The following is a 72,089-nucleotide window of genomic DNA, read 5'->3' as shown; positions in this document are numbered from 1 at the left end:
ATCTAATGATCAAGAGCAAGACTTTGATGCACTCTGTTTGTTTGATTTCAGGTAAGAAGAAGCATAGAAGAGCCACGTTAGTGCCACTAACATGGCGATTAACGTGGGGAAGGGAAGGCTTGCAATGTTAGTGGTGAAGTTAGCACCACTAATGTCTTCGAAGGTCATTTAAGCCCACGTTAGTGTCCCCATTAGTGCCACTAACGTGGGCACTATCGTGGAAGAAAGGTGAAGCCCCAACTTTAGTAGTGAATTAACACCACTAACATTAGGAATGGCATCACAAGCCCACGTTAGTGCCACTAACATGGGCACTAACGTGGAAGGAAGGGGACTTTGCAACGTTAGTGGTGTTAACTTCACCACTAACGTTGGGAATGGCCAAGAAGCCCACGTTAGTGGCCACGTTATTGCCACTAATGTGGGCACTAATGTAGAAGAAGAGGAAGTTTGCAACGTTAGTAGTGAAGTTAACACCACTAACGTCTTCGAGCCAAGGCATGTGATGAATGGATAATTGATGGTAAAGAATTTCACTAATGAATTCTCGTTGCAAGTATAGTTTCTAAACCAACAATAATCCTTTCACACAAAAATTTGGTTGTCACAAGTAACAAACCCCTATAAAAATATCCGAAGTATTCAAACCTCGGGTCGTTCTCCCTAGGAATTGCAATAAAGTGTTCTTGTTATTGGCTATGAGGTATGTTTGGGATTTTTGAGGTAATAGAAAAGAAATGTAAATGGCAAAGGAAATAAACTAACAACTAACAAAGTTCTTAGCAAGGTATGAGAACTAGAAGTCCTATCCTCATTATCCTCCTCAATTGTGACAACAATTATCCATTGCTCCTACTTAGTTAACCTCTAACCTTTTAGTGGCATCCAAGTTAATTAGCAACTTCTAATTATCAATCAACAAAGGAGTTTGATAACTCAAGAGTCACCAATTACTCTACCTAGGCCAAGAGGAACAAAAACCTACTCTATAATCCAACCAAGCATTTTGTCAAACACTTGGGATGCATAAAAAGAAAGTAAAATCAAATTGCAAGAATTATAAATCTACAACTACTATTTGCAAGGAATTAAACAACAACAAAGCAATTCAACAATAAAGGAACATGAATCATAAATTGCATTAAAAGAGAAATAAGAGGAACAAGAGTGTATCAACATAAAAGTAGAGAATTACAAGAATTAAATGCTAAACTAGAGAGAGGAGAGGTAGAGGAACAAGAATTGATAAAGGAAAAGTAAATCAAAGCATCAAATTAACCTAGATCTAAGAAATCCTAATCTACCTCTAACCTAATTCTAGAGAGAAGAGATAGCTTCTCTCTCTAGAAACTAACTTTCCCTCCAAAACTAAACTAAAACTAACTAAGACTAATTGGTAACTAGATGGTTGATCCCCCTTCAATCCTTGGGTTAAATAGCATCAGAAGTAAGTTGGATTTGGGCCTGAAAAGTCCAGAAATCGCCCCCAGCGGATTGCCTTTAAGTGAGTCACGTACGAGCACCGACGCGTACGCATGGGTCACGCGTACGCGTCGCTTGAAAAATTGCTATCCACGCGTACGCGTCATGTACGCGTACGCGTCGCCATGCGACCTCACAATCCACGCGTGCGTGTATGTTGCACGTGCGTGTCGATCTCAGCATCCCAAATCCTTGTTTCTTCATGAGTTCTCCACTTGCATGCTTTTCCTCTTCACCACTTTGATCCATTCCTAGACTTTCCATCCTGAATTCAGTAACAAACACATCAAGGCATCTAGTGGAATCAAAGGTGAATCAAAATTAGCAATTAAGGGCCTAAAAAACATGTTTTCACACATAAGCACAAATTAGGAGACAATCATGAAACCATGCTATTTCATTGAATAAATATGGGTAGAAGGTCATAAAATCTCCTAAATTAAGCACAAGATAAACCCTAAAAATGGGGTTTATCAGTATGCCCACGTTAATGGCCACGTTAACACCACTAACATTGGCCATTAACGTGGAAGAAGAGATGAATTTAACGTTAATGGTGTAGTTAACACCATTAACGTGATCATGGTTAGGAAAGGCTACGTTAGTGGCCACATTAGTGCCACTAACAGTGGGGTTAACGTGACTTCAAAGAGTCTGAGGACGTTAGTGACTAAGTTAGTGTCACTAACGTCTTCGAACCAGGATTTTACACTTGACGTTAACCACACTAACGGCCTGACTAACGTCATAGTTACCTGACTAAAACTCTTCCAGCAAGCTGAGCTAAGCCCACTGAGATTTTAACTACTTCAACTATGCTTAAAGGCCCACATTCAGAGACTTGCAGAGGGAACTGAAGATCAGAGAAGTAGTATATATAGGCGTAGTTTTGAACTAGAAAGGGGAGATTGGCACCTGAGGATCCAGGATTGTAAACACACTGTATTTTTACTTTCTCTGTAATTCTGTTTACTTTTGAAATGCACTTTTCATTTTCAATTTCCGTTCCCAGAGCTACAAACAACTAAACCCCTCTTCATTGGGTTAGGGAGCTCTGTTGTAATTCAATGGATCAATTGTAGTTTTTATTCTTCTTCTTCTTTCCATTCTCTTGATTTGCTTGAAAGCTTTCGATTTCCATTCAATTGAACAATTGTCTCGAAAGAAAAATTGCTCATACTTGGATTTTCTTTGAACCTTGGAAGAGGAATGAGGAAATCATGCTAGAAATGCTTTCTCACGTTGGACTGGGTTGGGGGCTGGATGGATATGGTGACATATAATCCTACTAATACTTTGATATAAAAAAAACATGTGGTATAATCAGTTATCGTACTTCATCTCTTTCCATGAGCAATTAGATCAAAGAATTGGGCAATTGTTCAAGCTTAGAGAGATTGAATTGCCAAGGAATTGGGATTCAATCACCTAAGATTGCCAAGAGATCAATGAATGCGTGGATTGAGGAAGAGATGAGAATGCAACACCTACTAAGTCCAATGAACTCCCCCACTTCTGATCTTTCCCATTATCTTTACATTCTGCTCTTTAAAATTTATGCAAATCACCCCCATTCCCATTTAAGTTTCTGCAATTTACCTTCTGCACTTTATATTCTGCAATTTACTTTCTGTTATTTACATTTCTTATTATTTATGTTTCTCGCTATTTTATTCTCAAACTAATTTTTCTTAGTTCAACTAGAATACTCCTCTAATTAAAGTTGTTCAACCAATCAATCCCTGTGGGATTTGACCTCACTCTACTGTGAGTTTTTACTTGATGACAATTCGGTATACTTGCCAAAGGGAATTTGTTGAAAGATAGATTTCTCCGTATCAAGTTTATGGTGCTGTTGCCGGGGATTAATTGTGATTAACAAACTACCGGTTGGTCGATTACGTAGTTTAGACATTTTTTATTTTGTTTCTATTACTTTCATCTTTTATTTTCTCTTGCTCCTTAATTGTTTGTGTTAATGCCTCACCAAGAAGCCCCTGTTCGTGACATCTCTTGCTCTTGGTGATTGTGTTATTAATACAAAATAGTTTGTTTTACTTAGTTTTCCTTCAAATAAATTGAGATGAGATTGCATAAGATAAGTTTGGTGTTGCCCTGCAACAATTTGTTTCCAATCTTTCTGGGTACTTGCATCAATTTCAATTGAAAGTGTCACACTAAGTTTGGTGTGCCACTCATTTTCGATGCAATGTATCTTGCACACCCTCTTATTTTTGCAATCACAATGTCTCTATTCTTGTGCCTTTATTGTGATTCTTAATTTTGCTCACCAAAACACATGTACTACTAACACTCCACTGTTTAAGACATTCATGACCCATCATGAACCCCATCACCACTGTTTTATTTGTTGCTTGAAGACAAGAAATCATCCTAAATTGGTGTGGGAAGGGGAAGAATAGGAGAAAGGTGACAACAACAATGAAGATGAACTACAACGTGGTAAAGTTCCTTTTCCTCTTATTTATTTCCAGTATTTTCAATTGCATGATTGTCTCTTATTCCTTTGTATACATGTGTGCTGTGAATAAGCATAGCTTCATTGCTGAATTGTAACATGTTGCTATGATATCATGATTATCATCTTGAATTTTGTGAGTCAAAGAAATTAAGAATCATGATCTTAAACAAACAAGGTAATTAAAGAAGAAGTTAGCATGAGCTTATAATTATTGGGAAGCTAGCATGACTATTATTGCTCAATTGCCTTTGAATTTGTTTAATTGAAATTTTCATCTAGGACATTTTATGAAATTCATGAAATCATAAAAACTTTGAAGAAGTAAATGCAATTAAGGCAAGAAAAGGAAAGGGAAAAGAATGAGAAAGTTGAAGGCTCTGAGTACCAATGACAATTCATTTGTTAAGTACTTGTGGTGTTTATGTATCAAGCAAAAAGCTTGAAAACAAAACACTTAGAGTCAAGGTTAGGCTCAAGTGCAAAAGAACTCCCTCAAAGCTCAAGGCTCTGAGCATCAGTGATTAGAGAGTCAAGAAGACAAGAAACAAAATAAGCTGAAAGAGTCCTCTAATTTAATGCTTGTGGTGCTTATGTATAAAGTGGTAATACTTGAAAACAAAGCATTTATAGTCGTAGCTTTGCTTTTAACTCATGGTGCAAAGCACCCAAAAAGCTAAGCCAAGAAAGAAATGAAAAGCTTGTTTCAAGGAAGAAATAGAAAGAAAAGACTTCATAAAGTGAGCTAGATAGAAGCATCAATCATTTGAATTTCTTTTGTGATTGTTCCATGCATAGAAAACTAGCTAACCATGAACATTACATTGCTATTCTTCTTACCTTGGATTGTCAAACCATATTGCATGATTCTTTTCTTGCTTGAGCAAGATTTAAGTTTGGTGTTGTGATGCCAGGGCATCATGGCTTGTTTTTCTATGCTTTTTCACCTTTAATTTTCACTAATCATGCTTAATTATTGAGTATTTTTGTGCTTAAATCATAGATTACTTTCATCTCTTTGAGTCAACCTATTTTACAGAAATTGGTAGAAAAAGGAAGTAAAAAACCACAAGACAAGCATGAAAGAAGAAAGGAGCTTAAAAGGTGAAGCAGAGAAAAGAAGAAGCAGAGGGAAGACCCACGTTAGTGCCACTAACGTGGACAAAAGGAGAATGAGCCAAGTTAGTGGCAAAGTTAATGGCACTAACGTGAAGAATGGAGAGCATATGACGTTAATGGTGAAGTTAGCTCCATTAACTTGAGCGAAGACAAAGAAAGCCACGTTAGTGCCACTAACGTGGGCACTAATGTGAGCCCCTGGTATCCTGACCATGTCTTCTTCAAACAAGAATAACTTGAGGCACAAAGCTCTAAATGAGGTCATTCCAGTGGCATTGGAAAGTAGGAAGCCATAGATTTTCAAGCATATATGGCACTACATGATGGACACTAAATTTGAGGGAGAAAACCTACCCCGAAAGTGCAAAGAGGAGCATGGTATCAACCTTTAGTAAGGCCAGCTGACCTCTTCACCTTCCAAGAAATGTAACTCGAGCTATAGAGCTCTAAATGATGCGCTTCCAAGAACATTGGAAGCTAGACATTCAGGGCCTTCCAACAATATATAATAGTATGGGGTGGACATTAAGTTTGACCTTCATAACCTAGCATTATTAACTCCCTTAACGCTAACGTTAGTGGCCACGTTAGTGCCACTAACGCTAGCGACAATGCCAGTGACCTTGTCCCCTTCAAAGGAGCATAACTTTATTTAGAGACGTCCAATTGAGATGTTTTTAGTTGCGTTAGAAAGCTGACATTCAGAGCTTTCCAATGATGTATAATAGTCTATAGTGGGCATGAAATTGGAGCACAAACAGTAGGCATTTTTAAGACCCAAAAACACCAACTTGGAGCAAGTCATGACGTTAGGGGAACTAATGTCAGCACTAACTCCACACTTGTAGCGTTAGTGTGGCTAACGTTAGCACCAACACCAAGTCACCCTGGACCTCAATTTCATTCACTTATCTCTCAAGTCCACTTCAAAGTTCAAGCAAGCAAGCCCATAATTCTCAAATAATGAAGGCCACAAGAAGAATCTAGAATAGGAATTTTCATTTAGTTGTAATTTGCTTTTAATTTCATTTCATTTTGTAATTTAGGAGAGCCTATATTAAGGCCTTAGTTTCTACATTGAAATCATTATGGATTGAAGGAGGAGTCCAGAATCACGCACATACACATCCCCTGGCACACACCACTGGGAGTGGGTCTTCGGACCCCTCCCTTCCACACCTTTCCTATCTTCCATTTCTTCCATTACCTTGTAAATATTTTAGTTACCAACTCTTTCCATTTGGAGAAAGAGCTCTATTGCAATTCAATAGGTTGATTGTTTTCATTCTTCTTCTTCTCTCCATTCTCTTGATTTGCTTGAAAGCTTTCGATCTTCATCCAATTGAGCAATTGTCTCGGAAGAGAAATTGCTCATACTTGGATTTCCTCTGAACCTTGAAAGAGGAATGAGGAAATTATGTTAGAAATGCTTTCTCATGTTGGACTAGGTTGGGGGTTGGATGGATATGGTGACATATAATCCTACCAATGTTTTGATCTAGAAAAACATGTGGTATAATCAGTGATCGTACTTCATCTCTTCCCATGAGTAATTAGATCAAGGAATTGGGCAATTGTTCAAGCTTAAAGAGATTGAGGACAAGCGATAATTCAAGTTAGGTGTTGTGATGCGTGAGCATCTTTTCTATATTTTTCTTAGTATTTTAGACATTGATTTATTAAATTTTATTAAGATTTTACTATTTAAACCCTATTTGGATGCTACTTTGATGCGCACTGTGGTAGTTTTATTGATTTCAGAAAAAATCCGAGTAAGTTTGATGGAGTTCGCGCAGAAGAAAAAGCAGAAATATTAACTCTGTTGAGCTGGCACAAAATGCCGCTACTTGGCGTTTAGCACCAGGCACCTTATGCTGCGTACAAGCCTTCTGTTGAGTTGGTGTTAAACACCATGACCCGACGTTTACTGCCAGGTGCTTCGTAAAATGTGCTAGAACCACATGCTAGTGGCGCTAAACACAGAGCCTGGCATTTAACGCCAGGAAGACAGCAATGCCATAAATATTTTTTGCCTTAGTAGCGCTAAATGCCGAGCTTGGCGTTTAACGCCCGTAGCGCAAATCTGAATTTGGAGAAAGGGCTTCGTTGGAGGCATTTTCTTAGCATCTCTTTGTATCTCTCCCAGGCATCATAAAGAGATTCATTATCTCCTTGTTTAAAGCCTTGGGTGTTCAGCCTTAGCTGTGTCATCCGTTTTGGAGGGAAATATTGATTCATGAATTTTTATTACAGCTGTAGACATCTTGATCTACTTTCTTATCATGTACTGTGCTAGTAATTTGTAAAAACTGTACCAAAAACTCTGTAGGTTCTTCCTGTGGAAGACCGGAATACTGGCAACTTTGCTGCACCATGATAATGAGCTGAAGATTCAACTCAAAACTACTGACTCCGATGGAGGGTATACAGATACTACTCCCATATGAAGCAGTAGTGGGGTTAGCATATGACCCCAGAGTCCTTCTAGACTGTTCATTTCCACTTAGGTCCATGATGGAGAAAGGGAGATATTGTGAATTGCAAATAAAATATTTTTTTTGAAAACCGAAATTAAAATAAAATAAAATAAAATAAATGAAAAATTGACTATAATTTCGAAAATTAGAAGAAAAAGAAATAAAAGAAAATTGAAAACTAAATTAATTAATTAAAAAGATTTGAAAAACAATGTGGGTGAGGATTTTTGAAAAATTGAAGAGAGAGAAATTGGTTAGGAAGTTTTGAAAAAGATATGTCTTAAAATTAAAGATACTTGTAAGAAAATAAAATAAAATAAATAATAAAAAAGAAAAGAAAAGATATGAAAAAGATTTGATTTTAAGATTTGAGATTAGAAAAGATAAGATAAGCTAGGTAAGAGAAGATAAGGAATTTAAATTTTGAATTAAGATAAGATAAGATTTTGAAAAAGATATGATTTTTTTTGAAAGAGATTTGAATTTGAAATTTTAAAACTAAGATAAGATAAAATAAAAATTTTAAAATAAAATCTGAATTTTTAAAAGGAAAATTCGAAAAATCAATTAAAATAAAAGAAAAAGATATTTTTGAATTCAATGAGGAAAGAGAAAAACAATAAAAAGACACAAAACTTTAAATTTTTAGATCTAATGCTCCTTATTTTCGAAAATTTGGAGGAAAAACACCAAGGAACACCAAACATAAAAATTTTAAGATCAAAACGCAAGAAAGACTCAAGAACACCTTGAAGATTCACAAAAACACGAAGAACAAAAATCAAAGACTCAAAGGACTCAAGAAGATAAAAAGAAGAACACCAAACTTAAAATTTTTAGAAAAACAAAAATAAATTTTCGAAAATTAAATAAAAACTAACAAGAAAATACCAAACTTAAAGCTTGACATAAGATTTAATCAAAGAAAGATTATTTTCGAAAAGATTTTAGAAAGAAAGACTCAAAGGAGCAACTATTTACAAGAACATAGACACATTCAAGAAATGCAAGGATTAAACAGAGAAAAACTATTATTATTATTTTTTTTTTGAATGCTAATAATTCAAAAATGCACAAGAAAAACAAGAAAAATCACAAAACAAGAAAAACTAAAGATCAAACAAGGAAAATAAACAAGAACAACTTGAAGATTAAGAAAGAACAATGAACACAAATTCGAAAATTTAAAAAAAAAATAAAAACATGTAATTGACACCAAACTTAAAATATGAAACTAAACTCAAACAAAAAAACTCAATCATTAGTTTATAAAATTTTCGAAAAATTTAAAAAGAGAAAATAAGGATTTTAAAAAAATTTCAACCAAAAACAATAATAGAAGACTCTAAACCAAAAAGAAAAATTTTTCCTAATCTAAGCAACAAAATAAACCGTCAGTTGTCCAAACTCGAACAATCCCCGGCAACGGCACCAAAAACTTGGTGCACGAATTGTAAATCACACTTTTCACAACTCGTACCACTAACCAGCAAGTGCACTGGGTCATCCAAGTAATACCTTACGTGACTAAGGTCGATCCCACAGAGATTGTTGGCTTGAAGCAAGCTATGGTTATTTTATAACTCTTAGTCAGGATATCAATTATAATTATCAGTTGACTTGCAAATGAACAAGAGAGCATGGATTAAATAATACTTATTATGCAGTAATGGAGAATATGTTGGAGTTTTGGAGATGCTTTGTCTTCTGAATCTCTGCTTTCCCTCTGTCTTCTTCTTCACGCATGCAAGGTTCCTCCTATGGCAAGCTTTGTGTTGGTGGATCACCGTTGTCAATGGCTACCATCCGTCCTCTCAGTGAAAATGGTCCAGGTGCGCTGTCACCACACGGCTAATCATCTGTCGGTTCTGACTCATGCTGGAATAGGATCCATTGATCCTTTTGCGTCTGTCACTACGCCCAACCCTTGTGAGTTTGAAGCTTGTCACAGTCATTAAATCCCTGAATCCTACTCGGAATATCACAGACAAGGTTTAGACCTTGCAGATTCTCAAGAATGCTGCCAATGGATTCTAGCTTATACCACGAAGATTCTGATTAAGGAATCCAAGAGATACTCATTCAATCGAAGGTAGAACGGAGGTGGTTGTCAGTCACGCGTTCATAGGTTGAGAATGGTGATGAATGTCACGGATCATCACATCCATCATATTGAAGTGCGAATGAACATCTTAGATAGAAACAAGCATGTTTGAATAAAAAACAGAAATAATTGCATTAATTCATCGAGACACAGCAGAGCTCCTTACCCCCAATAATGGAGTTTAGAGACTCATGCCATCAAAGAGTACAAAGTTCAGATCTAAAAATGTCATGAGATACCAAAATAAATCTCTAAAAGTTGTTTAAATACTAAACTAGTAACCTAGGTTTACAGAAAATAAGTAACTATGATAGATAGTGCAGAAATCTACTTCTTGGGCCCACTTGGTGTGTGATGGGGCTGAGACTTGAGCTTTACACGTGTCTATGCTGTTTCTAGAGTTAAACGCCAGGTTGTAACCTATTTCTGGTGTTTAACTCCAACTTGTAACCTGTTTCTGGCGTTTAACGCCAGAATGCAACATGGAACTGGTGTTGAACGCCAGTTTACATCATCTATCCTTGAGCAAAGTATGGACTATTATATATTTATGGAAAGCCCTGGATGTCTAATTTCCAACGCAATTGCGAGCGCGCCAATTGGACTCCTGTAGCTCCAAAAAATTCATTCTGAGTATAGGGAGGTCAGAATCCAACAGCATCAGCAATCCTTTTTCAGCCTGAATCAGATTTTTGCTCAGCTCCCTCAATTTCAGCCAGAAAATACCTGAAATTACAGAAAAACCCACAAACTCATAGTAAAGTCCAGAAATATGAATTTTGCCTAGAAACTAATAAAAATATACTAAAAACTAACTAAAACATACTAAAAACTACATGAAATTGACCCCAAAAAGCGTATAAAATATCCGCTCATCACATCACAACACCAAACTTAAACCTTGCTTATCCCCAAGTAAGAAAAGAATTTTGCACAAAGGTTCTTTCAATTGGAATGGATTGAATAATAACTTGTAATGTCCTGTGAATGAAGTGATTAAGTGACAGTGGGGTGAACTCTAAATTGTATGCTCATGCAAGGGCTTCAGTGCTTACTAGTCCCCACATCTTGGAAGTCTTAGAACTTAGGACTTTCATCCAAATGATATCCTGGAGATCTCTCCATAGGTAATCACCTTAAAGCAGCTTATGGTTTCTGTGTTTTGGCATTAACTCTAAGTGTCATGTCTCAAAGCAGCTCTTTAAATAAGCTTTCAATCAATACTCCTAAACCAGTTGGTTTTAAGGTATTAGGTGTTGAAGCACCCCTTAGGATTTACTTGCTCAAGCCTCTCTCTTTGACACAATTCTACCACAAGCATTTAACTAGGATGGTAGCTCTTTGAGTTCTTATTTCTTTCTTTTTTTTTCTTAGTAATTGATGCTCAGAGCCTTTTGCCATGTTCTTTTGTTTTTTTCTATTTCTTTTGTTTTCTTTTATTTGGATCAATAAATGTTTGAGAATCTCCACACTACTTCTTTGAATTCTATGTCCTGCCTATGAGCTCCCATGCAAGTTTTCATAAACATGCAACCTCAATACACAATCATACAACTAGAACCATCACTTCTCTTAATCTTTTGCTTGCCTCAAAAATTTTTAATTCCTCAATCCTTCTTTTCAAAGAACTGTCCTTTGATGCCTTTTTGGAATATTGAGTGCAAGCAAGTTTTCAAGAGTATAGTGTTGTGAATTATCAAGCATCTCAGTTATTGAATTACAGAAAAGCTATACTAGGCAGACAGACAGGGGTACAATATCATTTCTAATAATAAAACAATACAACCTTTTGGAGTTTACTTGCTTTACTCCTTATCATCATCATTGCTGGTCTTCACATTCCTCTTTATCTCTTTGGTTGATGATAGTTAATCCTTCCAAAAACTTGGATGATCTTCTGCAATGATATTGGAAGTTTCTTATTCCCCAAGCACTTGAAAAATGGTTAGCATGCATGTATGTTTTTTAGACTTCTGAACTTAGATTGGTGTGTGAACACCAAACTTAGTTCCTTGCCTTATGCAGCAGTTTGTACATATGCAGAAAGCCACAAGTGCTCTTAATAAGAAAACATACTATAAACTAGAAAAGCAAGCTATGAACTAGAAAACAGACTATGAACTAAAAACTAAACAATTGTTAAATAGTTTCTCTAATTGTTTGGAGTTGATAACTAGTCATGCTGAGGGTGCAATGTATTCTAAAATCTTTGGTGGAACACCATATTTAGCATCCAACAATCACCCTTGAATTACTTTGGTGTGTAACACCAAATTTAGCTCCTTGCAATACAGATAAATCTACTTAACTTTCTTATTGAATCAGTGAACGAAGAGAGAGTTACCTCCGGTTGGGTTGCCTCCCAACAAGCGCTCTTTTATCGTCACTAGCTTGACGGTTCTCCCTCATTAGGAAGGGTGATGAACATAATGCCTCAACCCTTCCCCTCTCATTGTAAGCTTTCCTCCAGTATCATTCTTGATAATTTTCACATGTTCAAGTGAGAGGATCTTATTAACTGTGTAGTATCCAAAGAAATGTGTGGATGTTTCCATTGGTTGGTAAGCTAGCATCACTTTATCCCCTGGTGTGAAGCCTTTAGTGGGAATTTTCTTATTTCTCCACCCCTTTGGCATTTTCTTCTTAGAATTCTTTTCTTTTCCAAGAGGTGGTTCATGTTTTGGAGTCTCAATTTTTGGAAGGTTCTTACTAAGGATCTCATATGGAGGTTTTGGTTATGGTTCCTTCTCAACTCCTTGAGCTTGCTGCAGCACTTCTACCTCTTCCTTTTCTTTCCAACATGAGCTTGAGTGCATTGAGAGTGACTCATCAGGTGCCTCTTCCAAGATTGGATCTCTCATATCAATCTTCTTACACTCTTTTTCTTGATTGGGGTCTTGCAAACTCTTGAAGACATGAAAAACTATATGCTCTTCGTGCACTCTCAGCATTAATTTTCCCTTCTCAACATCTATTAATGCTCTGTTTGTAGCTAGGAAAGGTCTCCCTAGAATGATGGAGGTGTTATGATCTTCCTCTATGTCTAGAATGACAAAGTCAAATGGGAGGAAAAATTTTCCCACCTTTACCAATACATTCTCCAAAACTCCAAGTGATTGCTTAATGGATTTGTCTGCCATTTGGAGAGCTATTTGTGTGGGTTTCAATTCATGAATCTGAAGCTTCTTCATTAAGGATAGAGGCATCAGGTTGATGCTTGCACCAAGATCACAAAATGCTCTATCAATTATCATGTTGCCTATGGTGCAGGGGATATAAAAGCTCCCTGGGTCCTTCCTCCTCCTTGGCAATTCTCTTTGGATGATGGCACTACACTCCCTGGTCATCACAACCATTTGTCCTTCTTTCAAGGATCTTTTCTTTGTCAATAATTCCTTCATGAACTTAGCATATAGTGGCATCTGTTCAAGTGCTTCTATGAAAGGGATGTTGATGTGTAGTGTCTTGAATATCTCCAAGAATTTAGAGTATTGCTTCTCTTTATTTTCTCCCTTGAACCTGTGAGGATATGGTAATATTGGTTGGTATGCTTTCACTGCCTCCTTCTTGGTTGACTTATCATTCTGTGTGGGAGTTTCTTGCTCCTGCTTTTGCTCTTTCACTTCTTTATTTAAGCCTTCTTTGTTGTGCTCTTCTTGAGTAATGGCTTCTTTCTCCACCTTTTTTCCACTTCTCAAAGTGATTACTTTGCACTCTTCCCATTTGATGGCTTTTCCTGTGTCTCTTGGGTTGTTTTCAGTGGTACTAGGGAATGCATTTGCTCGCTTTTCACCTATCTTTGTAATTTATTTAGGCATTTATCCCATCTGTCTCTCAAGACTTCTCATTGGGGTCTCTTGGTTTTTGAGAGTCAGGGCTTGATCTTGTCTTGCCATTTCTTGAGTTTTGATGAGTTTCTCCATCAACATTTCTAAGCTAGAGATCCTCTGAGAGTCTGGATGTGGTTGCATGAGATGTGATGGCTGTTGGTGAAAGTTGTTTGGGGTATTGAGATGGGTGTTTTGTGAGTTGTTGTGGGGTGGATGATATGTATTTTGTGGGTTTTTGTATTGGTTGGAGTTGTTGGATGAATAATTGTGGTTGTTTGTGTTGCAGGAGTTGTTTTGGTTAGAGTTCCTTTGCCAAGGTTGTTGGTTTTGGTTCTCTCCCCATTTCAGATTGGGGTGGTTTCTCCAAGATGAGTTGTAGGTGTCTCCATGGAAGTCGTTTGGTCCAGAACCTTGATTGTGCATGTACTGCACTTGTTCAGGCTGCTGCTCTTCATAGCTTTCCTCCTGCTGTCCCCACACCACTGATGGTTGGTTAGTTGTGCTCACTGCTGCAAGTTGTGATCCGTCCATCCTCTTTGTCATCATGTCAATTTGCTGTTGAAGTTGCTGGTGCATGAGTTTGTTCTGAGCTAATATTGTATCAACTCCTTCAAGCTCAAATACACCTTTCCTTGGAATTGGTTGTTTTTCAGAAGTACTCATTGTTGGCCACCATGTCTTTGAGATCATGTGCCTCTTGAGCAGTTTTTATCATTTGCAAAGATCCTCCCGAAGAATAATCCAAAGCTTTCCTTGAAGGTAAGGACAAGCCTTCATAGAAATTTTGCAACTCCACCCATTCACTGAACATTCCTTCTAGACACCTTCTGATCAAAGCTTTATACCTCTCACAGGCTTCATACAATGATTCTCCTTCTAGCTGCCTAAAGGTTTGTACATCAGTTTTTAGCTTAATGACTCTTTGAGGTGGGTAGAATTTGGCTAGAAATTTACTCACTAGATCATCCCAGTTGGTGATGCTTTCTTTAGGGAAGGTTTCTAACCAATGTGTGGCTTTGTCTCTCAGTGAAAATGGAAATAACCAAAGCTTATAGATGTCAGGGTGGACTCCATTGGTTTGGACAGTGTCACAAATTCTTAAGAACACAGAGAGGTATTGGTTTGGATCTTCAGCAGCACTTCCTCCATACTGACAATTGTTCTGGACCAGGAAAATTAATTGAGGCTTGAGTTCGAAGTTGTTAGCCTAGACATTGGGTGTTAGGATACTGCTCCCACAATTCCATGGGTTGGGGATAGTGTAAGAGGCTAAAACTCATCTCTGAGGCTGGCCATTGTTGTTGGCCACATCCTCAGGTGGATTTGGGATGTTACCCTCCATCTCTTGATCCTCTTCTTTTGATTCTTCTTCTCCAATATCTCCCTTCCCTCTTGCTTCTCTTCTTCTTCTCAAGAGTGTTCTCTCTAGCTCAGAATCAAAAGAGGTGGGTGTACCTCTTCTTCCTCCTGGCATACAACAGAAACAAAACCAGAAAACTAAAATAAAATACTCTACTACTAGAGTGTGGTTAAGGTTAGTTGAAATAAAATCTCAAAGAGTTAAAATTCTTAACAAGAACAAAGAGAAAAAAATGATTAATCTAGATTATCACCTACTTAATCATTGTCAATCTAAATCAATCCCCAGCAACGGCGCCAAAAACTTGATGAGGGAAAAACGATTCTGCACAAACTCACCGGCAAGTGTACCGGGTCGCATCAAGTAGTAATAACTCACATGAGTGAGGTCGATCCCACAGGGATTGATGGATTGAGCAACTTTAGTATGGTGATGAATTTAGAAAGTGAATATTCGATGATTTGAGTGAATTTTTGATTAACAGAAAGTAAATTACAGAAAGCTAAAGTGCAGAAAGTAAATTGGCATAAAAGTAAGTGCAGAAGAGGTAAGTTGCAGAAACTTAAAGTGCAAGAAATTAAAAGAGCTGAAACTTAAATTGTAAGAAAAGTAAATAACTGAAACTTAAAGTGCAAGAAATTTAAATTGCAGAATCTAAATTGCTAGGAAACTTAAATTACATGAAGATTAAAGGGATTTGGGTATTGGGAATTAAAACAGAATTGGAAAAGGTAAATTGCAGTGAATTAAAGAAGAAAATGTAAAATATGAGAACCAGAATTGAAACTCAGATTTGATTTAAAATTGTGAAACAGAAAAGGAAAATTGCAAAAGAAAAATAAACAGAAAGGAAGGCTTAGATCAAGTTCTCAATTCTTGAGCCAGAAAGTAAAATTTGAGGAAGAATAAAAGAACAAAGAGAATAATTACAGAGCAAGAAAAACAGAAACGAAAACTCAGATCCGATCTACAATCCTCCAATTCTCAGAATAAGAAACAAAATTTAAAAGGAGATCCAGTACCCAAAACAGAAAAGTAATTGCCGTAGATCAATCGCTGAAGGAAAATAGAAAGTAAACTAAAACTTAGATCTCAATTCTACCCATTTCCTCTAAGTGAAGCTTAAAAAAAATAAAAACTAAAAGGAAAAGAAAAATGATCCAGCCTGCTTATGAAATCAAATTTTATCCTATTTATACACTTTCCAATTTAGTCTTCAAGTAATTGGAGTGGGCTTTGTGGCCTTTTATGAAGTGGATCAAAATGGCATTTGGTTGCTGCTTCCAGGGGAACGTTGTGTTCTCAAAGTGAGCGCAGTGTTCATTCATCCATGCGAGAGCACTTCCACACAAAGTGATGTTGTTGATGATTTTGTTGAAGTTGTTGAACTTTCTTCCATTGAACTTGAAAATGATGTTGAGGAGGGTAATGCGCAACCTCGTAAGTATATAATGAATGATGAAGAATTGGAAGAAGGTGAGCAAATAACAAATCTTCCTCTTGGAGATGAGCCCACACCAACATATGATCCTTTGGTATTTGAGGAATCTTCTCCTATTGACATTGAGGTAAATATTGAGATAAGTTCCACATTACCTCCATGTTGTGACATGAAGAGTGGGGAAGAGCTAGAAGAAGTTGGTGAAGAGGTGGTTGAATGTGAAGAACTTTGTCAAGAGGAGGAGGTTGAAGTTGAAGAAGCTTGCCAAGAGGAGGAGTTTGTCAAGAAAGAGCACAAGGGAGTAGACCTCGCATTGTCTAAGTGTGGGGAGGTTTCCCTTCCTAAGTCACCATCATCCAACACAACATTCAAGTGGGTAAAATTCCTATCCCTAAGCTTTACTTTCTCACTTGAATATGGTTTGATTGAAAATGATGGTCAACTTAGAACTCTTTGTGAAGTTAAGAGTGGGAGAGAGTTGTGTAGTGGTTGGGAACATCACTCTAAGTTCATGATGGTTGCATGCTCAAAGTTGAATAGCAATGGATGGTGTAGAACTAAATTGCATTGGTCTAGGATAATGTTTGGATGCTCAATTGAGAATTCACAAGTCTTGTCACCCGGATTTAACTATGGTAGTCAACAAGAAGATGAATGCAAGAATAAGGTTTGGGACCCTGGAATTCATTTCAAAAATCAACACTCTTGGGGCCTTGTCATTCACTTAAGCTTACTTGAAGGCTTTATGCACCTAATTTGGAATCCCGGTGGAAATTGGAGATGCAAACATTGGTGGGGATTCAAGGATGAATTCAAGCATAAGCCACCAGAGCAAGGACCCCATCAATGGTCTATCTTAAGGACTTAAACTAAAAGTGCTAAGTAGGAGACACCACACCATGGTAAACTTTTTTCATTTTTCTCTCTTTTGTACATATTAATAGAATTAGTTTAATTCCATGTTTTGTTTTGATTGTTGAGTTTAATTGGTAGTTGGTAGATTTTATTGATTCTTACAATTTATGATGTTTACTTTTATTGCACTCTAGGTGTTTGATAAAATGTTTACACTAGTTTTTGAGTAGTTTTCCTTACTCTTGGCCTAGGCTAAGGGAATTGGGTGACCTTGAGTCATTGGGTCTCAATGATTTGGTGATTTGAGAACCCTTGGTGATCAATTTGATATCCATTGACACTAACCCACTACTAATCTAATTAGTAGATAGGTTGGGACTTATGGGTTAATGTGATCAAACCTATTTGACTTACTTCAAGCTTAGGAGTAGATATTACGTACTTAAAGCTTTTGGAAGTAGACCTAATAGGTTGGCCTCTCATAATTGTCAATGTATGGTTTGTTGGCAAAGATGGTGATCTCAATTTACCTATGTCTAGCCAAGAGTTCTTTCCTTCATTTTATTAGCTCTTGTTATTTTACCTTCTTGTCATTTAATTTGTGCTTTTATATTTTCTTTCAAATCACAAAAAAACCAAACCCCCTTGATCTTCATAGCCAATAATTGAGCACTTCACTGTAATTCCTTGTGAGATGACCTGGAGTTTAAATACTTCGGTTAATTATCATTTGGGGTTTGTACTTGTGAAAAAACCATATTTTAATTTGATGTGAGAGTTGTTTGTTGGCTTGGAGCTATGCTTACAACAAAGTAATTCCTTTCTTTAGGAAGAAAATCTAGACTGACAATAATTCTCGCTATCAGAGCTCTGTTGTACTTGATGGATTAATGATAGTTAATTTCTTCTTCTCTTCATCTTCTCTTTGATTTTCTAGAAGGAATTTCATTTTAATGATAGTGTTCAATTATCTTGGAAAAGAGATTGAATGCAAAATAGGTTTCATGGGAACCTTGGAAAAGAAAACATGAAACCAGGCTAGAAATCCCTTCTCACACTTGAGTAGGATATGGGTTTTGGTGTTTGGATATGGTGACATATAATCCTCCCTCTACTTGGAACTATGATGATGTGTGGTATAATCAGGGACCAAGCATATCTCTCTTCATGAGCAATTAGACCAAAGAATTGACTATTGATCAAGATCTAAGAGATTGAATCACCAAGGGATTGGGGTTCAATCAATCATGATTGCCAAGAGGTCAATGAGTTGCATGATTGAAGATGATATGAACTGGATTTAATCCAAAGAGAACAACATCTCCTTATCTCAATGAATTCCCCCTATTCTTATCTTCCACTTTCTTTATAGCTTTCTTTACATTTTGTCAAATCCCCATTCCTATTTACAATTAAGTCATTTATATTTATGCACTTTACATTATTGCCATTTCCTTTTCTGCACTTTACTGCTTCTCTTTACTTTTGAGTTATTTATGTTTCTGCCCATTTACAATTCTACAATCAAAATCTATTTTGCTTAGCTTAAATAATTCACTAATTGATTAAAATTGCTCAAATCTACCAATCTCTGTGGATACGATCCCACTCCACTGTGGGTTATTACTTGACGATAATTTTGGTGCGCTTGCCAAAAGAACGGATTCATCATTTTTATATGGGGTGTGAATTCCGGCCATCAAGTTTTATGGCGCCGTTTCGAGAATTGGTTTGAATTTGACAATGATTAAATTAATTGGAGAGCTATATTAAGCATATTAATTACCTTGTTATTTCTCTCCCAGTTCTTTAATTTTCCTTCTGTTCTATTTTGTTTTGTTTTTATTTTTTTGACCATTTTAGTTATTCGTTGTTTATATTTTCATTCTTCTAACTGTTTGATTAATTGCATCAACCAAGCTAACCACTAATCTTAACAAGAGTGATTCTTTCACTTGCCCTCTGCTTGCTGTTTGTTGAATGTATGACAGGTAGAAGGGGAGAAACTTCATCCTCCTTCGATAGTAAACCTGAGAGGACCTTCCTTAGATTAAAGAGAGAAGCAAGAGGCAAAGGCACAGTGGGAGAGGAAGTAGTGGAGGAAGATCTGGAAGTTACTATGGAAGAAGAAGTGCAAAAACATGTTGGAGTGGATGCTGGAAATCATATTGGGCAAGAAAGGACAGTCTTAGGCTCCTACATCAACCCAAATCCAGCAAACTGTGGCAGCAGCATTCTGAAGCCAACAATCCATGCTAACAACTTTGAGTTGAAACCTTAACTCATCACAATTGTCCAGAATAATTGTTCATATGGAGAGGAAGCCCAAGAGGACCCAAACCAACATCTCACTACATTCTTGAGGATTTGTGACACTGTAAAGTCCAATGGTGTACACCTTGACACCTACAAGCTACTTTTGTTCCCTTTCTCACTCAGAGATAAGGCAGTAAAGTGGTTGGAAACATTTCCCAAGGAGAGCTTAACAACTTTTGATGAAGTTGTAAATAAGTTTCTAGCAAGATTCTACCCTCCATAGAGAGTCAATAGACTGAGAGTTGAGGTGCAGACCTTTAGGCAGCAAGATGGTGAAACACTTTATGAGGCCTGGGAGAGGTTCAAAGACTTGACAAGGAAGTGCCCTCTAGATATGTTCAACAAATGGGTTCAACTTCGCATCTTCTATGAAGGGCTATCATATGATGTAAAGAAAGTTGTGGATCATTCTTTAGGGGGTTCACTCAACAAGAAGAAAACCATTGAAGAGGCCATAGATGTTATAGAGACTGTAGCTGAAAACGAGTACTTCTATGCTTCAGAAAGGACTCAAAAGAGAGGAGTGCTGGAGCTAAATTCTATGGATGCCTTGTTAGCACAAAATAAGATGATTGCAACATAACTAGCAGGCCTAACAAAGAGGATGGAGACTGGCCAAGTCTCAGCTGTCCAAGCTCAAGCACCACCATAGGAAGAAGATGCCCCAGAAGTTAAAAATGAATGGGAGCAGGAAAATTATGTGAACAATTCTTCTAGACTACCATATGACCCAAACTCCAAGACATATAACTCAGGTTGGAAGAACCACCCAAACTTTGGGTGGGGAAACCAACAAAGCCACAACCAAGACCACAACAAACCATACCAATCCATCCAATACAATAACCATAACCCCAACCATCAATCAGGAAACAACAGACCCTACCATAATTTATAAAATACATTGTATCACTCTACCCAAACACACAACAACCACCACCAAGACATATCAATCTCAACCATGCAACCATGTGAAATCAAGAGCAATTTTGAAAGAGTGGAGGCTGCAATAGCACAGATGTCATCATAGCTGACAGGAGCTATTTCCAATGTTTTGGAAAGACAGATACAGGCTAAAAGGAAGATGGATGCCAACCAAGAAGTGTGCAGATCAAATATAAGGAATTAGGGCACAACAATTTCGAAGTTGGGAGCACAATTAGCAAGCTTATCTAAGAAAATTCTAATACCCACATATACATTTCCCAGTGATACCATGGCCAACCCAAGTGGGGAATGTAAAGCCATCACACTTAGAAATGAAAAAGTTGTAGAAGAAGCATCCCCACATCAGAGCAATCAAGAAAAAGAAGTTGCAAAGGAACCTGAAAACAAGAAAGAAGAAGAGACCCCTACACCATCCTCATCAAAGCCATTCCTAAAGCCTTATGTGCCACAAGCACCCTATCCACAAAGGCTAAGGAAAGATGGAAAAGACAACCAATTCTCTAGGTTCCTAGAAATCTTCAAGAAGCTCCAAATCAACATACCCTTTGCTGAGACATTAGAGCAAATGCCCCTCTATGCCAAATTTTTAAAGGAGCTCATGACAAGAAAGAGGAACTGTGGGGAGAAAGAAACCATAATACTAACTGACGAGTGCAGTGCTATCATACAAAAGAAGCTTCCTCAAAAGATGAAAGACCCTGGGAGTTTCCAAATTCCATGCATCATAGGTGATATCACCATTGAAAAAATATTGTGTGACCTGGGGGCTAGCATCAATCTCATGTCCTTGGCCATTATGAGAAGGATGAAGATTGAGGAAGCCAAACCAATAAGGATGACACTCTAATTGGCTGACAGAACATTAAAATTCCTTCATGGGGTAGTGGAGGATTTGTTGGTGAAAGTGGGAGAGTTTATTTTCCCAGATGACTTTGTTGTGTTGGATATAGAAGAAGAAGCCAACACATCAATCATCCTAGGAAGGCCATTCCTAGCTACTGCTGGAGCCATTATTGACGTTCAAAAAGGGAAACTAGTCTTGAGGTTACATGAAGAGAAGATGGTCTTCAATGTCTTCAAAGCAATGAGTTACCCCAAGGAATCCATAGGAGAGTGCATGATGGTAGATACCATAGAAAAGATAGTTCAAGTGGTTTTGGAAGAAGAACAATGTGAAGAGATTATGGAACTGGAGCAACAAGCATCAGGGGAAGAAATACCACAGGAAGCCATGGAGAAGTCAACCATGCTTAACCACACAAACAACAAGGAAGTAGAGGCACCAAAAATAGAGCTGAAGACCCTACCTTCAAGCTTGAAGTATGTATACTTGGGTGACAACAACACTTACCCAGTGATCATTAATGCAAGCTTGAGTGAGGAGCAAGAAGAGGAGCTTATCTAAGTGCTGAAGCAACATAAGGATGCTATAGGATGGACACTTGCAGACTTTAAGGGAAATAGCCCTTCAATGTGCATGCATAAAATCCTACTTGAGGAAGGTGCCAAGCCCTCAAGACAGCAACAGAGAAGACTGAACCCAACCATCAATGAAGTAGTCCAAAAAGAGGTGTTGAAATTGTAGCAAGCTGGGGTGATTTACCCTATCTCAGACAGCCCTTGGGTAAGCCTAGTGCAAGTAGTCCTAAAGAAAGGAGGGATCACTGTTGTACCAAATGAGAAGAATGAGCTGATACCTACAAGAACAGTGACCGGCTGGCGCATGTGCATTAATTATAGGAAGCTTAATGAAGCCACCAGGAAGGATCACTTCCCCTACCTTTCATGGATCAGATGCTGGAAAGACTTGCGGGACACGAATATTATTACTTTTTGGACCATTACTCTGGTTACAACCAAATAGTTGTAGACCCCAAGGACCAAGAAAAGACCTTGTTGAGTTAAGAAATTAACTAAATTAATTAGTGATGATAAACATTATTTTTAGGCAAAATAAATAATTAGTGTTGATTAATTATATTTACTTATTACTAATTGTTTATTGTTGCAGGCCAAAATTCCATAGCCCAAATGGAATGAAAAGCAATCAGCAAGGTTGGTGGGCTGAAAGCAAAAATCAGAAGCCCAAAAGAAACAAAGCCAAAGAAATCAAAACGGGTTGCTTAATGGAAATCCAATCCAAGCCCGTATCCATCCCACAAAGCTTCTCTTGTAAGATTGAAGTCTTCACTTTTTCAATGTGCAACGTTCCTCTCCTCTCTGATCAAGTCAAATCAAAGCTTCAGAAAAGTAAGAAAGAGAAAGAGAGAAAAAGCTTCTTCCCTAAGCTAGTAACCAAAGAAGAAAGAGAGAGAAAAGTTTAAGCTTGAAGCACAGAAGCCAAAATAGAAAATCCAAACCAAATCAAGCTTAAGTTAAAGGTAATCCATCTCATCTTGCATGTATCAGATCTTCTTCTCTTTTTTCCAACTCTCTGCTCTATCCGAAATGGGATACAAGGGAAAGAGGATTTCTGTTCTTCTCTGCTGTGTATCTACGGTCTTAAACAAGACTTGGGGACCAAGTTAGTTTTCAAGGGCTCAGATCAAGTTGACCATTGAAAGATTTCTATGGTTACTGCTTCATGGCTTTCGGTCAAGATGAGGAAGTCAGAAGGAAAGTTTCTACTCTAAGGTTTAATGTGAAAAAGTGAATCTGTGGGTTGGTGAAGCTCAAGGCTCAAGATGTTGACCTTGGAAGAAGAACCTGATGGGAAAACTTTGGAAAACGAATTCCAAAACCCAAACTAACCGGCAAGTGTACCGGGTCGCATCAAGTAGTAAAACTCACTTAGAGTGAGGTCGATCCCACAGGGATTGATGGATCAAGCAACTTTAGTGGGTGATTAGTTTAGTCAAGCTAACAGTGAGTGAATTATGTGAAATGTAGCCAACAGAAAGTAAATAGCAAGTAAAATTAAAGTGCAGAAAGTAAAGTGACTAAAACTTAAAGAGCAAGAAATGTAAATTGCAGAAACTTAAATGACAAGAAATGTAAATTGCATCAAATGTAAAGGGGGTTGGGTGTAGGAAAATCAAAGAAAGAAATAGCTCAAGCAATTGAAAAAGAACAAGCAACTGAAAATTTAAATTGCAGGAAGAATAAAGGAAGTTGGGTGCTGGGAATTACAGAAATCAAACAAGAAAGTGTAAATAGCAATCAAACAGAGAAGTAAAAGATGCAATAACATGCAACAGATCTAAATAGAAAAGGGAAATTGCTTGAAAAATTCAAAACAGAAAGATATCTCAACTTAATTGCAAATTCCAAAAAGACAAGTGAAGATCTCAGGGGATCAATGAGACTAGAAAACAAATCTAGATCTCAACCCCTTCCTTGATCCAACAGAAAATAAGATGCAGGAAATTAAAGATTAAAGCAATGAAGAGAACTTTGATTCAAATCACAATTCACTTGAAAGTTGCAGAAGAAGAACAAGAGAAGTTGCAGATAGAGAATGAAAACAGAATTCCTTCCAATCTCAATCCAAGATTTAAAACAGAAATGAAGACTAAGAGAGAGAGCTCTCAATTGGAGCCAACCCCTATACTCTCTAATGGAACTTTCCTCCTCTACAAAGATGAAAATGAGAATGATGCCTTTATATAGGCTTTTTACAAAATGAAAATAAAATGAAATTGAAATGAAAAACCAATTAAATGAAAATCCTAATTCTAGCTTGTTCTTGTGCCTTTGAGTGATGATGTGGGCTTTGCTTGCTTTGGATTTGAAGAGAGATGGGTTTGGTTGGCCTTGATTCAATTTGGTGAAGAATTGAATTTAATTAGAATTTTGGTTGAATTTTTGGCCCATGGGTGACACTCCCAGGGCACAGCTCAGTTCAAATATCAAACTGAGCTCTCTATTTGCACTTGGTGTGCCAAGTTGTGCGCACCAAGCCTTCTTTGTTGCTGCCCCCTTTGATCCTTGCTCGTGTCACGTTGTTGGAGTGCATGGGGGAGTAGTGCTCAGTTAGGAAAGTGAACTGAGCTTTCCTTTGTGTGCCTTGGTAGCGCCTTTGGCTTAAGTGTGAGGTCTTGAGTTCGAACTTTGGTGGAAGCACTTTTGTGACCCTTTTCCTTGAATTTTCTTGAGTGGGAGCCCGATAAAGCTCAGTTGGGAAAGTGAACTGAGCGCTATTTTGCTTTGGAGTGAGGCTCCAGCTTCGAACCTTGGTGGAAGCATTGGCTGATTTTTTTTTTTTTGCTTATTTTTGGCCCTTAAAGATGCATTTCACTTGTGCTGCAATTTCATGCCAAATATAGACTATTATATATTGTTGGAAAGCTCTAAATGTCAGCTTTCCAACGCAACTAGAAGCACATCAATTGGACGTCTGTAGCTCAAGTTATGGCCCTTTGAAGGAGGCATGGTCATGTTGTAAACGCCCATGTTTTAACTTAGCGAAAATTCTTGCTTCCAAGCTAAGTTTCTTGTACGGCAAAGCTAAGTTCACTTAGTGAATTGAGCTTTGTGAGTGCTGATTGTGAAGCTTCCTTAATTTGGTCATGGGCCACACTTTTAAAAGCGTGGCCTAAGGCTCCAAAGTGTGCTCCAACTTCAAAGTGTGCCCAAAATTCCTCTTTTCTTCTTTTTAGCTTATTTTGTGCTCTTTTTTGCTTCTTTTTGTTCTTATTTCCTACAAAGTTTATCAAATCAAAAGGTCAAAGAAATATACCATTTAAGCACCAAAGAATGCAATATTTAAGCACTAATCATAAATTTCTTGTATGAAAAAGCATAGAAAAACATGACATGATGACATGTCATCACAACACCAAACTTAAACCTTGTTTGTCCCCAAGCAAGAAAAGAATCATGCAATAAAGATTGACAATCCAAGGTAAGAAGAATAGTAACTCAATGTTCATGGTAGGCTAGTTTTCTATGCATGCTACAATCACAAAAGAAATGTAAATGATTGATGCTTCTATCTAGCTCAATTTATGAAATCTTTTCCTTATAATTTTCCCTTGAAACAAGCTTTTGATTATTTTTTTTATATATTTTTTTTAGCTTCTCCTTTTGGGTGCTTTACCCCATGAGTTAATAACAAAACTACGATTCTAAATGCTTTGTTTTCAAGTATTACCACTTGATACATAAGCACCACAAGCATTTAATTAGAGGACTTCATTAAGCTCATTTTTCTTTTCTTTTCTTGACTCTCTAATCATTGATGCTCAGAACCTTGAGCTTTGAGGGAGTGCTTTTGTACTTGAGCCTAGCCTTGACTTCTAAGTGTTTTGTTTTCAAGCATTTGGCTTGATACATAAACACCACAAGTACTTAACAAATAAATTGCCATTGGTACTCAGAGCCTTCAGCTTTCTCATTCTTTCCCTTTTTCTTTTCTTGCTTTATTTGCAATTGCTTTTTCAAGGTTTTCATGATTTCAAAAGATTTCACAAAATGTCCTAGATAAAAAAAACTTCAATTAAATAAAATCCAATGCAATTGAGCAATAATTAATCATACTAGCTTTCCAAAACTTATATGCACATGCTAAGTTCTTCTTTAATTCCTTGTTTGTTTATGATCATGATGCTTTTTTTGCTTTTGAATTCACAAAACTCAAACACCATGCACTCAGAGAGGATAAAGACAATCATGGAATTTAAGTGCTGGAAACAAATGAGAAGAAAAGGAACTTTACAACCTTATAATTCATCTTCTCTATTGTTGTCATTTTCCTCCCATTCTTCTCCTTCCCATACCAAACTCAGAATGCTTGTTCATCCTCAAGCAATAAATAGAACAATGGCTATGGGGCTAAGATGGATCATGAATGTCTTATACAATGAAATGTTAGTAGCACATGTGTTTTAAGCAAGCAAAATTAAAGATAATAATCAAGGCACAAGAGACAGAGACATTGTGATTGCAAACTTAAGAAGGTAAGCATGATACATTGCATAAAAGATAAGTGGCACACCAAACTTAGTGTGACACTTTCACTTAGAATTGATGCAAGTATCTTGTAAGGAATGGAACCAAATTTTGTTGCATAGCAATACCAAACTTAGAATGCAATCATATGTCAATTTATTTGAATTAAAACTAAGCAAGTGAAACTGTTATTTGTTAAGTACAATCACCAAGCCAAGAATCTGTCATGAATAAAGCTCTCTTGGTAATGTATTAACAAACATAGTAAATAAGCAAACTAAAATGAAATCATTTAAAAACAGAAAAATGACTAAAGAAAGTAGAATGAAAAAGTGTCAAATTAAAAGAGAAAAATAAAACAGCAGAGGCATTATGATTATGCAGACAAGTAGTGTTGCTTGAATGAATTGCATAGAAAATAAGTGGCACACCAAACTTAGAATCTTGGTGTGTCACTTTCATTTTTGATTTGATGCAATCATCCAAAAAGATTGAAAACAATTTGTTGTAAGGTAACACCAAACTTAGAATGTAACCATATGCCAATTTATTGAATTTAAACAAAGCAAAGAAAGAAGTGTACCTACGGTCTACATGTTCTTCACTTTCTTCCTCTTCTTCCAATTTGTTAATAGGAATGACTTTAAGGGGGGAGAAGATTCAGCTAGTGTCCCTTGTCTTGGCCTTTCCTCAGCAAGCTTCCTTTTGCAAATGGCTTGATTAATCTTGCTTGCTAGATCAGGGACAGGATTGGTGCTCTTGCTAGTTGCCTTCACTCTTTTTAATTCAAAACTTGGTTGCTGTGTGATTGTTGGAGTTATGTATTCATCCAGAGCCTTTTGAATTGGTGGCTCAATGAGCTCTTCCTTCATGTACTTCTCTACCCCACTTGAGTGTGAATTTTCTTGAATGACTTCCTCACTTTTTTGTTCCTCCACTCCTTTCTTTGCACTCAATATTTGATTTAATAGTTCTTTTATGGAGGAGGTTTGTTGTTCTTACCAAGATTTCTTCATCTCCTCTTCATATTTTTTATCACAGATTCAAGGGAAGTTTGTGAGGGTTGTGAATGTTCATGTTCCTTTGTCACCTCAAGTGCAGTTTCATTTTCAACCACCTCATTCTTCATTGAAAGTTCACTTGATACAGTAGCCTCCTCATCTTGCTCTTCCACTTTATCATTCACATCCATCAATTGGTCTTCATTTTCCTTGCTTAGTAGTTCTAAGCGTTTCTCTGTGTCCTCCAATTGCTCATCCGTCTCCTGAGAAAGGATTTCTAGTTCTCTCCGGGATTGTTGCTGTTCCTCCATAATTCTGTTGAACCTGGACTCAAGCATTAAGAGTCTTTGGCTCGTGGAAGTTTGTGTTGAGGCATATTTAGATGATGATGAATTTTCAAATGTAGAAGTGGGAGGTGAGATTGGACAATCTCTCATGTGAGTTGACTGCTCAGAATTTACAGTTTCTTAGTAATACTGCCAACCACCATTGGAATAATGACTTGAATCATCTTGCGGTGGAGGGAAATATCCCATATGATTTTCTTTCTCATCTTGTGGTTCTGAAGCATAGCTCCATGAATTGGAGTGCCCAGAATTTGAAGTTTTTTGGTGATATTCCCAACCACCATTAGAGATTGGTGATGGTGGGTAATATCCCATAAAATTTTGTTTGAAAATAAGATGAGTTGTACTCTATTTGTATTTTGTAAACATCAATGAAAATTGAAATTCATGTCACAGAGAAAGAATTTCTTAGTGAGGCAATAGCTCAAAAACCTTGCTATCAATTTAAAACAGAGAACAAAAACAAAGAAAATGCTTGATCTAGACTTCTCACCCACTTAATCATTGTTGATCTAAATCAATCCCTGGCAACGGCGCCAAAAACTTGATGGGATTTTTTTTGGAAAACGAATTCCAACACCCAAAACTAACCGGCAAGTGTACCGGGTGGCATCAAGTAATAATAACTCACAAGAGTGAGGTCGATCCCACAGGGATTGAAGGATTGAGCAATTTTAGTTTAGTGGTTGATTTAGTCAAGCGAATCAAGTATTGGTTTGAGTGGTTTGTATTTAACAGAAGCTAAAGTGCTTGAAATGTAAAGGGAGAGGTAAGAATTGCATTAAATTAAAGAGAGCAGAAAGTAAAAGTGCTGAATCTTAAAGAACAAGTAAATTTAATTGCAGAAACTTAGATTGTAAGAAATGTAAATAACTGAATCTTAAAGTGCAAGAAATATAAATTGCTTGAATTATAAAAGGATTTGGGAGCTGGGATTGCAGAATTTAAACAAGCAAAAGTAAATTGCAATAAACAGAAGAGCAAGAGATGAATTGAATTGAAGTATATCTCGAACAGAAAAATAAAAATGCTTCAAGAATTAAAACAGAAAGTAAATGTAGCTCAATTGCAAAAATTTAAAAGAGAAATTAAAGATCTCAGGAGTGGAAGAGACTAGAGAACAAGTCTAGATCTCAAATCCTTCCTTGATCCAACAAGAACAATTGCCCAAGAAATTTGAAAAGTAAATTGCAGAAGTAGTAGAAGAGAAGAAACAGTAAACAGAATTTGAATTATGCAGAAAGATAAAAAAGAGATCTTAAGGTGAGATTGAAACAGAAGTTCTTCAACTTTCCACCCAAGATCCAAGACAAGAAGTAAAGAGTGCTCAAGCAAGAACCAAGAAGAAGAGAGATCAATTCTCCTTCCAAGTTCTCAGAAATCCAAATTCCAAGTAAAAAGCTCAAAATTACAAAAAAATGAATAATTCTCAAAGAAGCAAAAGTTCAAAAGCCAAAAGAAAAGTCCTCTTTAAATCAAACTCTTACCTATTTATACACTTTCTAATTTAGATCTAAGAATTTGGGTGGGCTCTAAAATTTAGTGAAGAAATGAATTAATTTGGATTTTTAATGAATTTTGGCCCAAGTGCACCTCCTAGGGACGGCTCAGTTGGAAAACCAAACTGAGCGCCCAATGTTGCCTTGCTTGCTTGAGTTGGTGCGCGTCCAGCCTTGTCCATGTTGCATTATACTAGAGCTCAGTTGGAATTTTGAACTGCGCTCTATGTGTGTAAATGTTGTGCGCATCATGGCATCCTTGGCCGTGTCAATTGCGCGCAAGGCTTGCTCCTTGGTGCTCCTTATTGCGCCAAAATGTGGGGAATTGGGGGAGATTAGTGCTCAGTTGGGAAAACCAACTGAGCTCCCTATTGTAGCGTCCTCAAGCTTCCAAGTTCGAACCCTGATGGAGGAAATTTGAAGCTAATTTCCTTGGAGGGATTGGACGCTCCTTCCTTGCTTTTCATGGAGCTCCTTGGTTCGAACCTTGGGAGAGCCATTTTGGCTCATTTTTCTTGCAAGGAGAGTAGCGCTCCTCCCTTGTCTCCATGGAGTTCCCAGGTTTGAATCCTAGCCTACCCACCTTGGTTTATTTTCCTTGCTAGCTTGGTAGTGAGAGATCCCTTGTTCGAACCTTGGAGGAAGCATTTTGGCTAATTCTTCTTGATTTTCCTTGCAAGGAGCGTTCCTTGCCTCCCTTGGGTCATTAGTTCGAAACTTGGTGGCTCTATTCCTTGGAGTTGCATCTTGAATTAATTCTTGAAGGAGCCCGATAAAGCTCACTTAGTGAACTGAGCTTCATGTTGTTTCCTTGCTTTCTTTAGTGCTCAGTTAACTAATTGAACTGAGCTTGGTGCTTTGCTCTCTCCCATTTTTCCTTGTGAAGCTCAGGTTGCTTTCTCAACTTAGCTTTCCTTCTTCCTCAATGTTGCCATTCTTGTTCTTCCCTTGGGCATGCTTTTTTCTTCCTTTGGACACGCTCCTTATGCTACACTTTTCTTATTTTCTTCTTTCTTCACCTACAAGTAATCAAATCAACCAATCAAAGTATCACCAAATTTACAAGGTTTATAAATCAATCAATTATCAATTAAATTTAGCTTAAACCTCATGATTTTGTATCAATTAAAGGGTGGTTGATTGATTTAACAAAACATGCAATTCCACTCCAAATTACTTACTTATAATGCAATAAAGTGCATAAAACTTATTAAAAACAAAGAAAAAGACTAGTAAAACTAGGCTAAGATGACTTGTCATCACAACACCAAACTTAAAACTTGCTTGTCTCCAAGCAAGCATAAAACATAAGAGAAGATAGAATAAAATAGAGAAGTATACATGTCCTTATTATGCAGATAGTTGAACTTGGTTCATAGGGTTTCATGCAGATCAAAAGTGGCTCATTTATTACTTGCTGTCAAAACAAACAATGTTTCCTTAAGGGTTCACTAAGGTTGCTGGTACAATGCCTTGCTTTTTGCTTACTTCCCTTGTTAGCTTTTTCTTTCTTTCTTTTGCATTAGAGAGTTTATTACTTAGTGAAGGCTTGGTGGCAAATGTTGCAATGGCCTTTGGCTTAATTTCACTCAACATTCCTTCACCACAGACACATGGCTCACTTTTTTTTTCTCCTAGGATCATTGATGCCCAGCATCTCTTTGGATAACTAAGTGTTTTGTAGCTAGGTTGCTCTTTATTGTGGACTTTCAGTTGGCCATCCCAAATCAGTTGATCTAAGTGACCAAGTTTTGAAATACTCCTTAGAACTTACTTGTCCAAGCATATCCCAGTACAAAAACACCACAGGCATGTGTCCTAGGGTCCAAGCTATTGGTGTCTAGCCTTATTGTTTGTTTCTTTGTCATTTTCTTTGGCCTTTCTATTTCTTTTTCTTTCTGTTTTGATTCATCTTCAAGGGATTTTCAATAATTTAAGGATCATAGCAGCAAACTAGGTTAGGCTTCAAGTAACATATCATTTTGTAGCAATTATTATATGAGCTATCAATTGAATCAAACATATACCACCACTAACTTCCATTCTAACCTTTACAACATTGAACACTTACTTTTCTGAATCAAACATCTCTCTTTTATTTAAAAAGCAAGGGGACAAAGCAAGGTATTCAAGCTAAGGAAGGATAACAAGATTATGCAGACATATTTTAAGCAAAAATTATGCAGATAGCTTTCTTTAGCATGTACTTCCACTTGCAACTAAATGATCATTCCAGCCAGACATAAAGGAATTTCTGAATTAAATCATTTCATAACAACAAGTATCAAGTATAAATACAACCTGTTGGGTTGCAGCTTTTCATTCTTCCTTCTGTTTGCTCCTTCTTAGTCATAATGCAAGTGTTCTTTAGTTTGTTGGCTGTTTTCCTGCATAATTCTCAAAAGTGGCTTGCTTCTCAAGCCCTTTAGATAACTGATTAATATGCAAAGCTTATTTGTGGCTCTTGAACTTACTTTGGTGCGTGAATACCAAACTTAGTTCCTTGCCAATGTTTCTCATGCAGCAAACTAACCATATATGGAATCCTTTTTCCTTGCTAAAGGTAATAAAACTAAAAACTCTGAAACAGCAAATAGTTAACTAGTTTATCTAAATGTTTGAAGCTAGCATTAGGCAGAAAGTGAGAATGTGTTTCATGATGAGATTTTGGTGGAATACCAAACTTAGAATCCTTCATTCTCCCTTAGATTGTTTTGGTGTGCAACACCAAACTTAGCTTCTTGTAATATAGATAAGGCTAATTAACCTTTTTATTAAAATAGCTATGAAAAGAAAACTACCTCAGTTGGGTTGCCTCCCAACAAGCGCTTCTTTATTGTCATTAGCTTGACATGTCACATTCTTGCTTAGCTCAGGTTCTGAACCTCTTTTTCCTTGTCCCATTGCCCTCCTAAGTAAGGCTTTGCTCTGTGCCCGTTTGCTGTGAAATGACTTTGTGTAGCTTCATCTAGCAACTCAAGACTTCCATAAAGAAAAACCTTTCTCACTAAATATGGACCAGTCCATTTGGATTTGAGCTTGCCAGGGAAAATCTTGAGCCGTGAATTGTACAGGAGTACTTGCTGTCCTGGTTTGAACTCTTTCTTTAAAATCTTCCTGTCATGCCACCTTTTGGCTCTTTCCTTGTATGTCTTAGCATTTTCATAGGCTTCTAGCCTAAATTCATCCAACTCATTTAATTGTAGCAACATTTTCTCCCCTGCTGCCTGAGAATCAAGGTTGAGGAGTTTAGTAGCCCAAAAAGCTCTGTATTCAAGCTCTATAGGGAGATGGCATGATTTTCCATACAATAGCTGAAAGGGGGACTTTCCAATGGGAGTTTTGAAAGCTGTCCTTTATGCCCAGAGTGCATCTTCTAGCTTCCTAGCCCAATCTTTTCTTGTGCTTCCCACTGTTTTCTCCAAGATCTTCTTCAACTCCCTGTTTGCTAATTCAGCCTGGCCATTAGTTTGAGGATGGTATGGTGTGGCTACCTTATGGATTACTCCATATTTGTGGAGGAGTTTCTCCATCTGTTTGTTGCAGAAATGACCACCACCATCGCTAATAAGACCCTTGTGTACTCCATATCTAGTGAAAATATGCTTCTTAAAGAATTGAAGGACAATCTGTGCATCACAAGTGGTTGTGGCTATGGCTTCCACCCACCTTGAGACATACTCCACTGCCACCAAGATGTATCTGAAAGAGTAGGAAGGGGGAAAAGGTCCCATGAAATCAATGCCCCATAGGTCAAATAGCTCTACTTCGAGGATAAAATTTTGAGGCATCTCATTCCTTCTTGTCAATCCTCTAGCTCTTTGGCATTCATTGCATTGGTGGACAAACTCTCTGGCATCCTTGAAGATAGTTGGCCAATAGAAGCCACTTTGTAGTACCTTTGCAGCTGTTCTCTCTGGTCCAAAGTGTCCACCATATGCTGATCCATGACAGTGCCATAATATGTCCTTCATTTCATTTTCAGGGACACACCTCTTAATCATTCCATCAGAGCATCTCTTGAATAAAAAGGGTTCGTCCCACAAGAACTTCCTTGCTTCATTGAGTAGCTTCTTCACTTGTTACATGGAGAATTCTTGAGGTATCTTCCTTCCTACTTTGTAATTTGCTATGTCAGCAAACCAAGGTGCTTGTTGAATTTGGAGCAGGTGCTCATCAGGGAAGTTCTCATTTACTTGCTGTGGTCTATCTTGATTGGCTTCTTGTGGCACTCTTGATAGATGATCTGCTACTTGATTTTCACTTCCCTTTCTATCTCTTACTTCAATATCAAATTCTTGTAGCAGTAGCACCCACCTAATAAGTCTTGGACTTGAATCCTGTTTAGACATTAAATACTTGAGAGCAGAATGGTCAATATACACTATAACCTTTGAACCAACTAAGTATTGCCTAAACTTATCAAATGCATATACAATTGCTAAAAGTTCCTTCTCGGTGGTGGTGTAGTTTTTCTGTGTTTCATTCAACACCTTGCTTGCATAATATATGACATCATGTAGTCTGTCTTTCTTTTGTCCTAGCACAGCACCAATAGCAATGTTACTTGCATCACACATAAGTTCAAAAGGTAAATTCCAATCAGGGGGTGTGATGATTGGTGCTGTAGTGAGTTTTCTCTTGAGAGTTTCAAAGGCATGTTTACAGTTGTCATCAAAGATGAAGGGAGTATCAATCATTAGTAAATTGCTCAATGGTTTTGCTATTTTTGAAAAGTCTTTGATGAACCTTCTGTAGAAGCCAGCATGCCCAAGAAAACTCCTTACTGCTTTCACATTAACAGGTACAGGGAGTTTTTCAATAACTTCTATTTTAGCTTTGTCAACTTCTATACCTTTACATGACACTTTATGCCCAAGAACTATTCCTTCCGGAACCATGAAGTGGCACTTCTCCCAATTCAATACCAAATTAGTTTCTTGGCATCTTTTCAAAACAAGAGTCAAATTATGTAAGCAAGTGTTATGAATTGCCAAAGACAGAAAAATCATCCATGAAGACTTCTAAAAATTTTTCCACCATATTAGAAAAGATGGAGAGCATACACCTTTGAAAAGTGGCTAGGGCGTTGCATAGCCCAAAGGGCATCCTCCTGTAGGCAAAAACTCCAAATGGGCATGTGAAGGACGTCTTTTCTTGATCCTTGGGACCCACCACTATTTGGTTGTACCCAGAGTATCCATCCAGGAAGCAGTAGTAAGCATGGCCTGCTAATCTTTCCAACATTTGATCAATGAAGGGCAGAGGGAAATGATCTTTTCTTGTAGCATCATTCAGTCTCCTGTAATCTATGCACATTCTCCATCCAGTCACTGTCCTAGTGGGGATCAACTCATTTTTCTCATTGGTGATGACTGTCATTCCTCCCTTTTTTGGTACAACTTGAACCGGACTCACCCATGAACTATCTGAGATTAGGAAGATTATCCCAGCATTCCATAGCTTCATCACTTCTTTTTGAACCACCCCTTTTATGGTTGGGTTGAGTCTTCTCTGAGGTTGAACCACAGGCTTTGACTCTTCCTCCAACAAAATTTTATGCATACAGATGGCCGGGCTGATGCTTTTGATATCCTCAATTGTCCAACCCAAGGCTGTTTTATGAGCTTTTAATACTTCAATCAACTTTGTTTCCTCTTCCATGTCCAAGAAAGAGTTTATGATTACTGGTAAGGCTTCTGCTTCCCCAAGAAATACATATTTGAGGTGAGGAGGGAGAGGCTTCAGCTCCTGTTTTGGCATATCCTCCTCCTTATCTTCAATGGATATTTCTACCACTTCCTCTCCTTGTTCTTCCTGGTGCTCTTGATAGTTGTCCTCAAACATTTCTTCTACTAAGCTTTCTATCACATCCACCTTCATGAAATTTTCTTGCTTAGAGGGATGTTGCATAGATTTGAAGACATTGATCACCATTTGCTCATTATGCACCCTGAAGGTCATTTCTCCCTTCTCCACATCAATAGTGGTTCTTGCTGTAGCTAGAAATGGTATTCCCAAGATGATTGAGTTGTTTCCTTCCCCTTCTGTGTCCAAAATTACAAAGTCTGCAGGGAAGATAAACTCTCCAACCTTCACTAGTAAATTTTCCACAATTCCATTGGGTGTCTTGATTGATCTATCGGCCATCACTAGTGACATCCTAGTGGGTTTAATTTCTTCTATAGCAAGCTTTTTCATCATTGAAAGGGGCATCAAGTTGATGCTGGCACCTAAGTCACATATGGCATTTTCCAATGTCATCTTGCCTATGGTGCATGAGACCACAAAACTCCCTGGATCTTTGAGCTTTGGTGGAATACCCCTTTGGATCACAGTGCTACATTCTTCCGTGAGCATAATAGTCTCCTTTTCGTGCTAGCTTCTCTTCTTGTTTATAAGTTCCTTCAAAAACTTGGCATATAGGGGCATTTGCTCAAGTGCCTCAGCCAGGGGTATGTTGATCTCCAATTTCTTGAAGATTTCAAGAAATTTTGGGAAGTGTTAGTTGATGAGCGGATAATTTATATGCTTTTTGGCATTGTTTTTAGTATGTTTTTAGTAGAATCTGGTTACTTTTAGGGATGTTTTCATTAGTTTTTATGTTAAATTCACATTTCTGGACTTTACTATGAGTTTGTGTGTTTTTCTGTGATTTCAGGTATTTTCTGGCTGAAATCGAGGGACTTGAGCAAAAATCAGATTCAGAGGTAGAAGAAGGACTGCTGATGCTGTTGGATTCTGACCTCCCTGCACTCAAAGTGGATTTTCTGGAGCTACAGAACTTAAAATGGCGCGCTTCCAATTGCGTTGGAAAGTATACATCCAGGGCTTTCCAGCAATGTATAATAGTCCATACTTTGGCCGAGATTAGACGACGTAAAAGGGCATTGAACGCCAGTTCTACGCTGCTGTCTGGAGTTAAACGCCAGAAACAAGTCACAAACCAGAGTTGAACGCCAGAAATACGTTACAACCTGGCGTTCAACTCCAGAAAGAGCCTCTACACGTGTAACATTCAAGCTCAGCCCAAGCACACACCAAGTGGGCCTCGGAAGTGGATTTATACATCAATTACTTACTTCTGTAAACCCTAGTAACTAGTTTAGTATAAATAGGACTGTTTACTATTGTATTAGCTATCCTAGGACATTTTGTTCTTAGATCATGGGGGCTGGCCATTCGGCCATGCTTGAACCTTTCACTTATGTATTTTTCAACGGTAGAGTTTCTGCACTCCATAGATTAAGGTGTGGAGCTCTGCTGTTCCTCATGAATTAATGCAAAGTACTACTGTTTTCTATTCAATTTAACTTATTCCGCTTCTAAGATATTCATTCGCACTTCAACATGAATGTGATGAACATGACAATCATCATCATTCCCTATGAACGCGTTCCTGACAACCACTTCCGTTCTACCTTAGATTAAATGAGTATCTCTTAGATCTCTTAATCAGAATCTTCGTGGTGTAAGCTAGATTGATGGCGGCATTCATGAGAATCCGGAAAGTCTAAACCTTGTCTGTGGTATTCCGAGTAGGATTCAGGGATTGAATGACTGTGACGAGCTTCAAACTCGCGAGTGCTAGGCGTAGTGACAGACGCAAAAGGAGGGTGAATCCTATTCCAGTATGATCGAGAACCTCAGATGATTAGCCGTGCTGTGACAGAGCATTTGGACCATTTTCATAAGAGGATGGGATGTAGCCATTGACAACGGTGATGCCCTTACATAAAGCCAGCCATGGAAAGGAGTAAGATTGATTGGATGAAGATAGCAGGAAAGCAGAGGTTCAGAGGAACGAATGCATCTCTATGCGCTTATCTGAAATTCTCACCAATGATTTACATAAGTATTTCTATCCTTATTTTATTATATAATTTCAAAAACTCCATAACTATTTTATATCCGCCTGACTGAGATCTACAAGGTGACCATAGCTTGCTTCATACCAACAATCTCCGTGGGATCGACCCTTACTCACGTAAGGTTTATTACTTGGACGACCCAGTGCACTTGCTGGTTAGTTGTATCAAAGTTGTGAATGAAAAACAATTTATTAAGACGTGCGTACAGAGTTTCTGGCACCATTGCCTGAGATCACAATTTCGTGCACCAAGTTTTTGGCGCCGTTGCCGAGGATTGTTCGAGTTTGAACAACTGACGATTCATCTTGTTGCTCAGATTAGATAATTTTCTTTTTGTTTTATTTTCAAAAATTTTTTAAAAAAATCTTTCAAAAATTTCTCCTTTGTTTTCGAAAAAAATTATAAAATACAAATGTTTTCAAAAATATATTTTTCTTCCGAATTTTTAAGAATGAATTCTAGTGTTTCATGAAGCATGTTGAAGCCTGGCTGGCTGTAAAGCCATGTCTAATTCTTTTGGGTAGGGAATGTCAAGCGTGTCATGTCTGAGTTACATACTAAAGCTTGGCTGGCTATTAAGCCATGCCTGATCCTTTGATTGGAGCTTTAGACTAAAGAGCATAAGATTCCTGGAATTCATATTAAAAATTTTGGAATCCTTATTTTTCTTTTTCAAAATGATTTTCGAAAAAAAAATAAAAGAAAATACAAAAAAATCATAAAATCAAAAAAATCAAAAATATTTTGTGTTTCTTATTTGAGTCTTGAGTCAAATTTCAAGTTTGGTGTCAATTGCATTTTTTCTAAAAATTCTTTACATTTTTCGAAAAATTCATACATTCATGGTGTTCTTCATGATCTTCAAGTTGTTCTTGGTAAGTCTTCTTGTTTGATCTTGATGTTTTCTTGTTTTGTGTCTTTTCTTGTTTTTCATATGCATTCTTGAAATCTTAGTGTCTAAGCATTAAAGATTTCTAAGTTTGGTGTCTTGCATGTTTTCTTTGCATTAAAAATTTTTCAAAAATATGTTCTTAATGTTCATCATGATCTTCATAGTGTTCTTGGTGTTCATCTTGACATTCATAGTGTTCTTGCATGCATTCCTTATTTTGATCCAAAAAGAAAAGAGAAAAACATGAAAATGATGTTTTAAATTTTTCTCTCTCATCATTAAAAATTCAAAAATAAAAAAAATATCTTTCCCTTTTTCACTCATAAATTTCGAAAATTTGAGTTGACTTTTTCAAAACTTTTTAAAATCTAGTTGTTTTTATGAGTCAAATCAAATTTTCAATTTAAAAATCTTATCTTTTTCAAAATCTTTTTCAAAAATCAAATCTTTTTCATTTTTCTTAGTTATTTTCGAAAATTTTAAAATATTTTTCAAAAATCTTTTTCTCATCTTTATCACATAATTTTCAAAAATAACATCATCAATTAATGTTTTGATTCAAAAATTTCAAGTTTGTTGCTTGCTTGTTAAGAAAGATTCAAACTTTAAGTTCTAGAATCATATCTTGTGATTTTCTTTTGAATCAAGTCATTAATTGTGATTTTAAAAATCAAATCTTTTTCAAAACTAATTTCAATCATATCTTTTCAAAAATATCTTCTTATCTTATCTTTTTCAAAATTTGATTTTAAAATATCCTTTCTAACTTCTTATCCTCTTCTCTCTTCAAAATTGATTTTCAAATTTGTTTCAACTAACTAACTTTTTGTTTGTTTCTTATCTTTTTCAAAACTACCTAACTAACTCCCTCTCTCTCTAATTTTCGAAAATATCTTCCCTCTTTTTCAAAATTTCTTTTTAATTAACTAATTATTTTAACTTTTGATTTTAAAATTTCAAAAATTACTAACCTTTTTCAAAAACCATTTTCGAAAACCACTAACTCTTTTTCAAAAATTATTTTCAAAAATTCACTTCCCCCTCTCATCTTCTTCTATTTGTTTATTTATTTACTAACATCTCTTCCTCACTCACCAAAAATCCGAACCCCCTCTCTCTCTCTGAGTTCAGATTTTCTCTTCTTCTTTTCTTCTATTCACACAGGGACCTCTATACTGTGGTAAAAAGGATCCCTATTATTATTATTATTTTTCTGTCCCTCTTTTTCATATGAGCAGGAGTAAAGTTAAGAATATTCTTGTAGAAGCAGATCCAGAACCTGAAAGGACTCTGAAAAGGAAACTAAGAGAAGCTAAAATACAACAGTCCAGAGACAACCTTTCAGAAATTTTCGAACAAGAAGAAGAGATGGCAGCCGAAAATAATAATAATGCAAGGAGAATGCTTGGTGACTTTACTGCACCTAATTCCAATTTACATGGAAGAAGCATCTCCATTCCTGCCATTGGAGCAAACAATTTTGAGCTGAAACCTCAATTAGTTTCTCTGATGCAGCAGAACTGCAAGTTTCATGGACTTCCATCTGAAGATCCTTTTCAGTTCTTAACTGAATTCTTGCAGATATGTGATACTGTTAAGACTAATGGAGTAGATCCTGAAGTCTACAGGCTCATGCTTTTCCCTTTTGCTGTAAGAGACAGAGCTAGAGTATGGTTGGACTCTCAACCTAAGGATAGCCTGAACTCTTGGGATAAGCTGGTCAAGGCTTTCTTAGCCAAGTTCTTTCCTCCTCAAAAGTTGAGTAAGCTTAGAGTGGATGTTCAGACCTTCAGACAGAAAGAAGGTGAATCCCTCTATGAAACTTGGGAGAGATACAAAGGACTGACCAAAAAGTGTCCTTCTGACATGCTTTCAGAATGGACCATCCTGGATATATTCTATGATGGTCTGTCTGAATTAGCTAAGATGTCATTGGATACTTCTGCAGGTGGATCCATTCACCTAAAGAAAACGCCTGCAGAAGCTCAAGAACACATTGACATGGCTGCTAATAACCAATTCATGTACACTTCTAAAAGGAATCCTGTGAACAATGGGACGCCTATGAAGAAGGGAGTTCTTGAAATTGATACTCTGAATGCTATATTGGCTCAGAATAAAATATTGACTCAGCAAGTCGATATGATTTCTCAGAGTCTGAATGGAATGCAAGCTGCATCCAACAGTACTCAAGAGGCATCTTCTGAAGAAGAAGCTTATGATCCAGAGAACCCTGCAATAGCAGAGGTGAATTACTTAGGTGAATCTTATGGAAACACCTATAACTCATCATGGAGAAATCATCCAAATTTCTCATGGAAGGATCAAAAGCCTCAACAAGGCTTTAATAATGGTGGAAGAAATAGGTTTCACAATAGTAAACCTTTTCCATCATCCACTCAGCAACAGACAGAGAACTCTGAACAAAATACTTCTAATTTAGCAAACTTAGTCTCTGATCTATCTAAGGCCACTGTGAGTTTCATGAATGAAACAAAATCCTCCATTAGAAATTAGGAAGCATAAGTGGGCCAGCTGAGTAAAAGGATCACTGAAATCCCTCCTAGTACTCTCCCAAGCAATACAGAAGAAAATCCAAAAGGAGAGTGCAAGGCCATTGAATTGATCACTATGGCCGAACCTGCAAGGGAAGGAGAGGACGTGAATCCCAAGGAGGAAGACCTCCTGGGACGTCCAGTGATCAATAAGGAGTTTCCCTCTATGGAACCAAAGGAATCTGAGACTCATCTAGAGACCATAGAGATTCCATTGAACCTCCTTATGCCATTCATGAGCTCTGATGAGTATTCCTCTTCTGAAGAGAATGAGGATGTTACTGAAGAGCAAACTGCCAAGTTTCTTGGTGCAATCATGAAGGTGAATGCCAAATTATTTGGTATTGAGACTTGGGAAGATGAACCTCCCTTGTTCACCAATGAACTAAGTGATCTGGATCAACTGACATTGCCTTAGAAGAAACAGGGTCTTGGAAAGTTCGTAATACCTTGTACCATAGGCAACATGATCTTTGAAAAGGCCCTGTGTGACCTTGGTTCAGGGATAAACCTCATGCCCCTCTCTGTAATAGAGAAACTAGGAATCTATGGGGTGCAAGCTGCTAAAATCTCAGTAGAGATGGCAGACAATTCAAGAAAACAGGCTTATGGACAAGTAGAGGACATATTAGTAAAGGTTGAAGGCCTTTACATCCCTGCTGATTTCATAGTCCTTGATACTGGAAGGATGAGGATGAATCCATCATCCTTGGAAGACCTTTCCTAGCCACAGCAAGAGCTGTGATTGATGTTGACAGAGGTGAATTAGTCCTTCAATTGAATGAGGACTCCCTTGTGTTTACAACTCAAGGTTACTGTAAACATGGAGAGGAAGCATAAAAAGCTTCTCTCAAAACAGAGTCAACCAGAACCCCCACAGTCAAACTCTAAGTTTGGTGTTGGGAGGCCACAACCAAACTCTAAGTTTGGTGTTGAACTCCCATATCCAAACTCTAAGTTTGGTGTTGGGGAGTCTCAACAATGCTCTGAACATCTGTGAGGCTCCATGAGAGCCCACTGTCAAGCTATTGACATTAAAGAAGCACTTGTTGGGAGGCAACCCAATTTTTATTTATTTATCTAATTCTATTTTTCTTGTTCTTTCATGTTTTATTAGGTTCATGATCATGTGGAGTCATAAAATAAATATAAAAATTGAAAACGGAATCAAAAAATAGCAGAAGAAAAATTACACCTTGGAGGAAGACCTTACTGGCGTTTAAACGGCAGTAAGAAGCATCTGGCTGGTGTTCAACGCCAGAACAGAGCATGGTTCTGGCGCTGAACGCCAGAATTGCACCCTGGAGAAGAGCTGGCGCTGAACGCCCAGAACAAGCATGGTTCTGGCGTTCAACGCCAGAAATGGGCAACAAATGGGCGTTCAACGCCCAGAACAAGCACCAATCGGGCGCTGAACGCCCAGAGTTGTGTGCAAGGGCATTTTGCATGCCTAATTTGGTGCAAGGCTGTAAATCCTTGAACACCTCAGGATCTGTGGACCCCACAGGATCACCTCAGGATCTGTGGACCCCACAGGATCCCCACCTACCTCCACTCACTTCTTCTCACCCCTCTTTCACACAATCCCATAAACACTCTTCCCCAAAACTCTTCACCAATCACCTCAATCTCTCTTCCCTATCACCACTTCACCACTCACATCCATCCACTCTTCCCCATAAACCTACCTCATAAACACCACCTACCTTCAAAATTCAAAATCAATTTCCCACCCAAACCCACTCTATATGGCCGAAACCTTACCCTCCCTCCCTTCCCTATATATAGCCCTCCATTCCTCCTCATTTTCACACATCACAACCCTCTCTTCCCCTTCTTGGCCGAAACACATCTCTCTCCCTCTCCTCCATTTCTTCTTCTTCTTCATCTCTTCTTTCTTCTCTTGCTCGAGGGCGAGCAATATTTTAAGTTTGGTGTGGTAAAAGCATAAGCTTTTTGTTTTTCCATTACCATTGATGGCACCTAAGACCGGAGAATCCTCTAGAAAAGGGAAAGGAAAGACAAAAGCTTCCACCTCCGAGTCATGGGAGATGGAAAGGTTCATCTCCAAAGCTCATCAAGATCACTTCTATGATGTTGTGGCCAAGAAGAAGGTGATCCCCGAGGTCCCTTTCAAGCTCAAGAAGAATGAGTATCTGGAGATCCGACATGAAATCCAAAGAAGAGGTTGGGAAGTTCTAACAAACCCCATCCAACAAGTCGGCATCCTAATGGTTCAAGAGTTCTATGCCAATGCATGGATCACTAGGAACCATGATCAAAGTAAGAACCCAAACCAAAAGAATTATATTACAATGGTTCGGGGGAAATACTTAGATTTTAGTCCGGAAAATGTGAGGTTGGCGTTTAACTTGCCTATGATGCAAGGAGATGCATGCCCCTACACTAGAAGGGTCAACTTTAATCAAAGGTTGGACCAAGTCCTCATGAATATATGTGTGGAAGGAGCTCAATGGAAGATTGACTCCAAAGGCAAGCCGGTTCAATTAAGAAGACTGGACCTCAAGCCTGTGGCTAGAGGATGGTTGGAGTTCATCTAACGCTCCATCATCCCCACTAGCAACCGATCTGAAGTTACTGTGGATCGGGCCATCATGATTCATAGCATCATGATTGGAGAGGAAGTAGAAGTTCATGAAGTCATCTCCCTTGAACTCTACAAAATAGCCGAAAAGCCCTCTCCTGGGGCAAGGCTAGCTTTTCCTCATCTTATTTGCCATCTATGTTACTCAGCTGGAGCTTTCATAGAAGGAGACATTCCCATTGAGGAAGAGAAGCCCATCACTAAGAAAAGGATGGAGCAAGCAAGAGAGCCTATTCATGGATCTCAAGAGATGCATGAAGCTCATCACCATGAGATCCCGGAGATGCCTCAAATGCATTTTCCTCCACAAAACTATTGGGAGCAAATTAACACCTCCCTAGGAGAATTAAGTTCCAACATGGGATAATTAAGGGTGGAACATCAAGAGCACTCCATCATCCTTCATGAAATAAGAGAAGATCAAAAAGCAATGAGGGAGGAGCAACAAATACAAGGAAGAGACATAGAAGAGCTCAAGGACATCATTGGTTCCTCAAGAAGAAAATGCCACCATCACTAAGGTGGACTCATTCCTTGTTCTTACATTCTCTGTTTTTTGTTTTCTCTATGTTAAGTGCTTATCCATGTTTGTGTCTTCATTACATGATCATTAGTATTTAGTAACTTTGTCTTAAAGTTATGAATGTCCTATGAATCCATCACCTCTCTTAAATGAAAACTATTTTAATTCAAAAGAACAAGAAGTACATGAGTTTCGAATTTATCCTTGAACTTAGTTTAATTATATTGATGTGGTGACAATGCTTCTTGTTTTCTGAATGAATGCTTGAACAGTGCATATGTCTTTTGAAGTTGTTGTTTAAGAATGTTAAATATGTTGGCTCTTGAAAGAATGATGATAAGGAGACATGTTATTTGATAATCTGAAAAATCATAAAAATGATTCTTGAAGCAAGAAAAAACAGCAAAGAACAAAGCTTGCAGAAAAAAAAAGAAAAAAAATATAGGCGAAAAAAAAATAAAAATAAAAAGCAAGCAGAAAAAGCCAAAAGCTCTTAAAACCAAGAGGCAAGAGCAAAAAGCCAATAACCCTTAAAACCAAAAGGCAAGGGTAAATAAAAAGGATCCCAAGGCTTTGAGCATTAGTGGATAGGAGCGCCTAAAGGAATAAAATCCTGGCCTGAGCGGCTAAACCAAGCTATCCCTAACCATGTGCTTGTGGCGTGAAGGTGTCAAGTGAAAACTTGAGACTGAGCGGTTAAAGTCAAGATCCAAAGCAAAAGAAGAGTGTGCTTAAGAACCCTGGACACCTCTAATTGGGGACTTTAGCAAAGCTGAGTCACAATCTGAAAAGGTTCACCCAATTATGTGTCTGTGGCATTTATGTATCCGGTGGTAATACTGGAAAACAAAGTGCTTAGGGCCACGGCCAAGACTCATAAAATAGCTGTGTTCAAGAATCATCATACTGAACTAGGAGAATCAATAAAACTATCTGAACTCTGAGTTTCTATAGATGCCAATCATTCTGAACTTCAATGAATAAAGTGAGATGCCAAAACTATCCAAGAGGAAAAAAGCTACAAGTCCCGCTCATTTAATTGGAGCTATGTTTCATTGATAGTTTGGAATTTATAGTATATTCTCTTCTTTTTATCCTATTTGATTTTCAGTTGCTTGGGGACAAGCAACAATTTAAGTTTGGTGTTGTGATGAGCGGATAATTTATACGCTTTTTGGCATTATTTTTAGTATGTTTTTAGTAGAATCTGGTTACTTTTAGGGATGTTTTCATTAGTTTTTATGTTAAATTCACATTTTTGGACTTTACTATGAGTTTGTGTGTTTTTCTGTGATTTCAGGTATTTTCTAGCTGAAATCGAGGGACTTGAGCAAAAATCAAAATCAGAGGTAGAAGAAGGACTGCTGATGCTGTTGGATTCTGACCTCCCTGCACTCAAAGTGGATTTTCTGGAGCTACAGACCTCAACATGGCGCGCTTCCAATTGCGTTGGAAAGTATACATCCAGGGCTTTCCAGCAATATATAATAGTCCATACTTTGGCTGCGTTTAGATGACGTAAAAAGGCGTTGAACGCCAGTTCTACGCTGTTGTCTGGAGTTAAACGCCAGAAACAAGTCACAAACCAGAGTTGAACGCCAGAGCCTCTGCACGTGTAACATTCAAGCTCAGCCCAAGCACACACCAAGTGGGCCCCGGAAGTGGATTTATGCATCAATTACTTACTTCTGTAAACCCTAGTAACTAGTTTAGTATAAATAGGACTGTTTACTATTGTATTAGCTATCCTAGGACGTTTTGTTCTTAGATCATGGGGGCTGGCCATTCGGCCATGCCTGAACCTTTCACTTATGTATTTTTCAACGGTAGAGTTTCTGCACTCCATAGATTAAGGTGTGGAGCTCTGCTGTTCCTCATGAATTAATGCAAAGTACTACTGTTTTCTATTCAATTCAACTTATTCCGCTTCTAAGATATTCATTCGCACTTCAACATGAATGTGATGAATGTGACAATCATCATCATTCCCTATGAACGCGTGCCTGACCACCACTTTCGTTCTACCTTAGATTGAATGAGTATCTCTTAGATCTCTTAATCAGAATCTTCGTGGTGTAAGCTAGATTGATGGCGACATTCATGAGAATCCGGAAAGTCTAAACCTTGTCTGTGGTATTCTGAGTAGGATTCAAGGATTGAATGACTGTGACGAGCTTTAAACTCGTGAGTGTTGGGCGTAGTGACAGACGCAAAAGGAGGGTGAATCCTATTCCAGTATGATCGAGAACCTCAGATGATTAGCCGTGCTGTGACAGAGCATTTGGACCATTTTCACAAGAGGATGGGATGTAGCCATTGACAACGGTGATGCCCTTACATAAAGCCAGCCATGGAAAGGAGTAAGATTGATTCGATGAAGATAGCAGGAAAACAGAGGTTCAGAGGAACGAATGCATCTCTATGCGCTTATCTGAAATTTTCACCAATGATTTACATAAGTATTTCTATCCGTATTTTATTATATAATTTTGAAAACTCCATAACTATTTTATATCCGCCTGACTGAGATCTACAAGGTGACCATAGCTTGCTTCATACCAACAATCTCCGTGGGATCGACCCTTACTCACGTAAGGTTTATTACTTGGACGACCCAGTGCACTTGCTGGTTAGTTGGATCAAAGTTGTGAATGAAAAACAATTTATTAAGACGTGCGTACAGAGTTTCTGGCGCCGTTTCCTGAGATCACAATTTCGTGCACCATTAGTCCTTAGTCTCCTTGTTGAACCTTTGGGGATATGGTAATGGAGGTGTGAAGTTTACTCCCTTCCTGTAGTCCTTAGTTGGCTCTTCAATAGTTTCCTTCCCTTTTCTTGAAATTTTTGGCTGTTCCTCCTTTTCCTTGAGCTCCTCTGGAACATACTTGCTTGCTGTGACATCCTCATCATTGGCTTCCCCTTTTTCACCTTGTTTCTTGTCATCTTCCTTTGGCTTCTTGGTTGCTTCTCCATTTTTCACCAAGATTTTTCCACTCCTTAGTTGTATAGATTTGCATTCCTCTTTTGGATTAGGAATGGTGTCACTTGGAAGTGAGCTCAGAGGTCTCTCAATGGCAATTTGCTTGGAAAGCTGTCCAATCTGCCTTTCTATATTCTTCATGGATGCTTCTTGGTTCTTTGTTGTCATCTCTTGGTGCTTCATCATTTTATCCATTAAGAGCTCCAAGTTGGTGATCCTCTGAGAGTCTTGTGAGATTGGTTGATTGTGGGGTGTTGAGGGTTGAGGATAAGTATTTTGGGTGGTGGCTTGGTTATTGGATGGATGATGGTTGGGGTAAGTATTTTGTGGTTTTCTGTATGTGTTTTGGTTGTTATTCTGATGGTTGTTTTGGTTTGTGTTTTTCCAGCTATTTTGGTTTGAGTTTCTTTGCCATGGCTGTTGAGTTTGATTGTGATTGTCTCCCCATTTGAGGTTAGGATGGTTCTTCCAAGAGGGGTTGTAAGTATCACCATAAACCTCATTTGTCCCAGAATTTTGATTATGCATATACTGGACTTGTTCCTGCTGTTGATCCTCTTGAGTTTCTTCATTTGTTCCCCATGTGGATGATGGTTGGCTTGTGTTGACGGCTACAACTTGGAGATTATCAATCCTCTTGGCCATTTATTCAAATTGTTGTTGAATCTGCTGTTGCATCATTTTGTTTTGAGCTAGGATTGAGTAAACTCCTTCCAACTCCATAACTCCTTTCCTTTGTGATGGTTGGCGTTGCCTTTGGTGAGCAAAGAAATACTGGTTGTTAGCCACCATATCAATGAGATTTTGGGCTTCGTCTGCAGTTTTCATGAGTTGCAAAGAGCCTCCAGCTGAGTGATCCAATGCTTCCTGGGATTTTAATGTCAAGCCTTCATAAAAATTCTGCAACTTATCCCATTCAGTGAACATTTCAGGAGGGCACTTTCTAATTAGAGCCTTGTATCTCTTCCATGCCTCATAGATGGGTTCAGCGTCCATTTGTGTGAATGTTTGTACCTCAGTCTTCAACCTAATGATCCTTTGAGGTGGGTAAAATTTGGCAAGGAACTTGCTCACTAGATCATCCCAATTGTCGATGCTGTCCCTTGGGAAGGATTCCAACCATTGAGTAGCTTTGTCTCTGAGAGAAAATGGAAACAGCAGTAACTTGTAGCTGTCAGGATGCACACCATTGGTTTTGACAGTGTCACAAATCCTCAAGAAGGTAGACAAGTGTTGGTTAGGGTCTTCAAGTGGTCCTCCTCCATAAGAACAATTATTTTGAACTAAGGTGATGAGTTGTGGCTTCAGTTCAAAGTTATTTGCATTAACATTTGGGGTAAGAATGCTACTCCCACAATGTCTAGGATTTGCAAATGTGTAGGAAGCCAAAACTCTTCTCTGAGGTGGATTATTGTTGTTGTTGACTGCTCCTCCTGGTGGATTTGGTGATTTGTTGAGTGTTCCTCCATGTCTTGGAACTCTTCTTTTGAATCCTCTTCTCCAACAATGTTTTTCCCTCTTTCATCTCTTCTCAACCTTCTGAGAGTTCTTTCGTCTTCTTCACGAAAGCTAGGTATATCTCTCCTTGTCCCTGACATACAAACAAAATATAAAAGTCACAGACAACCAGAGAAACAGTAATACTTCAATCCATTATAGGAATGAAATTTTGGTTAGCTTAAGCAAAAATTCAAACAGTTAGTGTGTTAGTAAAGAGTTAAAGAAACAGAAAAGAAAAAGTGCTTGATCTAGATCTCTACTTCACTTAATCATTGTCAATCTAATCAATCCCCGGCAACGGCGCCAAAAACTTGATGGGAAAATTTTGGAAAACGAATTCCAAAACCCAAACTAACCAGCAAGTGTACCGGGTCGCATCAAGTAGTAAAACTCACTTAGAGTGAGGTCGATCCCACAGGGATTGATGGATCAAGCAACTTTAGTGGGTGATTAGTTTTGTCAAGCTAACATTGAGTGAATTGTGGAAAATGTAGCCAACAGAAAGTAAATAGCAAGTAAAATTAAAGTGCAGAAAGTAAAGTGACTGAAACTTAAAGAGCAAGAAATATAAATTGCAGAAACTTAAATGACAAGAAATGTAAATTGCATCAAATGTAAAGGGGGTTGGGTGCAGGGAAATCAAAGAAAGAAATAGCTCAAGCAATTGAAAAAGAACAAGTAACTGGAAATTTAAATTGCAGGAAGAATAAAGGAAGTTGGGTGGTGGGAATTACAGAAATCAAACAAGAAAGTGTAAATAGCAATCAAACAGAGAAGTAAAAGATGCAATAACATGCGACAGATCTAAACAGAAAAGAGAAATTTCTTGAAAAATTCAAAACAGCAAGATATCTCAACTTAATTGCAAATTCCAAAAAGACAAGTGAAGATCTCAGGGGATCAATGAGACAAGAAAATAAATCTAGATCTCAACCCCTTCCTTGATCCAACAGAAAATAAGATGCAGGAAATTAAAGATTAAAGCAATGAAGAGAACTTTGATTCAAATCACAATTCACTTGAAAGTTGCAGAAGAAGAACAAGAGAAGTTGCAGATAGAGAATGAAAACAGAATTCCTTCCAATCTCAATCCAAGATTTAAAACAAAAATGAAAACTAAGAGAGAGAGCTCTCAATTGGAGCCAACCCCTATACTCTCTAATGGAACTGACATCCTCTCCAAAGATGAAAATGAGAATGATGCCTTTATATAGACTTTTTACAAAATAAAAATAAAATGAAATTGAAATGAAAAACCAATTAAATGAAAATCCTAATTCTAGCTTGTTCTTGTGCCTTGCTTGCTTTGGAATTTTGGTTTAATTTTTGGCCCATGGGTGACACTCCCAGGGCACGGCTCAGTTCAAATATCAAACTGAGCTCTCTATTTGCACTTGGTGTGCCAAGTTGTGCGCACCAAGCCTTCTTTGTTACTGCCCCCTTTGATCCTTGCTCGTGTCACATTGTTGGAGTGCATGGGGGAGTAGTGCTCAGTTAGGAAAGTGAACTGAGCTTTCCTTTGTGTGCCTTGGTAGCGCCTTTGGCTTGAGTGTGAGGTCTTGAGTTCGAACTTTGGTGGAAGTACTTTTGTGAGTCTTACCCTTGAATTTTCTTGAGTGGGAGCCCGATAAAGCTTAGTTGGGAAAGTGAACTGAGCCCTATTTTGCTTTGGAGTGAGGCTCCAGCTTCGAACCTTGGTGGAAGCATTGGCTGATTTTTTTTTGCTTATTTTTGGCCCTTAAAGATGCATTTCACTTGTGCTTCAATTTCATGCCAAATATGGACTATTATATATCGTTGGAAAGCTCTGAATGTCAGCCTTCCAACGCAACTAGAAGCACATCAATTGGACATCTGTAGCTCATGTTATGGCCCTTTGAAGAAGGCATGGTCATGTTGTAAACGCCCAAGTTTTAACTTAGCGAAAATTCTTGCTTCCAAGCTAAGTTTCTTGTACGGCAAAGCTAAGTTCACTTAGTGAACTGGGTGAACTGAGCTTTGTGAGTGCTGATTGTGAAGCTTCCTTAATTTGGTCATGGGCCACGCTTTTAAAAGCGTGGCCTAAGGCTCCAAAGTGTGCTCCAACTTCAAAGTGTGCCCAAAATTCCTCTTTTCTTCTTTTTAGCTTATTTTGTGCTCTTTTTGCTTCTTTTTGTTCTTATTTCCTACAAAGTTTATCAAATCAAAAGATCAAAGAAATATACCATTTAAGCACCAAAGAATGCAATATTTAAGCACTCATCATAAATTTATTGTATGAAAAAGCATAGAAAAACATGACATGATGACATGTCATCAGAACCCAGCAACATGCAAGGAGTTAAAAGAGGTTTGCTGTTCATTCAGAAACTAAGGAGAGAAAACTAGAGTTGTGAGAGTAGTGTTCTGGAAAGAAGTTCCTCTACTTGGATAATACTTTCTTTCAAAGAAGCATTCGGCCAATACTGAAGAACTGCATCTGAGGTTTGCAAATCTGGTTTTGCACATAGCAAAGAGGCTGTTGATGAAGTCAATCTCCTTCATGTTTTACAAATTGTAATGTACTTTTCTTTGTTTATCTTTCTGTAATTTCTTGTGAGAAAAGGCATTGTGAGAAAGCTCAAGTAAAAGCCATGAGTGGAAAAAGGCTGAGTGAAACACTTGAGAGAAAAGCCTAGAGTTATTTTCAGATTTCTTTAGGTATGTTTATGTCTTGTATCTTGTACCTGTAAGGTATCCCTTTCTTAGTTGGGTTAGCACTAAGAGTGAATAGTTAGGTATTAGCATAGCCAATGTCAAGTTAGGTTAGAACTTGAGTGTGAAAGGATTGAGTCAATCCTGTGAAATTGGTGTATGTAATACTGTTAACTATAGTGAAATTCTTCCATAGTTGTGGAGGAGACTGGATGTAGGTTGCATAGCACAAGGCAACCGAACCAGGATACATGCTGGTGTTAGCTTATCTCTTCTCCGCTGAGTTCTGTTTTCTGATATTCATGAGACAAAAATAAATTATCTCATAAATTTCCGCTGTTGAGTTCAAACAGAACCTAAATTAAAAGTTTGTTTTAAAAGGGTAATAACAGGAACTAAAAGGAAGGCATAGATTCAACCCCCCTTCTCTAAGCCTACCACAACCTTCAATTGGTATCAGAGCTAAGGTCTCAAGAATCAAGCTTAACCACTTGGAGCAAAGATCCAATGGCGAACAACTTCGGCACAACCACAGTTGCCTACACCCTCACTGAAGGCCAGTCAAACAACCGACCAACTTTCTTCAACGGGAAGAACTACTCCTACTGGAAAGAAAGGATAAGGATTTTCATCCAATCTATTAACTACAACATATGGAAGATTGTTGTGAGCGATCCCAAGATCCCAACAAAAACAAGTGCTGATGGAGTGGTGACTCCAAAAGAAGAAGCTGAATGGAATGAAGATGATAAGAAGAAGATAGAGCTGAATGCTAAAGCAATCAACCTTCTTCACTGTGCTATCAGTTTTGAAGAGTACCGGAAGGTGTCTAGATACAAGACAGCCAAAGAAATCTGGGAAAAACTCCAGGTTACACACGAAGGCACTAAACAAGTCAAAGAAACAAGGATTGATATGCTACGAAAAGAGTACGAGATGTTTAGCATGAAGGATAGAGAAAGCATTGATGAAGCGTTTGAGAGATTCTCAATAATAATCAACAACCTTGATGCTATGGGTACAAACTATGCAGAATAAACCTTGGTGAGAAAACTCCTTAGAAGCCTCACAAAAGAATGGGAAAACACTGCCACTGTCCTAACCGAGAGTAACAACATAAGTCCCATAACCTATGATGAGCTGAGAGGAAAACTCCTTGCCTATGAAGCCACACAGACAAACACAGACTCAAAGAAAAAGGGAATAGCCCTCAAGTCACAAATAGAACCGAAAGAGAGTAAGTCTAGTGATGGTATTTCAGATGACGAGCTTTTATTTTTTGCTAGGAGATTTAGAAGGATGATGAAGAACAAGGGCAAATACAAAGGTTCAAGTTCAAAGGAGCACAAGATCGACTTGAGCAAAGTGACGTGCCATCACTGCAAGGAGGCTGGACACTTCAAGCTAAACTGTCCAAAGCTCAAAAAGGAGGACAAAGGAAAGAAGGAAAGGAAGAGAGTACTCATGACAGCTTGGGAGGATCTTGAGAACGACTCAAATGAAGAAGAAGAATCTGAAGGAGATGACAAAGACTGTTTCATGGCTGAAAACAACAATCTTGATGAGGTAAATTATTATGATTTGACCATTGAGGACTTACATGCTATTATTGATGATCTCACTTTAAACACCTCAAAACTGCTTGATAAGTACAATGAATGCAGATCTGAAAGAGATGTGTTAAGAGTTGAAAATGATTTTTTAAAAGAAAAAGTGAAGGAAACTGAATGTGCTTTGGACATCATTGAAGAAAACAGATTTCTAAAATCTGAACTTGAAAAATTAAAAGGAAAGCACATTGTGGATCCTTCTCATGAGTTAATTGCTGAAAATGAAAGATTAAATGATATCATTAAAAGGCTGAATGGTGACTTAGCAAAATTTGCTCAAGGTTCTAGTAACTTGGACAAATTACTTGCAAGTCAAAGACCATTGTTTGAAAAATCTGGTTTAGGCTACAAAGCCAAGGAAGATGCAGTTTCCAACACTTCCTCTATAAAATTTGTGGCATCTTCATCAAATACCATATCCATACCAAACAGATTAGGTATTGGATATATTTCAACTTTTGAAGAAAAATTTGATGAAGTATACACAAGTGAAACTGAGCCTTCACCAATAACTGATCCGAGTTCAAACCGGCCAGGTTTGGGTTACATTTTAAAAAATGAGGCTATTTTCAAGAAACCACTATTTTACAACAAAATCTCATATTTGAAAGGTAAAAATGTTCAAAGAAATTCTGGTGAAAATGCATTTGCAAAGAGGAATAAATTTAATAAAAATCAGTTTGTCAAAAGAAATGCATCTCCTCCAAAAACCAGAAAATTTCAACACTTTAATCATTTCAAGCAATATAACTTACCTCAATTTCAGCGACACACATCAATAAATCATTGTGTCAATTGCAAGAAATTTGGTCACTCATATGCACAATGTTTCATTGAAAAAAGAGTTGTTGGAAACAAAGTTTACAATGTTGTTTGTGATTTCAATGCACTTGGGCAACCAAGATGGATTAACTTCAAAGGATCCAAATCAATTTGGATACCTAACGCTACTTGAAACTCTTCATGCAGATTTGCTTAGAATCTAAGAACAAAAAGGACATGTGGTACATGGATGGTGGATGTTCAAGGCACATGACTGGAAGGTCAACCTACTTCATCAAACTAAACAAGTATGATGGAGGTTTTGTGACCTTTGGAGATGATGGTAAAGGTAAAATCATTGCTGTTGGAAAAGTAGGTAATGAGCAATCTACTTTCATTGATGATGTACTTTTGGTATGTGGTTTGAAGCACAATCTTTTGAGCATAAGTCAGCTGTGTGATTTAGGATATTTAGTTGTTTTCAAAAGGCTTGAATGCTGTGTTGTTAATGAAAAGACAAATGAAGTAATGTTTGTTGCCAAGCATTTTAATAATATGTATGGACTTACTCTAGATGAACTAAAGGATCAAAATGTAGCTTGTCTTCACTCTAAAGAATCTGAAAAGTGGTTATGGCACAAGAGATTGGGCCATGCAAGTATGTTTCAAATAAACAAACTTGTAAAGAAAGAATTAGTAAGAGGTCTTCCTTTGATAAAGTTTGACAAAGACATCACTTGTGATGCTTGCCAAATGGGAAAACAAATAAAAAGTTCTTTTAAACCAAAGGAAGACATCTCTACTAAAAGACCTCTTGAGTTGCTACACATTGATTTATTTGGTCCAACAAGAACTCAAAGCCTAGGTGGTAAACATTATGGTTTAGTAATTGTGAATGAATACACTAGGTTTGGTTGGGTTTTATTTCTTGCACACAAAAATGAAGCCTTTTCGGCCTTTGAACCTTTTTGCAAGAAAATTCAAAATGAAAAGGATTTGAAAATCTCTTCTATAAGGAGTGATAATGGAACTGAATTTGAAAATAATTTATTTGAATCCTTTTGTGAGAAATTTGGAATATCTCACAACTTCTCTTGTCCAAGAACACCACAACAAAATGGTGTTGTGGAAAGAAGAAATAGAAGCATATAAGAGATGACAAGAGCTATGCTTTGTGAGAGTAATGTTCCAAAATTCCTTTGGGCTGAAGCGGTTAACACGGCTTGCCACATTTTAAATAGAACAATCACAAGAAAATTTTTAAAGAAAACCCCTTATGAACTTTGGAAAGGCTACCCACCAAACTTAGATTACTTGCACATTTTTGGATGCAAATGTTTTATTTTAAATAACAAAGAAATTTTGAGAAAATTTGATCCAAAGGCTTATGAGTGTTTGTTTGTAGGATATTCCCAACTAGTAAAGCATATAGGGTTTATCATCAAGATGATAGAATTATTGAAGAGTCCATACATGTTACATTTTGTGATACTAACTTGGTGCAAAACATTTTGGAAGATTGTGATGCAGGAAATTAGGCTCAAAAGGAAGATGAAATCACTCAAAATCATGAAAAAGAAATTCTGGTCAAACTGAACCAGAAACTACACCTGCTGAAAATTCGAGAGACAATTCCATTTTGTCTCATGAATTTGAAAGAAATCCTGGAAATAGCAGCACCCAGAATCCCTTGGTGACTGAATCTGCCACCAAGTCTACCAGACCTCGTGAATGGAGATTCTTGAAGAATTATCCTGAGGAATTTGTCATTGGGGACGTCTCTCATGGAGTGCAAACAAGGTCTTCCACTAGAAAGGCAAATGAAGGATCAAATATTGCCCTTCTTTAACAAATTAAGCCTCAAAATGTCAAGGAAGCACTCAGTGACCCTTCTTGGGTTAAAGCTATGGAGGATGAGCTTCTTGAGTTTGAAAAGAACCAAGTATGGACTTTGGTTCCAAGGCCAAGTGGAAAGAAAGTGACCGGCAATAAGTGGATATTTCGAAACAAGTTGGGAGAAGATGGTAGCATTGCAAGAAACAAGGCAAGGCTGGTGGCACAAGGATATGACCAAGAAGAAGGAATAGACTTTGATGAATCCTTTGCCCATGTTGCCCGAATAGAAGCCATAAGACTTCTCTTAGCTTATGCTGCACATTGTGGTTTTAAATTATATCAAATGGATGTGAAATGTGCATTTTTTAATGGAGTGATAGATAGAGAAGTGTATGTGGAGCAGCCTCCTGGTTTTGAAAATAAAGAGCATTCTAATCATGTCTTCAAATTATCTAAAGCTCTCTATGGATTAAGACAAGCTCCTTGAGCTTGGTATGAGAGACTTAGCTCTTTTCTTTTGAAAAATGGTTTTCAAAGAGGCACCACTGACACAACTCTATTTATCAAGAACTCTAATGATTCTTTTATTCTAGTCCAAATATTTGTTGATGACATTATTTTTGGATCAGCCAATGAATCCCTTTATTCTGAATTTAGAAAACTCATGACAAGTAAATTTTACATGAGTATGATGGGTGAACTTAATTTTTTCCTTGGGCTGCAAATTAAACAAACTGAAAAAGGTATTTTCATTCATCAAGAAAAGTATGCCAAGGAATTAGTTAAGAAATTTGGTATGGAAAATGCCAAACCCATGGGAACTCCCATGCATCCTAGTTCTAAATTAGATAAGGGAGAAACTGAGAAAGATGTTGATGAGACTAGGTATAGAGGAATGATTGGTTCTCTTATGTACTTAACTTCCTCTAGGCCCGATATTGTGCAAAGTGTTGGATTGTGTTCTAGGTTCCAATCCAAACCTAAAGAGTCACATCTTTCTGCAATTAAAAGGATCATTAGATATGTTCATGGCACATCCAATTTTGGTCTTTGGTATCCTAAGATTGATGATTTTTCTGCAGTTGGTTATTGTGATGCAGATTTTGCTAGTGATAGAGTTGATAGAAGGAGCAATTCTGGTTTATATTGTTTCCTTGGAAAGTCATTGAATATTTGGTCAAGTAAAAAGCAACCAACAGTGGCCTTATCTACTGCAGAGGCTGAGTATATTGCTGCTTCTTCTTGTTGTTCTCAGCTTTTATGGTTAAAAACACAACTTTCTGATTACAAATTAAAGGCTGAAAATATTCCCTTGATGTGTGATAATATGAGTGCCATTAACATTTCTAAAAATCCAGTTTTGCACTCTTGGACTAAGCATATTGAAGTGAAATTTCACTCAATAAGAGAACATGTCCAAAAAGGGGATATTTGCATTCAATTTGTTAAATCAGAGGAGCAATTAGCAGATATTTTTACAAAACCATTAGCTGAGGATAGATTCTGCATGCTTAGGATTTGTCTAGGAATTTTGAGTTATGATTCTTTATTTGAAAAGTTCTGATGTATTTGTTGTAGCTTTTTGTCTCATAAACAGGTATGAGACAATTCTGGGCAGGTGATGAACGTTTCCTTCAAGTCAGCGCGTACTGGGCTTACTCAAGTGAAAAATTGATCTGGACTAACCTCAAATCATATCTGGGTAGTCCTAAATATTTCACTAAAATCCAAACCCCATCTGGGCCCAATATGAATGTTACATTCTTGTTTACTTGATTTTTTGATGATTTGTGTGCTTAAGTTTTATTTAAAATTTTTTTGGCCCAAAAAAGTTTTCAAGCTAATTTATTTTTTTGTTTTGTTTTGTTTTGTTTTGATCTAAAAAGGGTTTCATTTTAATTTTGTTGACTTTCAAGATTTAAAATTAATTTCCTGTTTTATTTAAAAATCAAATAAAATCTTTCTTGAATGAGGTCATGTCTTTTCAAGTCTTTTCAAAAGATAATGCAGTTGCATGGTTTTGGAAATCCACTTTTGGGTACGGTTACCAACACTCCCTCTCTTCCCTCCATAACTTCTCCTCTAACTTTTCAGTTTCTTCCCACTCTCTTTACTGCTTGTCTTCCATCAAAAGCCTAAATATTACCAAATGAGGACGAAAACCCTGGCAAAAAGACCTCCTTGTGAGAAAATCTTCAAGCGGTCCACCAAACCTGCAACTCGCTCCCAAGACCGAACCTTCACGCCTTCACCCTCTCCTTCCACCTCTCCTCCTCGCACTAGTCCCATGGCCCGAACCAAGACCACGCCAAGGTTCCCTGCCTCTGCCAAGCCGACGCCACCACCAAAGGCCGCACCTTCCAAGCCTGGCTCCTCAAAACCTGGTTCTGCAAAGCTTAGCTCCTCCAAAGGCAAACGTCCGGCGACTGAAGAACCCATTCCCGAACCAACACAACCCAAATCCAGGTCGGTTCCAGTGCGCTCACAAAGAGGTAACCCTCATCGCCCTCTCAAATCTGTTAAAGAACCAGACATTGGCCCTTTTGATCACAAAGCTCACTTTTTGACTTCTCATTCGAACTATAACCCTTATAGATTCAAATCTGCCATGAACAATAATTTTTATGAAGGGGTTATCCAATATCGTACCCTATGTCCCTCTTTTCTCACTGATTTGCCATCTTTGAAAAGAAAAGGTTTTCCATTTGTTGATAACTTGATTTTTCTGGACTGGAATCACCTTTTTGACATCAAAAAGCCTGTTTATCCCTTGTTGGTCAAAGAATTTTATGCAAACATGACCTATCATGAAGGCACTGCTCACTCATATGTAAAGGGCCGATACATAGTTTTAAATAATGAAACTATCAGTGATGCTTTGAAGTATACTGATGTTGGGCCTTGTGCTTACACTTCGGTTAAGTGGGATGAAGGTGTTGGAATTTTCTATCATGATGCATTGGCACACATCTGTGAACATGTTTCTTTAATTGATGGCATTACACCCACTCACAAAGCCCTAGGATATGAGTGTGCTCAATTGCACCGAATGGTCAACCATATTATTCTGCCTCAAAGCGGCTCATATCAAAGGGTTTCCTACACTAATACTCTTGTTTTATATGCCTTTCTCACCAAAACTGAAATTTCATTTGCATACTTGATGGTTAGATATATGTTTGACTCTGTTAGGAGTGAAAAGAACAAAGCACTTCCTTATGGCATGTTTCTAACTTGTATATTTGAGTTTTTTGGTGTTGACTTGACCAATGAGAACTATGAAAATAGACATTCATACCTAAAGGGGGGTGGTTCAGTGAAACAGAACAAAGGACCCACTAGATCTGAAAGAGTTGTCCTAGATGATGAAGATGATGATGTTGTCCCTGAGGATTCTCCTGCTCCGTCCACTGAGGGTACTTCCATCTCCACTGGGAAGAAATCTGCTCTGCTGAATGTGGTCAAGGATGTCGCTCAAGAGTTTGTTTCCCAATCAAATCACATGATTGCCATGAGCAAGGAACAAAGGAAGCTTGCTAGCAAGCATGAGAACTTCCTGAAGAAATCAAGGGATAGGGTGGCTGTGCTCATGACCTTCATTGATAACCTTCAAAATGATAAAGACATTGCCACTGATGTTGAAGAGGAAGCTGCTTCGGAGGGGAATGGTTCTGATGCCTAGGATTTGTCTCATGAAAACTGTGGCTGCTGCTCTCTTTTTGTCTCATGATTTATGTTTCTTTAAGTTACTTTTGAACTGTTTCATTTTGGATGACTATAATAACTCTGGATACTGCTGCACCTGTGATAGTTTAGTTAGTACTTCAAACTGTACTCTAACTCTTTTCTACAGGATACAAGACTTTGTTTTTTGTTAATCCTATTTATTATCCACCCTTGATGACAAAAGGGGGAGTAATAGCAATAGGATAATATTTTTTTTGAGATTTTTGCTGCATTAATACTTGATTTCACATGCTGAATAATTCTCTACTGCATTAATACTTGCTTTCACATGCTGAATCATTTTGCTGATGATATTAGCTTGATGTTGGGCTGATTATGTGATGTTACTTATTTGATATCCCTTAGCCAATTGTGCTCTCTTTAAGTGTAATGTAAAACAGGAACAAAGAAGAAAGCATAAATCCAGGGGGAGCTAATCTTGAAAAAGAAAGGGGGAGCAACACAAGAGAAAAATGACAAAAATCAAAGGGAGTTTTCTAAACGTGACTCAAACTCATTTCCTTTTGATTATTGCTTAAATTATGTTTGTCATCAAGGGGGAGATTGTTGAGTTAAGAAATTAACTAAATTAATTAGTGATGACAAACATTATTTTTGGGCAAAATAAATAATTAGTGTTGATTAATTATATTTACTTATTACTAATTGTTTATTGTTGCAGGCCAAAATTCCATAGCCCAAATGGAATGAAAAGCAATTAGCAAGGTTGGTGGGCTGAAAGCAAAAATCAGAAGCCCAAAAGAAACAAAGCCAAAGAAATCAAAACGGGTTGCTTAATGGAAATCCAATCCAAGCCCGTATCCATCCCACAAAGCTTCTCTTGTAAGATTGAAGTCTTCACTCTTTCAATGTGCAACATTCCTCTCCTCTCCGATCAAGTCAAATCAAAGCTTCAGAAAAGTAAGAAAGAGAAAGAGAGAAAAAGCTTCTTCCCTAAGCTAGTAACCAAAGAAGCAAGAGAGAGAAAAGTTTAAGCTTGAAGCACAGAAGCCAAAATAGAAAAACCAAACCAAATTAAGCTTAAGTTAAAGGCAATCCATCTCATCTTGCATGTATCAGATCTTCTTCTCTTCTTCCCAACTCTCTGCTCTATCCAAAATGGGATACAAGGAGAAAGAAGATTTCTGTTCTTCTCTGCTGTGTATCTACGGTCTTAAGCAAGACTTGGGGACCAAGTTGGTTTTCAAGGGCTCAGATCAAGTTGACCATTGGAAGATTTCTATGGTTACTGCTTCATGGCTTTCGGTCAAGATAAGGAAGTCAGAAGGAAAGTTTCTACTCCAAGGTTTAATGTGAAAAAGTGAATCTGTGGGTTGGTGAAGCTCAAGGCTCAAGATGTTGACCTTGGAAGAAGAACCCAGTAGCATGTAAGGAGTTAAAAGAGGTTTTCTGTTTATTCAGAAACTAAGGAGAGAAAACCAGAGTTGTGAGAGTAGTATTTTGGAAAGAAGTTCCTCTACTTGGATAATGCTTTCTTTCAAAGAAGCATTCGGCCAATACTGAAGAACTGCATCTGAAGTTTGCAAATCTGGTTTTGCACATAGCAAAGAGGCTGTTGATGAAGTCAATCTCCTTCATGTTTTACAAATTTTAATGTACTTTTCTATGTTTATCTTTCTGTAATTTCTTGTGAGAAAAGGCATTATGAGAAAGCTCAAGTAAAAGCCATGAGTGGAAAAAGGCTGAGTGAAACACTTGAGAGAAAAGCCTAGAGTTATTTTCAGATTTTTTTAGGTATGTTTATGTCTTGTATCTTGTACCTATAAGGTATCCCTTTCTTAGTTGGGTTAGCACTAAGATTAAATAGTTAGGTATTAGCATAGCCAATGCCAAGTTAGGTTAGAACTTGAGTGTGAAAGAATTGAGTCAATCTTATGAAATTGGTGTATGTAATACTGTTAACTATAGTGAAATTCTTCCATAGTTATGGAGGAGACTAGATGTAGGTTGCATAGCACAAGGCAACCAAACCAGGATACATGCTGGTGTTAGCTTATCTCTTCTCTGCTGAGTTCTGTTTTCTGATATTCATAAGACAAAAATAAATTGTCTCATAAATTTCCGCTGCTGAGTTCAAACAGAACCTAAATTGAAAGTTTGTTTTAAAAGGGTAATAACAGGAACTAAAAGGAAGGCATAGATTCAACCCCCCTTTTCTAAGCCTACCATAACCTTCAGACCTCATTTACCTGTCTCTATGGTTTTTTTGCTTATAGGAGAATTCCCTTTGGATTGTGAAATGCACCTGCAACATTCCAAAGGTGTATGCTCTCCATATTTTTAGACATGATTGAAAGATTTATTGAAGTGTTTATGGATGACTTCTCTGTGTTTGGTGATTCATATTCTAACTACTTGCACCACTTAGCCTTGGTGCTAAAGAGATGCCAAGAAACCAACCTTATTTTGAACTGGGAAAAATGCCACTTTATGGTCACAGAGGGGGTGGTTCTTGGCCACAAGATCTCAAAAAGAGGCATAGAAGTGGACAAGGCTAGGGTGGAGGTGATTGAAAAGTTACCCCCACCTGCAATGTCAAAGCAGTTAGAAGTTTTCTAGGACATGTTGGCTTCTATGGGAGGTTCATTAGAGACTTCTCAAAGGTTGCCAAACCTTTGAACAACCTACTTGTCTCTAATGTACCTTTTGTTTTTGATAAAGAGTGCATGCTAGCCTTTGAAGAACTTAAGAACAAACTCTCCTCTGCACCTATCATAGCACCACCTTGCTGGGATCTCACCTTTGAGCTGATGTGTGATGCATCTGACTTTGCTATTGGTGCTGTTTTAGGACAGAGGTGGGAAAAATTGGTGCATGTTATTTATTGGCTCTAAACTAATTGTATTCACTGATCATGCAACACTCAAATATTTGCTTACCAAACAAGAGTCCAAGCCAAGACTAATAAGGTGGAGTAGAAAACAAAGTGGCTGACCACCTTTCAAGAATCCCACAAAAAGAAGATGAGGCACATCAATTTACAGTAAATGAGAGCTTCCCTGATGAGTAGTTGATGATGATCTAAGAAGCTCCTTGGTTTGCGGACATAGCCAATTTCAAGGCTATTAGAGTGCTACCAACAAGCATCAACAAACACATAAGGAGAAAGCTAATCAAAGATGCCAAACACTACATTTGGGATGAGCCCTTTTTATTCAAGAAGTGTGCTGATGAGATCTTGAAAAGCTGTATTTCCCATGAAGAAGGGCAGGAAGTACTTTGGCAATGTCATGGCTCTGCATATGGAGGCCATTTTAGTGGGGAAAGAACTGCAGCTAAGGTGCTACAATGTGGGTTCTATTGGCCAACCATGTTCAAGGATGCAAAGGAATTGGTATCAAGGTGTGATGAATGCCAAAGGCTGGCAATCTACCCAAGAAAAATGAGATGCCACAGAGGTTTATAATGGAACTAGAATTGTTTGATGTGTGGGAAATTGATTTTATGGGACCTTTCCCATCTTCCTACTCAAATAATTATATATTGGTGGCTATAGATTATGTGTCTAAGTGGGTAGAAGCCATAGCCACAGAAACAAATGACAACAAAGTTGTGATGAACTTCTTGAGAAAGAATATCTTCAGCCGATTTGGAGTTCCTAGTGCCCTCATTAGTGATGGAGGAACACACTTCTGCAACAAGTAACTTGAAGCACTCCTATCTAAATATGGAGTGAAGCACAAAGTGGCAACTCCATACCATCCACAAACCAACGGACAAGCTGAGATTTCAAACAGGGAGCTCAAAAGAATTCTTGAAAAAACTGTTGGAAGCTCAAGAAAAGATTGGTCTAAAAAGCTGGATGATGCCTTATAGGCCTACAAGATGGCCTTCAAAAAACCTATTAGGATGTCTCTATACCAATTGGTGTTTGGTAAGGCTTGTCACTTACCAGTTGAGCTCGAACATAGAGCATTTTGTGCTCTAAAAATGCTGAATTTTGATGATCAAGCTGCTGGAGAAAGGAGGCTAATGCAACTCAATGAACTGGAGGAATTCAGAAATCAAGCTTTTGAGAATGCAAAGATCTACAAGGAAAACACAAAGAGGTGGCATGATCAAAAGATAGCAAGGAGAGAGTTCATCGAAGGTCAGAAAGTGCTGTTGTACAATTCAAGACTTAAGTTCTTCCCAAGGAAGCTTAAGTCTCGATGGTCTGGACCCTTCACCATCCTCAAAGTGTTTCCTTATGGCCAAGTAGAGCTCATAGAAGACAAAACATAAAGAACTTTTACTATAATGGCCATAGACTCAAGCATTATTTGGGAGACTCACTGGATGAGAAGAGAGTGAGCTACCACCTCAGCTAAAGAAGGAAGGACGTCAAGCTAATGACGCTAAAGAAGCGCTAGTTGGGAGGCACCCCAACACTTTATATCCTTTTGATTTACTGCTTTCTTAGAAGTAGCTTAAAACTGTCAACTTAGGTAGTTTAAGTCTCAGTTTAATATTGTTGTTTCATTGCTTTCTAAAGGTAGAATGTAGGTGGAAGATTAGAAAGTTTAAATATCAATTTTTGGTAGTTAGAAAATCTTCAATTTGTTTTCTTTTCTCTAGAAGTGCAATTTGATGAGTACATTTACTGATGATGAGTAATTGGGCTGAGAACTAGCTAAAAAGCTAAGTTTGATGTGGCCACCAACCCACTTAATCTAGGCTTACAACCAATCGAACAAATTAAATTTTGAAAAGTAAGCCCGGAGATTAAGTTTGGTGTGGCCACCACCATACGAACTCCACCTAGCAAGCCCAATGCCATTCAAGTTAAAAGCATTTAATAAATTGGTGGGTGCAAGAAAGTTGGTTTTAAATGTGTTCGGAAGGGGTTAGAAGTGAAGGAATGTGAGAGAATTGGAATTATTTCACCCTTATGAACACATTAAAAACCCAATGATGAACCCAATTTATTAGATGTAATGGGATTAAGTTTGGTGTCCCAAGGGACACTCATCAGTTGCAACTTCATTTGCTCCTATTAAAAGGAATTTGAGGGATTCTTTTGTCATTACTCATGGGGTTTCAGTTTTTATTTTTTAGGAGAGAGAATGGGGCCCACATGATTGATATCTCATAAAGAAGGGAGTCAAAGTGTACTTGCACTTTGGAACTCAACACATGCAGGAAGCAAAGAGGGATAAGGATTGGTGACTCTTCCCACGCTAGGCGCCACTCCCCAAGTGGGAAAACATTGAATTGCTTTAACTTCGCACCATTCAGACCACACTTTCCACCCCTATAAAAACCCCTTACTTTTCCCACCTCTCCTCCCACTTCAAACCCCAACTACACATACAAAAAGGACCCCCACAGTTCCTTCTTTCCTCTCATCTCCTTCCTCTTTTCTTTTCCTTTCTTCTTCTACTTGATTAGGGACAATCAAGTCCTAAGTTTGGTGTTGGAGCAAAACTGTGTTTTTCTTGCTCTCTTACAACTTTCTTCAACTTTCTTTAACCCTTCAAACACCCTTTCTTCATCCCAATGGCACCACCAAGAGCCTCATTATCTAAGAAAAGAAAGACCAAGGAACCAACCTTAGGATCCTCAAGCCACAATGAACACAAGTTCCTCTTTTCATTCAACCAAAACCAATTTTATGGTTGGGTGAGTGAGAAGAAAATTATTCCAGAGGTTGGTTTTCAATTGGGAAGGAATGAACACCCTGAGATCAATAGGGAAATCAACAACAGAGGGTGGGCACTCTTGTGCAACCTACCAAGGAAAGTGGTGGAAAGCTTGGTTAGAGAGTTTTACGCCAATACTGTGCCTCAGCTAGGGCAACCCTATGGCTATCTTAGCTATGTTAGGGGGAAAACCGTTGCCTACAACCCCTCTAACATAGACAGGATGCTCATGGTGAAGCAAACAAGCTCCACTCAAAGCTATGAAGAAAAAATGAAGCAACAAGACCCAGGATTTGATGAAATCCTCAATGAGATTTGTTTGTTGAATGTGCAATGGATAAATGACAAAGATGGAAGACCCAACCAGCTGAGAAGAAGGGATTTGAGCCCCCAAGTAAGAGGGTGGCTGGATTTTGTGAGGAGATCTCTCAACCCAACATCCAACACCTCTGAGGTGACAGTGGAAAGAGCTATGCTCATATACAGCATCATAAGAGGAGAAAATGTGAATGTTAGGGAGATGATTGCCAACAACATCAATAGGGTGCTGAAAAGCACCAAGGATAGCGCAAGGTTGGCCTTCCCCAACATTATCCAAAGGCTATGTGATGAAGCAGGGGTTGAGAAGATTATTGATGAGGTGCTGGTAGAACAAGATAAGCCTATAACTGTCAAGAAGATGGCTAAAGTGGTGGCTGTCAACCCACTTGAGAGGAGAAGGGAGCATAGAGGGCATGTTCATGTGCCACAAGGGCAACCACAACAAGAAGAAGAGCAACCACACTACCTAGCACTCCAACCACCACCATACCAACAATACCAACAATTTCCTAGAGGTTTCAACTGGGAGCAATTGTAAGGAGATATACACCAAATAAAGGGAGATATACATCATCTGAGAGAAGATGTCAACTAACTTAAGGATCAACAAAAGCAATGGGACCAAGTGAATGATAACATACAACAACTCCAAGGGAGTTTGGAGCACATGAGGAAGGAACAGCAGGAACAGTTCGACTAGGGAGAGATGCAAAGCACACTCAACAAGATAGTGGAGCAAAATAAATGGCAGCAGAGGAACCTTGCTGAGTTCAGGAATCTTTATGATGCCAGAACTATTTCAAGGAGGCAATATGATATCAACACACAAGCAAAGCTGAATCACTTGTGTAATGCTGTGGCTACCTTAAACCCTGGATACCCAACATTCATGCAAGGAATGGAGGAGTTGAGTGCAAGACAAGAGGAAATTCTGGAAGAAGGATAAAAGAAATTACATGAGGAGGCTAGGATTTTGGAAGCCCAAAGACACAAAGGCACAAGAGAGATCCTCCAAAAAGGATGATGATGACTCCTCCCCCTCCAAAAAGAAAGACAAAGGAAAAGGGCCAATGAACTGAAGCTGCTCAAGGTTGTTAAGTCCCATGGTTAACATTCTCAAATTTCTGAATTTCTGTTTAGTTTCTTTATGTTTTAATTTCTGTTTGATAATAAAATGCAATGTTAGGATAGTTTATGTTTAATGCTTAGTTTTTTTATGCCTTGAAGTCTTTCCTGAGTCCTTTGAATTACAAGAAAGAAAATGCAATGTTAGTTCAGGTTTCATCAGCATCAATAAAAGCATAGCTTGTTTCCATAAGAGTTGTTGTGAGTTGTTACAAAAACAATAGTAAAAGAGACTAAGACCAAGAGAGGCTCTTCAAAAACTAAGAGATAAGGAACTAAGTGTAGAACCTTGAATAAATTGAAAAGAAAATGAGTCATGAAAAATCAACTAGGCTTGAAAGGTATGACAAGTAGAGGCTAAAGGGTGCTTCTTGACTATCCATAGAACCAAGAAGTAGTAAGCAATAAAGACCCAAGACTCTGAGCATCAACTACTAGGATGGAAAGATACATTAAATAGCTCAAAAGTGTTAGAGAACTGATAACGAGAATTTTATGTCGGTTCGGAATCGATCAAAACATGAATCAATTCGTTGGTAGCATAGTCCAAACCAACAATGAATTCTCAAGATCAAATATTAAATCCAATATAAAATAACTGAGAGTATCTAACTCCTGAGTCGTCTTCCCTAGGAGTTGCAATAAAATGTACAATTTTTGGCTATGAGGGAACATGGGGAATTAGGAATGCAAGCAAGAGAGAAAGAAATGTAAATAGCACGAATTAAAGCAAGCATGCAAGGAATTAAAAGGAAAGCAATTAAAAGACTCTTGGCAAGAATTCGGGAGTTTAGGATTTCTATCCTAATTGTGGACCACAAACATGGCAATTGTGTGGAATCAATCTAAATTAATCAATCCTCCTTGAGAATTAGTCAAAAGCATAATTGATCTCAATCCATAAGTCCTAGTCAACTCACTAATTACTTAGTGAAAGACTAGCATCAATGGAAACCAAACCAATTAACTATTCTCACACAATGCAGAATGGACATCCATAACTCAATTCCACCCAAACATCTAATTTCTCAACCAAGAGTGTAAAAACTAAACATGCAAGAAATTAAACATCAAAGAAATAAAAGTCAAAGCAATTAAATGCAAGGAAAGGAAACTTCAAATGCAAGAAAACATCTTGGCAAGTAATTGAGAGCTAAGGCTACCTATCCTAGACATTGACCACAAACACATGATGATTATGAAGAGTTAATCCTACTTAGTCAACCTTACATCGAAGATAAGTCAAATAGGCATAGTTAATTTCAATCCCTAAGTCCTATGTCAACACTAAGGAGTCACATAGAGTCAAGGGAAACCAAATCAACTAACTACTCTAATATATCAAAGAAGAATGGACATCAATGACTCAAGGATCACCAAAGTCAACAATTTCAAGCTAAGAGTAGAGAAAAACTAAGTAAAAACTAAGCCAAGCATTTTATCAAAAACTTGGTGTGCATGAGAATAAAATAATATTAAATTGAAATAAAATAAATTCTAAAACTACCAAAGCAAGAAAGTGACAATAACAACTAGAGAAAGCAATAAATGGCATGGAAACATAAATTTGCATTAATTAAAATTAAAGTAAAAAGAGTATCCATAAGCATAAAAATGACAAAATAAAGGAAATAACAAGAGAAATGAAGAAGAACAAGATAGAAGAACATGGAAACATAAATGAAACTACACTAGAATAAGAATTAAAAGCTGAAATTAAAAGGAAATTAACTAATAAAACCCTAATTCTAGAGAGAGGGGGGAGCTTCTCTCTCTAGAAACTAAGAGAAAACATAATAAAAACTAAATCTAATAGTCCCCCCTTCATCCTTCTTCAAGTTGGCCTTAAATAGCTTCAAAAAATGAGTTGGATTGGGTTTTGGGGGGCCCAAAAATCGTTGCCAGCGAGTTGCAATTAATGAGGTCACGTGAATCCTGACTTGTGCGTACGTACAAGTACCTGTGCATTCACACACTTAGACTTATGTCCACTATAGCAAATTGCATATCATTTTAAAGCCACGGACGTTAGCTTTCCAATGCCCCTAGAACCGCCTCATTTGGACCTCTGTAGCTCAAGTTATGACCAATTTAGTACAAAGAGGTCAGGGCTGGCAGCTTTCCAAATCCTTCATTTCATGAATTCTTCCCTTTTGCATGCTCTTTTTCTCACTTCTTCAACCTATACTTGCCTTGGAAAGCTGAAAATTACTTAACAAATACATCAAGGTAACCAAATGGGATTAAAGTGAATAAAATTGACTAAATTAAGCACAAAAGAGCATGTTTTCACTTTCAAGCACAATTTAGGAAGAAATCTCAAAAGCATGCTATTTAGGTGAATAAATGTGGGTTTATGTGATGAAATCCACTCAAATCAAACCAAAATATATCGTAAAATATGGATTCATCAAGAACTTAGTAGATGCTTGTGGTGAAGATGTGTCAAGAAGAGACCTGGTTAAGTAAATTCTTAGGGGTGTTTCAACACCTAGTACCCTAAAGCCAACTGGTTTGGGAATGCTAATTGAAAGCCTAACTAAAGAGTTGTCTTGAGACAAAACTTTTAGAGTCGTGGTCAATGAAAAAGAAAAAGTGAAAAGGAAAAGAACAACCAGAAGAGAATGAAATAACTCTTGCTACTTCAAGGTGACAATCAATAAAAAGGGCCCCTGAAGCTTATACTTGGAAGAACCTTCAAGAATCTAAAAGTTCTTTGTGACATTGAAACAAAAATATTCATGTGTTAAACACTTAACCTCATCTTTAGTAATGTTTTGCATCCATTCAAGGTCAAGTCTCAATTTATCTAAGAACTACTCACATTGATTTGCTTGGGACAAGCAAATCATAAGTTTGGTGTTGTGATGACTTGCATCATTTACCCTTTTTTCTTGCATAAAAAGGACCATAAAAGAGCATAATCTCATTTGATCATTGAAATTTAAATGATGAATATTATGGTACATAGCTTTGAAATGGGATTGTGCTGAATTTCAGGTGGAAAAGAGCAACAAAAAGGGAAGAAAACAACAAAACAAGCTGGGCGTGTGAAATTGGCGTGCCACTTGGAGCAAACGCCACAAAAATGTATGGGCGTGGCACGCCAGGAGCTGGGTGTGGCACGCCAGTATTGAATTCTAGAAAGGATCCACAAGTCCTCTATATGGGCGTGGCATGCCAGGAATTGGGCGTGGCATGCCAGTTATGATTTCCAGAGGAGCATGTTTGAACACTTTACATGGGCGTGGCACGCCAGGGGTTGGGCGTGGCATGCCAGCACAGTTTTCCAGAAGAGGACACCCAAAGCCTTTACATGGGCGTGGCACGCCAAGAGCTGGGCGTGGCACGCCAAGAGCTGGGCGTGGCACGCCAAGAGCTGGGCGTGGCACGCCAGTGTAGTTTTTCAGAGAGCAATGCTGAAGGCCACTAAAGGGGCGTGGCACGCCTACTGCATCACATACTATGGGTGTACCACTTGAACCGTGGGGCGTGGCACGCCAGTTCATCCATCCAAAGGGGATCATCACTTGGGCGTGCCCCTTGATATCGAAGGCGCACTTGGGCGTGCCATGCGAAGGCCCAGGCGTGGCACGCGAAGCTTAAAAGAGCCACACTAAAGGGGCGTGCCACTTGAGCATCAAGGTGTGGCATGCTAGTACAAGTTTCCAGAGAAGAGGTTGAAAACCCAAAAGGCTGGGTGTGCCACTTGGTGTCGAAGGCGTCGCACGCCAACTCTCAATTGTCACTTGGGTGTGCCACTTGAAGACCCAGGCGTGGCACGCCAATACTCAAGGAATCCAAAGCAAACCTGGGCGTGCCACTTGGTGTCGAAGGCGTGGCACGCCAAGCTCTCATCCTCACTTAGGCGTGGCACTTGAGCATCCAGGTGTGGCACGCCAATGATAGAAAGGGCCAAAGCAAAGGCTGCGCGTGCCATTTAGTGTCGAAGGCGTGGCACGCCAGCTCCAGAATCTCACTTAGGCGTGCCACTTGAAGAATCAAGATTTGAGAGATTGAATCACCAAGGGATTGGGGTTCAATCAATCATGATTGCCAAGAGGTCAATGAGTTGCATGATTGAAGATGATATGAATTGGATTTAATCCAAGGAGAACAACATCTCCTGATCTCAATGAATTCCCTCTATTCTTATCTTCCACTTTCTTTATAGCTTTCTTTACATTCTATCAAATCCCCATTCCCATTTACAATTAAGTCATTTATATTTCTGCAATTTACATTATTGCCATTTCCTTTTTTGCACTTTACTGCTTCTCTTTACTTTTGATTCATTTATGTTTCTGCCATTTACAATTCTGCAATCACAATCTATTTTGCTTAGCTTAACTAATTTACCAATTGATTAAAATTGCTCAAATCTACCAATCTCTGTGGATACGATCCCACTCCACTGTGGGTTATTACTTGATGATAATTTTGGTGTGCTTGCCAAAAGAACGGATTCATCATTTTTATATGTGGTGTGAATTCCGGCCATCAGTTATTTCTATACTTTGTTATTGATCTACTATTGTTCCTTTTATTTTCTTTTAATGCAATTTGAGATAATTCATGTTAATTGTGCTTTCTTTGATTATTGTTGTTGATTCTTTTTAATAAATTGTTGTTAGATTTCATTCTTGTTATCAATTTACTATGCTTTTCTTTTATACCTTCCAAGTGTTTGTCAAAATGTTTGAAAGGATGTTAGAGTATAATTTTATGTTCTTGGCTTGGGAAGGTAACTTAGGAATTCTTGAGTTACTAATGTCCAAGTGATTGATAGTTGGTAGCCATTGACACTAGCTCTCATTAATTCAATTAGTGAATAGCTAGTACTTATGGACTTGGATTGATATAGCTCACTTGACTTTCCTTTGCTTGTTAGAGGATGACTTAGTGGGATTGATCCTTGCAACTTTCATATTGTGGTTACTAATAAGGATAGAGATCCTTGACCACCAAACCTTTCCAAGACCTTTTCATCATTTGAATTCCTTTATCACTTACTTTTCTTGTCTCTTATTCAAAACCCCAAAATATACACGTCCATAGCCAATAACAAGAACACTACCCTGCACTTCCTTTGAGAGACGACCCGAGGTTTAAATACTTTGGTTATTAGATTCATTAGAGGTTTGTACTTGTGACAAACAAATTTTTGTATGAAGGGATTATTGTTGGTTTAGAGACTATACTTGCAATGCGATTTCATTTGTGAAATTCTATACCACCAAAAACCCATTCATCAGGGCACGCACACATGATCCTGCTTACAAAAATAAAATTCTTCTGTGCACATGCACAGGCTTATGCGTGCGCATACTTCTCTATCCCCGTTCTATTCGGAGCACTCACACACCTTGTGCGAGCACACACCTCCCCTGTTTTCATGTAGTGTGCGTACGCATACCTACCTGTGCGTACGCACACGTGCTGTTTTGGGCAAATTTTGTTTGTGCTTTTCCTTAAGCCCTAACACACTTCCACCCCCTCCATCCCTCCCCTACCTTGCTTTTCCATGTTTTTCTACTTGTTTTAATTAGTTTTCGTTGAATTTCATTTTAATTTTAGTAATTCTATTCGTTTTGCTTTAGTTGTTTGTTATTTGAATAAGATGCAAGTGTTTGTTTTATGTTGATTGGGTTGTTTCTTGGTTGAATTTCGTTAATGCACTTGTACTTTGCCTTAAATTACTAGCACCTAATCGGATTTGCACATCTACATTTTGTTGCATATTAGGTGAAACTTTTATGAGTGCACATGGAATTTAGTGAATTAAATTGAATTGCTTGTTCACCATCAATTTTAAGTCAGTATAATTACATCACAAGGTCTTTGTTTCTTGTTAATGATTTGCATTTGTTTGAGTTGGCTTAACTTGATTCTATCAAGTTTGTCACTTTTTGTAACAAAAACCTTAACCGTGTGATTATTTGATTTTTCCTAAGGATGAATAAGTAATTTTCTTTTCATCATTGCATTGGTTATTGTTTGTTGTGCTATTTTATATATCAATTTTACTCTTTCACTTTCACACCATCAATATCCAATAATTCTTAAAATTTAATTCACTATTGTTGTAGTTCCCTAAGTTTGCATGTGCTTAAATGTTGCTCATCCATTACTTGAATCTTAGGCCATTTAATTGAGATATTCGTGATTCTTTTTGCTTATGTGGATGCCATTTTAACCGGTCGTTGCGTGTATTCTAACCCCGCGCATAATTGCAATACACACATGGCTTATTATTCTCATCATACCACACCACTATGCAAAATTCCTCAATTAGATACTTATTTGCTCCCTCATTTATCT

General features: G+C 37.9%; 2 protein-coding genes and 1 non-coding gene across 3 annotated transcripts; 2 read left to right on the top strand and 1 right to left on the bottom strand.

Annotated features, from left to right (window-relative positions):
• Positions 1-20,679: 20,679 nt before the first annotated feature.
• Positions 20,680-21,258, top strand: LOC148553546 (uncharacterized). Its single transcript, XM_088494838.1, has one exon. It carries the CDS (start codon positions 20,680-20,682, stop codon positions 21,256-21,258), a length of 579 nt encoding a protein of 192 aa, XP_088350964.1.
• An 18,416-nt stretch (positions 21,259-39,674) lies between these two features.
• On the bottom strand, positions 39,675-39,782 carry LOC148553545 (small nucleolar RNA R71). Its single transcript, XR_015893150.1, has one exon. It is a non-coding gene; the product is annotated as a small nucleolar RNA R71 (small nucleolar RNA).
• Positions 39,783-62,526: 22,744 nt separating this feature from the next.
• On the top strand, positions 62,527-62,925 carry LOC107607408 (uncharacterized). Its single transcript, XM_016309371.1, has one exon. It carries the CDS (start codon positions 62,527-62,529, stop codon positions 62,923-62,925), a length of 399 nt encoding a protein of 132 aa, XP_016164857.1.
• Positions 62,926-72,089: the final 9,164 nt, after the last annotated feature.

This window comes from Arachis ipaensis, chromosome B7 (assembly GCF_059453495.1).
Source record: "Arachis ipaensis isolate K30076 ecotype BB chromosome B7, ASM5945349v1, whole genome shotgun sequence".
Lineage (NCBI taxonomy): Eukaryota > Viridiplantae > Streptophyta > Magnoliopsida > Fabales > Fabaceae > Arachis > Arachis ipaensis.
Note: the sequence above shows the minus strand (reverse complement) of the source record. Positions and strands in the feature narration are given on the sequence as shown.

Bases quoted from the DNA above. Each gene is read 5' to 3' on its own strand.
- LOC148553546 (XM_088494838.1), top strand. From the start codon at position 20,680: ATGGCCAACCCAAGTGGGGAATGTAAAGCCATCACACTTAGAAATGAA.
- LOC107607408 (XM_016309371.1), top strand. From the start codon at position 62,527: ATGGCCTTCAAAAAACCTATTAGGATGTCTCTATACCAATTGGTGTTT.